The sequence below is a fragment of the Pistacia vera genome, unplaced genomic scaffold (genome assembly GCF_008641045.1).
Source record: "Pistacia vera cultivar Batoury unplaced genomic scaffold, PisVer_v2 Contig495, whole genome shotgun sequence".
In the NCBI taxonomy this organism is placed as follows: Eukaryota; Viridiplantae; Streptophyta; class Magnoliopsida; order Sapindales; family Anacardiaceae; genus Pistacia; species Pistacia vera.
In genome coordinates, this window is record NW_022196329.1 from 398,559 (window position 1) to 460,053 (window position 61,495).

At 34.4% G+C, this 61,495-nt stretch overlaps 5 protein-coding genes across 5 annotated transcripts; 3 read left to right on the forward strand and 2 right to left on the reverse strand.

Moving 5' to 3' along the window:
• Window positions 1-37,217: 37,217 nt before the first annotated feature.
• Window positions 37,218-38,163, reverse strand: LOC116105219 (WEB family protein At1g75720-like). The gene has a single exon (XM_031391653.1). The coding sequence runs from the start codon at window positions 38,079-38,081 to the stop codon at window positions 37,344-37,346; it is 738 nt and encodes a 245-aa protein (XP_031247513.1). The 5' UTR covers window positions 38,082-38,163; the 3' UTR covers window positions 37,218-37,343.
• Window positions 38,164-43,699: 5,536 nt separating this feature from the next.
• Window positions 43,700-46,787, reverse strand: LOC116105198. Its single transcript, XM_031391637.1, has 3 exons — window positions 46,525-46,787; window positions 45,859-45,987; window positions 43,700-45,437 (listed from the first exon to the last, which is right to left on the reverse strand). Exons 1-3 carry the CDS (start codon window positions 46,759-46,761, stop codon window positions 43,941-43,943), a joined length of 1,863 nt encoding a protein of 620 aa, XP_031247497.1. The 5' UTR covers window positions 46,762-46,787; the 3' UTR covers window positions 43,700-43,940.
• Window positions 46,788-47,955: 1,168 nt separating this feature from the next.
• Window positions 47,956-51,942, forward strand: LOC116105205 (uncharacterized GPI-anchored protein At1g61900-like). The gene is made up of 8 exons (XM_031391640.1): window positions 47,956-47,959; window positions 48,089-48,268; window positions 48,362-48,967; window positions 49,515-49,760; window positions 49,907-49,921; window positions 50,304-50,444; window positions 50,580-50,624; window positions 51,554-51,942. The coding sequence occupies exons 1-8, from the start codon at window positions 47,956-47,958 to the stop codon at window positions 51,622-51,624; spliced, it is 1,308 nt and encodes a 435-aa protein (XP_031247500.1). The 3' UTR covers window positions 51,625-51,942.
• Window positions 51,943-56,515: 4,573 nt separating this feature from the next.
• LOC116105207 lies at window positions 56,516-56,914 on the forward strand. The gene has a single exon (XM_031391641.1). The coding sequence runs from the start codon at window positions 56,516-56,518 to the stop codon at window positions 56,912-56,914; it is 399 nt and encodes a 132-aa protein (XP_031247501.1).
• Window positions 56,915-58,198: 1,284 nt separating this feature from the next.
• LOC116105208 lies at window positions 58,199-58,597 on the forward strand. Its single transcript, XM_031391642.1, has one exon. It carries the CDS (start codon window positions 58,199-58,201, stop codon window positions 58,595-58,597), a length of 399 nt encoding a protein of 132 aa, XP_031247502.1.
• The last annotated feature ends 2,898 nt before the right edge of the window (window positions 58,598-61,495 follow it).

Genomic DNA, 61,495 nt, shown 5'->3' on the forward strand with positions numbered 1-61,495 from the left:
AGACAATAGTTACGTATGTCGGGTTCGCGTAGTTGTGCTTCTCAGAGACTAGGATATACTCTATCATTTAGGCTACTGCCCTTTCTACTCACACCAAAGCCACTTCGTCATTGAAAGGTCTCATCAAACGGGCATGCCACTTTGCTTCCCATTAAGCGTTTAACTCTAGCTCAAATTCAGGCGCGCCATGAAAAAGGATTTTGTTTTAATTGTGATGAATGTTTTCATCTTGGACATCGCTATAAGGCCAAGTTCTACTTACTCACTGCTGAGGAGGATGAAGATATGTTAACTGAGATTGAGACCACAAACAGTGCTGACAATCCAGGGATCAGAAGATGGCTGTAATTAGTTTGCATGCCATATTGGGATAGCGCAATCCAAGTACCATCCAGATAAGTAGGCGTCTTCAGGGCCAATAAGTGGAAATCTTAATTGATGGCGGCTTTACCCATAATTTCACACAGGAGAGAGTGGCTATTCATTTGGGTCTCTCTATAGTGGCTTTTACCAACTTTATCGTAATGATTGGCAATGGAGATCACATGTTTTGTTTTGGGGTGTGTGCAAATGCTTCTCTGCTACTGGATGGCCATGAATTTCAGTGGATTTATTTGTCCTACCAATCTGTGGTGCATATCTTATTTTGGGAGTGTAGTGGCTGGCGACTTTGGGTCCTATCCTTATGGATTACAAGGCTTTAACCATCTCCTTCAATTGGAAGGGCAACTCTTTGACTTTGCAAGGCCAAAACCTCAACAAATTGCCCCGATTTAGTTCCATCAATTGGAACATTTGTTCAATATGAATTCCATTGATGAATCTTTCCAATGTTTTGATATTTTAGGTTCCTTTTCGCCGGATACACAACTACAAAATTCTGCTCTTACACCAACCATCGGCAGCGTTTTAATGCACTATGGGTCAGTCTTTAACATTCCTATAGAGCTGTCTCCTTAACGCCTTAGTGATCATTGGATTCCTCTTCATGCCGCTACTCCACCTGTTCAAGTTAAGCCATACCAGTATCCCTATTTGCAGAAGGGTGAGTTAGAGTGCATGGTGTGTGAAATGCTAGAAAGCGGGTTTATTCATCCAAGTTGCACTCTATTTTCCTCACCGGTTTTATTGGTTAAAAAACGCGATGGTTCATGGCGTTTCTGTATGGATTACAAGGCTTTGAATGAAAATACCATTCTTGACAAATTTCCCATTTCTACGAAGGATGAGCTTCTGGATGAATTGTTTGGTGTGACTATATTCTCTAAAATTGATCTTCGTTCCGGTTACCATCAAATTCGAATGGCAGAGGAGGACATTTTCAAAATGGCTTTTCGCACCCATGAGGGTCACTATGAATTTGTGTTGATGCTGTTTGGTCTCACTAACGCTTCAACAACCTTTCAAAGTACAATGAATGACGATTTCGTCTGTTCCTATGTAAGTTTGTTATTATTTTATTTGACAACATCTTAGTGTACAGTCATAGGCTAGAGGATCATGTGCGCCATCTTTTGACTATACTATAGTGTTTGAGGGGAAATCAGTTGTTTGCTAAAATGAAAAAATGTGTATTTGGCGTCAATAATCTAGAGTACCTAGGCCATAATATTGTTCCGATTGAAGGGGTAGAAGCTAACCTAGCAAAGATTCAAGTCATGTCCGATTGGCCAATCCCAAGCACAGTACGACAATTGCGTGGCTTCCTGGAGTTAACTGGGTATTATCGGCGTTTTGTAAAGTCTTATGCTAAATTGACCGCACCCTTTACCTCCTACTGCAGAAGAACAAGTTTCCGTGGTCCACGGACGCTTAGAACGCTTTTGATAATCTAAAATTGGCAATGACTAAAGCACATATTTTGGCCTTATAGAATTTTCACGACATGTTTGTGGTTGAAACCGATGCCTCAGGCATTGGCATAAGGGCTGTTCTCATGCAGCAAGGCCACCCAATTGTTTCTTTAGTAAGAAATTGTCGTCAAGACTACAACGAGCTTTCGCGTATGTGAGAGAGTTATTTGCGGTAATGGAAGTTGTGACGCATTGGCATCAATATCTTTTTGGGCGTAAATCTCTTATCCACATTAATCAGCAAAGTTTACGAAATCTTCTCTCACAAGTGATCCAAACACCCGAACAACACAACTACTTTATCAAGTTGCTCGACTTTGATATTATCGTCATTTACAAGCTAGGAAAAGACAATGTTGCCGCCAATGCTTTGTCTCGCCAGCATGAAGAAACTGAGGAATCGAAAGTACTTGCTTTAACAGTCTTGATTTTTGACATTTTACAGCAGATTCAGGAGACCCTTTTTCAAGATACCACATGTGCCGAGTTGATCAAGCAGGTACAAAGGGATCCAAGCTTGCACCCAGGGTATTCTGTTCATGATAAATTGTTGTTTTACCATGGGCGTATTACGGTGTCACCTTGTGTTAGAGTAGGTGCCCTAGAGCTAATCAATTATTGTAAAATTGACTTTGTAATAAATGTTTATTTATCAATAAAAGGCATATTCTTCTATATCGTGTATGTAATGATATATGTCCTTAAGCTGGTAAAACTGTGATGAGAGTATCAAGTGTTTCAAATCTTGATAGTGAGAACCCTATGATCACATATGGTGGCCATTCTAGAAACGTCTATAGCCCTAGTGTTATTCTGACCAAGGACACAGATAATACGGTAAGGCTATCATAGTGTTGAACGACCCTGTCGAAAGGCAGTGACTGAGCTCACTTGTCAAGGTTGTTTGCTGACAACCTGGTGCAACACATGGGTGCTTGCTAGAGGCAAGTTCACTGGACAAGCCCACCAGAGGATTCCATATGGATAGTAACCGCAGTGTCTATGAAATAAATCCTCTAACGGATGGTGTTGCATGTGATCCTTAGACTTGAGATCACCGGAGCGCCTTGTGCACCAATTGGTGTAGTTTGACACTAGCCCAACGTAGTTCTATTCAGAGCTATCAATATGGTAGTGATTGGCTACATTGAGAAGTGTATCAAGACTATGGTGGATTGACAAAGGATTCATCACTCCTGGGTACAGGAGAAGTCATCTCACTAGGTAATTCAGTAAATGGCAATGACACTAAATCTGTGGCCACAGTGGGATTGAGTTGATGCTCAAGCCAATTTAATATTCTTGTCATTGGTCCAGTAACTAAATACAAACATGTCGAGGATATCTGAGGTTGACACTATTTCTATATCTCAATCTCGATGAGATAATAGTTGACGAAAGGATTTGATTGCACGGTAACCATACCATTGACAGGCTGCGGTTTCGCTGAATTCGAATCTATCGAGTGGCCATGATGTCTTGCTAGGGGCTAATCTTCGTCCGTGTACAATGAGACGATTAATTGGTGTTAATCGTAATACTACATACTGCCGATACGATGAGGAGCCTATGGGTCACGCACTTAGAAGATAATTTAATAATCAATTTGTGAAAATGGTATTTTCATCTTTCATGACGAAAAGGTATTTTGGTAATCTCACAGTGCAATTAAATTTGCTGAGGTTGTTGCCTGTATTTAATTTTAATATTAAAATTAAATTAGTGAGATTATATTTAAATATATTTATGTATATATTTAAATGAATTATTATTATTAATTGAATGTTAATATATTATTACATATTAATTTATTTTAATTATAATAATAATTAATTAATTAAAATACCATAAAGGGTGTGTTTGGTTGCAAGAGTGAACTAGGGTTGGAGCTCATGGCTATTCCTAAGTGGAATAGGGTTTTAATTGTTACACTATATAACTGCAACTTAAAATTAAAACACATGAGAATTATTCATTCAATTAAAACCCTAGCCACCCTATCTCTCTCTCTCTCTTAAGATGAAAACTTTTCTTGATTCTTGAAGCCCTTGATTGTTCTAGCAAAATAATCAAAGGTTCTGCGGATTATCTTCGCGTGGAATTCCGTGAGTGCGATCGATTAGCAAAGAATCACGTGAACAGTTGACATGAACAGTATCCAGTGAATAGTGTTTGTGTTCGAAATCAGAAATATTCGAAGGAGTCTCCAAATGTACGTAAGTATTCTAATCCTTGAATGGATTTACTTTATACAGATTTTTGTTTATAAACATGTAAACGGTATAATCTATACTCGGATCTTGGCAAAGAAAAGTAATTGATTTACCGATTGAATTTTTGTTTTCCGCTGCGTATGATAGATCAATTACTTACACCTTGGGATGACTTATGGCGGCAGTTAATGGAGGAGTTTCACTCTTTTCCCATAGGAGGTCATAGTGGCATTCGTAAGACAGAAGGCAGGATTGCCTTAAATTTTTATTGGAAAGGATTAGGCTTTGATGTTAAATATTTCATTAGAAATTGCCACATTTGTCAACAAGCAAAACATCAAGCTCTCTCTCCGGTCTGCCTTTTCAACCCCTGCCAATTCCAGCTCAAGTTTGGGATGATGTTGCGATGGATTTTATCACTAGGCTACCTGTGTCAGTAGGTTATACAATGATTGTTGTAGTGATTGATAAATTGTTAAAGCATGCGCATTTTGGTCTACTACACAAGGGGTTTACAGCGGCCAAAGCTGCGGATTTATTCTTGCATATGGTCTATAAATTACATGGTCTACCCAAGTCCATATTAAGTGATCGTGATCCTATTTTTCTGAGTACTTTTTGGCAGGATTTATTTCGACTCAACGATACTACACTTAACCATAGTTCGGCTTATCATCCACAAACGGACAACATAACGAAAGTTACCAACCACATGTTAGAGCAGTATCTTTGTTGTTTCACTATGGACCAGCCATAGAGATGGTTTGACTTCTTACCTTAGGTGGAACTTTCCTACAACACCTCCTTCCATTCAGCTACAGGCACTACGCCATTCAAGTTAGTGTATGGTTGCGACCCTCTTTTGATCCGTCCGTATGTTGCAAGGGAATCTAAGTTGGATGCAATGGAAAGTACTCTTGCGACTCGTGATAGCATTCTGCGGGAATTGAAGTCCAATTTGCTTTGCGCACAACAACAGATGGTACAATCAGCTGACAAGATAGGTATTTCTTGGAGTTTCAGGAGAGAGCTTTGGTCTATTTGAAGATGCAACTATAACGACAGCTCTCTGTTTTTTGTGGTAAATATTCGAAGCTAGGGAAACGGTTCTATGGTCCATTTAAGATTCTCAAGCGCATGGAAAATGTTGCCTATAAACTAGAGTTACCACCGAACTCTCAGATTCATCTCGTATTCCATGTATCCTTATTGAAACCATGTCATGATATGCCACCACAAGATATAGTACGGCTGTCGCCTTCGACATATCAAGGACAACCTCTAGTTTCACCTTTCGCAGTGGTTGGTCGTCGTATAGTGCAATAGAAAGGTGGGTTGGTGGAGAAGCTATTAGTGCAGTGGGAAGGACTACCTTTGGAGGATGCATCTTGGGAAGATGCTGCAAATTTGGTTACTGATTCTAGGGGGTTGCCTTCCAACCTTGAGAAAGTGGAGGAAGATGCAGATGACGAGGCTGAAAATGATAGAAGAATTTCAAGAAGAGTTCGGCAGCCTCCAGTATGGTCCAAGGATTATGCAGCAATGGAAGTAGTTTAGTTGTTTTTGGATTCTAATCAGATTAGTTGCTAATTAGGATCTCTTTCTTATATGTAGTTTACATTAAATAGGATTCCTAGCTTCATTAGAAATGTGTGGTTTGTTGGGTATTTAAATAATAGTGGTCTGGAAAATAAGTTATTAGTCAATTAATAAAAGCGTCTTCTTTCTCTTTGTTCTTGGGAGGTATTGTTCCGTCATATAGAGCAAATTTATCCCAACATAAATTCAAAGTGCAAGTTTGTTTTTCCCTACATATGAATTATTTCACTTATATTAAACTTATATGACCATGGTATACACCCCCAAAACATATACAAAAATAAATAAATAAATAAATCTAAAAAATTAAGAGAAAATAATAATAGAGAAGAGAAAGAAAGAAGTGAATTGAAAAACAAGGGTGAAATTGTCCAAAATTTGTATCAAATGTCTTACTTACAAAAACAATTAAAAATAAGTTATTTTTCAATTTAACTCTTAAAATAGGGCCATATAAATTCACAAAAACACTAATATTATATGACAAATATCAATCACTTTCCTTAATATTAGTGAAAATATTTACCAAGTCCACATATTTAGAAATATGGAACATTTTTTTTTTTTTTTTAATTTTGTTTTTTAAGAAGAGTAATAGGAGGGTGACAATACCTTCAAAGTATGGGGCAATTCACAACCATACTTCAAAATATCATCATTAAAAAATTTGCTCTATACACCTAGCAAAATTCCAAAACTACCCAGATAAAACACTTTAATTTTTGTTTTCTTTTCATCTATAGAACCACGTTGTCAGTAACTTCTAAATATTTCAAATATTTTAAATTAATTTAACTTTTACAAATTGAATTATCATCTAACTTCTAGCCAAACTTTTACTTTTATATACCCTCACTTTTCTACACACCTTCTTAACGTCTAACAGATGAAATAATATTCATTAACTTAATGATCAATATATCTATACACAAATAACCTACCGAAACGAAAGCAAATTACATAAATGCCCATAACTAGGTATAAGAGATCCTAATGGTTCGACATTATTTTAGACTTTTAGTTCCCCTTTTTGCACTAGCTTATGTCCATATAGTCTTATACCATGATCTAATACAAATGGTAACAACCTAGGCCCAAAAGAGCCAATGTATCCGCTTTGGGTCAAACCCGAATGTTTGCTTTTACCTTATACGTAAATGTTTACTTGGTACAATTTCCCAATTTTTTTTTTTTTTTTTATAATAAAGTGGAATATTTTGTATACACATACAAATTTTTACATGTTTACTTAGTACAAAATTTTTGTTGACTTATTTTAAACCTCATCCAAGGAGATTATGAGATTCTGTTAATGTTTTATCTGTAGTGTTGTCATATCCCATAACGATTAGGGAACATATTTATAATGTATCTCATGTTCACAAAAACACTAAATATTATATGACAAATATTAATCATCTTCCTTAATATTAGTGAATTCATCGGCCGTTCACACACTAACTATGGATATTGTATACTGATTTTGGGAGATAGAATGATTATTAAATCCCTTGGTTTAATTTCACCTATATAGGCATCATAAACTAGGGATGGCAACAGGTCAGGGATATGACCATCCACATTCTTGTCCCCGAATTGAAGACACATCTGTATCCCTAGTCCGATCCCTGCTTAATTTATATGGGGATTGGGTCAAGGAACCCCGAAATTTGATTCAATCCTCTCCTCGACTTGAATTCCTCAATTATCATTTTTTTTTTCTAAAAAAATTATATAAACCATATATGACTTCATAAAGCTTATAGTTAGGTATTGTCATTGTAATTTTTTTTTTTCAAAGTTATTTTAAAAATTTGCATCAGCATAAAAAATATGCAGAAGCTAGGGGCATCTAAACCCCTATTAACAACAAAAAGAAAAAAAATAATTTGTTACTTTCAATTAAAGGAATTTCACAAAAATTGCAAATCAATAGCACATTTGAGATAATAACCCAAAAAAAAACCACATATTTATTACATATTAAGAATCAATTAAACTTAAAATGTGGTGAAGCTATTAGATTAGACTAAATCCATTAGATTGGTAAAATATTAATATTGGTAAACTATTAGTAGTAGTTTGTATTGACCACATGTATTAAGTTTCGTGCCTTTTGTAATAAGATAAATAAAAGTAAGACTATAAGTTGAAAATTATTACCTATGTTTTTATTGTTTCTCATAATTATTTATATAATATAAGTAAATAGGACTACATACGCATTACGCAAACATTTCTCTTATTATTACTATTTTTTCCAAACTTACAATATTTTCTTTACAAAACATAATTGTGAAGCAAACAAACAAATCAGCTTCGAAACAAATATACATTAAAGATGCAAAATCTTGTCACTTAAAAATTTATTTATTTAATTAAAGGTCTGTTTGATTCATTATTATGATACTTTTTAGAATAATATTTTGAAAAGAAAAAAAAAGTAAAATTGGGTTATGTTTACGAGAAAGGTAATTATTAATGTTTTGTGAGATGAATAAAATATAATAAGATTTTGAGAATATTAAAATAAATGTATTTTTGAGTTTTAACTTTATTGAAAAAACCAAAATAACATTTGAAAAAGTGTATCAAATAAAGCCTTCATATCTTTTGGAGTTTAGTGGTTAGGTCGGGCCTAGAAATCAATGCGGGGATGATTGCTGGCCCATACTTGAATTTAAGCATATCATCTCGGGCCCCAACTGGGCGGGGCTGTCCCCGAGGGGATTTTTGCCATCCCTATAAACCCTAAGTCAATAGAAAATCTTTTAATTATAAAAGTAAGATTCATAATCCAATAATTAAATTAAGCCTTACCCTTTATGCGTTCAAAGCCCATGGCCTTGTGGTAGATTTGGGTCTTACTAAAGCTAACGGTCAAGGGTTCAAAAACTCTATAACTATATTTATTTTATTTTTGTTCACAACAATAATAAAATAATTTCTAAAAACAAATAATAAAATAATTTCTTTAGAGTTTAATATGGAGCTATACAGGGGACCGATATAGACATATATAATTAAGGGAGAACAACATTTTCCCACCCAAGGTTTGATGAAATGACGCTTTCCCACCCTTCAAGTTTAAAAATGACACTTTCCCACCATTTGCTAGGTTCTGTTATGTTTTCCGTTAATATTTTACTGAAAAGACGAAAGTACCCTTAAAAATTTGACTTTATAAATTTTTAATTAGCTAAAAAGTCAAAAAAGAAAAAGTAGTTAGGCCCACCTAAAAAGTTATAAGTAATGTTATGAAATTGTTTAAACTTAAATGATCTTAATATTTATTTATTTATTTATAATGTCATCAATATCTCATCACTATTATTCAATAATCTATTATATTTATGATGTTTTTCTTTTTTTCTAATTAATATAAAAAATCAATATTCCTAATTAATTAAATAAACAAAGAAAAAAAGTATCTTTACACTTGAACTAATAAATAATCGAATAAAGACTTTGACTTAATTAAATTTTAATTTATAATAAACCAATTAAGAAATAAACTATTTAAGGGTATTTTCACCTTTTCAATCAAACATTAACAGAAAACACTAACAAAACTTGACGAATGGTAGGAACGTATCATTTTAAAACTTGACAAGTGGGAAAGTGTCATTTCGTCAAACCCTGGGTGCCAAAATGTCGCTCTCCCTATAATTAAAACTCCAACGAGCGAGCACACTATCAATTTGACTCTTAAATAGGGCCTTGATCTATTCATTATGGGCTATTCTACTAAAAGCTCAAAATTGAATTCTTTAATTAGATACTCTATTAAGAAAGCTTTAATAAATTATTTCGATTAATTTTACATTAAAACCCTATCCATATGGCAATTTCCAAATTTTTTGTGTATCCACATAGAATATGGATAGTTGGAGCTGGGAGAAATCTACCGTTTTACTCCTATAATTACATCTTAATCGGTTGAAACCATTTTTCTTATAATTTACATAAATATAAGCATAGTCTCAATTTGATAAATTTAATTATCAAATACTTGGCCAAGATTATTATCAAAGTCCCCGAAAAATACTCAAGGTGACATTCTCATCTCACTTAAGAGTTATCAATTCCATATCTATGGATTAAAGTTTTTAATGTTCATAAGTACATTCTCCTAGCTAACCAGAGTATTGACCATATACATGTGGTGTCATCTTTTAATTTTATCAAAGAAAACATACTATAAGAAATGCTACTCTATCCACTCAGGATTTAGACAGACATGCCCTGAGTTACCAAAGTGTGAATTTTACGTTTAGTTATAGTATTTATACTAAACATTAAATTCACAGGGTCTATTCAATACATTATATACCCACAAAGTGTCTTTGCCCTAAAGTTTCTACTTAAATGACTTGAAATTTGTCATTCCTCGTTGAGGCAAACAACACAACAACCTTATAAATATAGTGTCCAACTTCATTTATAGTTGTGAACAAATTTCAAACTTATACAGTAAAACCTCTCTATAATCATAATGTTGGGACTAACTAATTTTATTATTATAAAGAGATTATAACTTAATGGAGATGTAATTACAAAAATTATAGTTTTGATTTCTTATTTTATAATTCATGTTTTAGTAGTACAGTATTAGGATTTCAATTCATATTTTAGTAATATTAGAATTTCAATACAACGTTTCAATTGCCTACTTTTGAAACGGATAAAAGATCATTTCTTAGAATTAACAAAAATAAGTGTAATTGATACAACTGTAAATACAGTTGATATATGATCAATTTATGTGAAGCCACAGATAATTATCAATGGTTTTAAGCACTGCAAAATAAGGACCACTAATGTCAATGAATTGTAAGTTACAAATAAAGTAGATGAGGAGAATAAAAGAGTCACTATAGAATTGAGTGATCAGATTCGACAAATTCACTACATTAATCGAATGGATATTAATGTCTTCTTCGATTATCCAAATGAGCAACAAATCGTGTATAGTTTAACCAAATGAGAAATCAATGTTGCAATTAGACAAGAAGAGAAAGGAAATAATCCTAAGGATAATAGTACGGAAATACAAAAAGTCTTGTGCCATGAAGCTCTAAATATGCTTGAGAAACTAAAAATATTTTGGCTTCAACAAGAAGGTATCCATGCTAACGAGCTATTATGTACTCGTAAGGTAAAAGATGTGATAACAACGTTAAAACATAAATCATTGTCCCAAACAATTTTGAATAAATATTTTATTTTATTTTAAACATTTAATTTTACATAACATATATTTTTTTGTAATATACAGATAATTATTACTATGTAGAGACAACTTTCCTTAAGGCGGGAATTAGAAAAATTATAACTTATTACAATGTAGAGCTTATTCTTATTTATAACTATCCTAAATTGGGACTAGAATTTTTTATGACTATATAGAGTTTATTCATATATAGAGCATCACTATAGAGAGGTTTTACTATATAAAGAATTGTCTCTTATATATGACCACCTCGTATAGACAGTTTTTCACATTGATATAAGTCTATGAACCTTAGACATTGTGTTGATTAAGTTATCAAGTATCTTAACACATTGTATGGTTTATCATGAATAATTTTTTTTTTTCAATATTTCAATGTTTATCATAGAAAAACATCTTGCATCTAGGCGTATTCCTAACATTTTAAGTCTTAAAAAAAATAAAAAATATGCAGAAGCTAGGGGCATCTAAACCCCTATTAACAACAAAAAGAAAAAAAATAATTTGTTACTTTCAATTAAAGGAATTTCACAAAAATTGCAAATCAATAGCACATTTGAGATAATAATTTAAAAAAAAACCACATATTTATTACATATTAAGAATCAATTAAACTTAAAATGTGGTGAAGCTATTAGATTAGACTAAATCCATTAGATTGGTAAAATATTAATATTAGTAAACTATTAGTAGTAGTTTGTATTGACCACATGATATAACATGCATTAAGTTTCGTGCCTTTTGTAATAAGATAAATAAAAGTAAGACTATAATTTGAAAATTATTACCTATGTTTTTATTGTTTCTCATAATTATTTATATAATATACGTAAATAGGATTACATACGCATTACGCAAACATTTCTCTTATTATTACTATTTTTTCCAAACTTACAATATTTTCTTTACAAAACATAATTGTGAAGCAAACAAACAAATCAGCTTCGAAACAAATATACATTAAAGATGCAAAATCTTGTCACTTAAAAATTTATTTATTTAATTAAAGGTCTGTTTGATTCATTATTATGATACTTTTTAGAATAATATTTTGAAAAGAAAAAAAAAGTAAAATTGGGTTATGTTTACGAGAAAGGTAATTATTAATGTTTTGTGAGATGAATAAAATATAATAAGATTTTGAGAATATTAAAATAAATGTATTTTTGAGTTTTAACTTTATTGAAAAAACCAAAATAACATTTGAAAAAGTGTATCAAATAAAGCCTTCATATCTTTTGGAGTTTAGTGGTTAGGTCGGGCCTAGAAATCGATGCGGGGATGATTGCTGGGCCATGCTTGAATTTAAGCATATCATCTCGGGCCCCAACTGGGCGGGGCTGTCCCCGAGGGGATTTTTGCCATCCCTATAAACCCTAAGTCAATAGAAAATCTTTTAATTATAAAAGTAAGATTCATAATCCAATAATTAAATTAAGCCTTACCCTTTATGCGTTCAAAGCCCATGGCCTTGTGGTAGATTTGGGTCTTACTAAAGCTAATGGTCAAGGGTTCAAAAACTCTAGAACTATATTTATTTTATTTTTGTTCACAACAATAATAAAATAATTTCTAAAAACAAATAATAAAATAATTTCTTTAGAGTTTAATATGGAGCTATACAGGGGACCGATATAGACATATATAATTAAGGGAGAACAACATTTTCCCACCCAAGGTTTGATGAAATGACGCTTTCCCACCCTTCAAGTTTAAAAATGACACTTTCCCACCATTTGCTAGGTTCTGTTATGTTTTCCGTTAATATTTTACTGAAAAGACGAAAGTACCCTTAAAAATTTGACTTTATAAATTTTTAATTAGCTAAAAAGTCAAAAAAGAAAAAGTAGTTAGGCCCACCTAAAAAGTTATAAGTAATGTTATGAAATTGTTTAAACTTAAATGATCTTAATATTTATTTATTTATTTATAATGTCATCAATATCTCATCACTATTATTCAATAATCTATTATATTTATGATGTTTTTCTTTTTTTCTAATTAATATAAAAAATCAATATTCCTAATTAATTAAATAAACAAAGAAAAAAAGTATCTTTACACTTGAACTAATAAATAATCGAATAAAGACTTTGACTTAATTAAATTTTAATTTATAATAAACCAATTAAGAAATAAACTATTTAAGGGTATTTTCACCTTTTCAATCAAACATTAACAGAAAACACTAACAAAACTTGACGAATGGTAGGAACGTATCATTTTAAAACTTGACAAGTGGGAAAGTGTCATTTCGTCAAACCCTGGGTGCCAAAATGTCGCTCTCCCTATAATTAAAACTCCAACGAGCGAGCACACTATCAATTTGACTCTTAAATAGGGCCTTGATCTATTCATTAAAAAAAAAAAAACAATTATGGAAGGCTATTTCCCCTTTCTATTAATATCTATCTCTGGCGTGTACAAATTGAATGAATTATCATGATTCTGAGGCTCACAAAAATAACACAAGAAAAAGATTTTTTTTTAAAGTATTTCAGATGTTTGATATAAATCTACGTCTATTGTTGTTTGTATTGTTTTCGTTGTATGTAAGTGCAGCTTGCACAAATTATGAATGAGCCTTCTAAATAGGATACAAAGTAGGCTTATATAGTATTATAATGATAGATTTATAAGTAAAGTAAATATTGGTAGAATGACAAGTGGCATTGGTAGATGTACAAGTGAAACCATTCTTATATGGGGTGACACGTGGTCTTAGGTAAACTTACTAGTGAAATAAACTTCAAGTGAAGTGGCACGTGGCATAAATGAAGCTTATCCTTGAGAGACTTGTAGATGAAGTAAGCTTAATATGGAGTGATATGTGGCGTGAATCCATACTGCATGGACCGCACAACGCAGATTTTTTATTTTTTTTGAAATCAAAATATGTCCATCTAATCGAGGCCACATAATTGCATAAAAAGTAATGACAAAACATCGTTCTTTTTAAGAGTTAGATATATTTGTCCCTTGTGCCAATTCTTCAACCATTTGGATAAGATCATTTAGAAACTCGACTTCTAAGAAAAATGAACCCATTAATTAAGCTCATTAAAAAAGTTCTTGATATACATTCTGATATACACATCGCATCATATCTTTTTCTAATCCATCCAACTTTTTGTTAAGAAATCAAGGTCTCAAACATGTATCGAGAATTGACTTAGACTCTCATCCGTTAATGACGTAAAATGTGACAAACTCCCTCTCTCTCTCTCTCTCTCTCTCTCTCTATTTGATGATAGAAGGTATTTGGACCAATTTACGTATACCTTAACTAATCTCTTGGTATCCTGAAACTACCGACTAAGTAAGAGCTCAAGAAGCTACTTTATTAACAACCAATGAGAGACTCGAACTCAGGACATTTTGAGTAATACATCCAAGAGTCCATGTCGAACCACTCGACCTATTTCTCCTTTATATTGCTATCTTATGAATCTAACTACAGCTAATACATTGACACACGATAGATAATGAAACTAATGGGGTGTTTTGCATAATTGGAACATGTAATATAATGTTATCTCTATGAACGTATGGGATCCAATACGTACTTCTATGAGACAAATTGAAGGCCTCAAAAAATGGATAAATGATATGTGTTCATATGACGATTATCAGTTGCATTTCTCAATTATATAGTCTACATTTCAGTGCTTGCAACTTTACACAACTTGTTTTGAGCTTTCCCAGCAAAATTCTCTAGCTTTTTAAATCTATAAACGGTTTCACTTGTTATAGACAAACTTCAATCCAAGGGGGACAGCCGGGTTCCTAAATCAAGGCTTGTATCATATCCTTCAAATTCAATCTTGCCCCACCAAAAAACCCACCAATGCTTCTCAAAATGATGACTCAATTATTTTCTCTAGGCTGGTTCTTTCTAGAGATTGGAGTTGCAGGTTTTATATTTTCAACTGCAATCTTTTGGATTTTATAATGCGAGAAATGAGTTGTGTAATTTTGTTATTGTTTATATATGAAGCCCACAATGTTGTAGTTTTTTGAGCTTAAGTAACACGTTGCCGTTTTGGTTATTATCCTTTGCAATTCTGGCCCTTACTTTGTGACTGATCCAATGGCTATCTTCACTTTTGCTGGTTAATGATATAAAAGAAGCCAAATCGCCCAATATGCACAGTTGGTCATTTTTTATTTTTGCGATTGTATTCTCTCTGCTAGGGTTCTTCATTTTGGCTCATACCTCTTTTGTAAATCTGGTTAAGGGTTGTATGTCCTTCAAGGGTAGAGAAGTAAGAATAGTTTTCTTTAGGATTGTAGATTTACGATGTAAGGAGTTGGGTGTTTAAGTAGTTGAGAGTGATTCTATGAGCGATTGTGGTCAAGATTGTACTCTATGATTTATCGATAATAATAATGCAGCAAGCCTCCATATTCTGGAGCTCAACATGGACGTAGTTTGTTCAATCTTGAATAAGTGAAACACAGTAAAAGATTGTGCGTTCTGTGTTCTTATTTTTTTCTTCAATTTCTTGAATAGTTGTAGGATTGATTAAGTAGGCTTAATTTCTAATAGTGTATTAGAGCCTGAGTCCTATGGTTCATCTATTTCTAAAATCAACCCAAAATTGATGATATCTCGATTTCTAGGGTTTGTCAAATTTCAGGGTTTTTTTATTTAACAGTTTCTAGATCTCTAGGGTTTCTAAATCTTTGAGTCTTTCTTCAATTCTTGGAAATCAGATATCAATTTCGATCTCAAATGGTCAAGTCAAAAATCAATCTTGAAATTTTAGGGTTTCTTATCAAAATCGAGTCATGAGTAGGACGTGTATGGAAATCTCACAGTATGATGGGAAGGTTGACTTCAACACCTATAAGAAGAAGATGAAGGCCCTTCTGTCCCACAACAACGTGGGTATTATTTCCCTGGAGAAGGACGCCACGAAATGGATGGAAGAAAAACTGAAGAAGAAGTTGGAGGTAGACGAAAAAGCTTAAAATTTGATCATTATGAACTTATTCGACAATGTATTGCGCAAGGTAGATGGTCTGAAATCTCCAATCACTCTTTGGGGTGAACGTACTTGAAACTTTATATGCTTTGCAGTTTGCTCCGAATTTGGCTTTTCTAAAGGGTGCCTTGTTTTCTTATAAAATGGATCTTACTAAGTCATTGGATGAAAACCTAGATGAGTTTCTTAAAATGACCTTAATACTGAAAGGCACTGATCAAGAACTAGGAGACTCTAGTCTTGCTATGATACTATTAAATTCTTTGCCTAAGGAGTATCTAGTAGTAAAGAATATGTTACAGTATAGCGGGACAATTCCCAATGTGGATTTGATAGTTGCTGGGTTGAAATCTAGGGAGCTTGAACTGAAGATCCAGAAAAGAAATGGAAACAATTTGTTTGTAAAAGGTAGGACAAATTCTGGACAGTTAGGAAAGGAAACTGGAAGAGGTTCCCAACACAACTTAGGTTTTAAGAACAAAAAGAAGGGTAAGGGAAATAATAGACCTAAGAGAGAGACTAGGAATGCTTCCACTGTAACAAAGTTACAAAACCAGGCACCTTAAAAACAACTATTATGACTAGATTAAGAAATAGAAACAAGCTAGTTTTGAGAGTAACCTAGCATGCACTAGCAATAACATTGAAATCTCTAAAGCACTCACTGTCTCTAATTTTGCTAGTGTCAAAGAATGGGTGTTAGATTTAGGATGTTCCTTCCATATGAGCCCTAACAAAGATTGGTTCCAACATATTAAGAATAGTGAACATGAAACTATATTCATAGGGAATAATCATTCCTATAAGGTTCAGGGTACAGGTAATATCACTATTAGACTAAATAGTGGTAAGGTAATAATGCTAACTAGAGTTAGATATATACCTGAACTCAAACGAAACCTGATCTCATTAGGAACCCTTGATGAAGCTGGTTGTTGTTATAAGGCACTGAATGGTGTATAGTAGTCTATAAAAATGATAATATACTGCTTAAAGGTGTTAAAAAGAATGGCCTGTATGTATTGTGTGGACAATATTACCCTGATGTTTTTAATTTTGCACTTTATCCACTAACATGTCTGTTGCAGAGAAATGACACTTGAGAATGGGCCATATGGGCCAGAAAGGTATGAATATACTTAGACAATAGGGTTACTTTGGTAATGAGTCTGTGTCTGACCTGAGTTTTTGTGAAACCCATGTCTTGGGTAAACAACACAGGATGAGTTTCCCAAAAGGAACTCATCTGGCTGTTAATTGTTTAGACTATTTACATGCTGATCTGTGGGGTCCGAAAAGGGTTAAGTCACATGGATGGAACAGTTACTTCCTATCCATTGTGGATGATTATAGTAGGAAGGTATGAGTATACCTTCTTAAGTCTAAGGATGAAGCCATAACCAAATTTAAAGGTTGGAAAACCTTGGTGGAAAACCAAGTAGAGAAAAAAGCAAAGGCCCTTAGGACAGATAATGGACTGGAGTTCAATAACTTTGAATTTGATGCATACTATAGTGACTAGGGGATTTTGAGGTATATGATAGTTAGAAAAAACACTCATCAAAATGGTGTTGTTGAGAGGATGAATAGAATTTTACTAGAAAAGGTTAGATGCCTCTTGTTCACTACTGGTCTGACAAAAACCTTTTGGGGGGAAGCCTTAACTATAATAGCCTACCTTGTTAATAGAAGTCCTTCTAGTGCAATAGAATTTAAATGTATAGAGGAAAAGTGGTATGGAAGAAAGCCAACTCTTAATCACCTAAGGGTATTTGGGTGTGCTGCTTATGCACACACCAGTGATGGGAAACTAGAGCCTAGGTCCCTTAGATGTGTATTTCTATGATACCAAGAAGGGACCAAAGGGTATAGACTATGGGAAAAGGATGCCCAAGGAATTAGAGTCATAATTAGCAGAGATGTAATTTTTAATGAGTGTGTTTCCTTGCAAGATTACTATCAACAATGCAGGTAATTCTAGCATTCTAGCAATGACTCTGTGAATTCTGATCAAGCTGAGACTACTTAGTTTGAGGTGGAGCTAGCAAGCCATATTGAACTAGCTGACCTAAATGAGGAGACTGGACCAGCAGATGAACCACTACCACTTGACCATGACCAAGATGATGAAGGTGAGTTGATAGAAAATGTGGAGGAAGCCCAACATGGTGATCTAGACCAATACCAGCTGGCAAGAGATAGAGTCAGAAGAGAGATCAGATCTCCTGCCAGGTTCAGCTACCCATACCTAATCTACACAACATTGATTGTTGGAGTAGAAATTCAGAGGTATGAACCTAACTCTTATGAAAAAGCAATGAGCTCCAAGGATAGCAAGAAATGGCTTGTTGCCATGAAGAAAGGGATAGAGTCCTTGAAGCTGAATAAGACTTGGTCTCTGGTCCTAAAGCCTAAAAACCAAAAGCTGGTGGAGTGCAGATGGTTGTATACATTGAAGGAAGGTATCAACATGTCTGACTCTCTAAGATATAAAGATAGGTTAGTGGCTAAAGGCTGCACACAGAGAGCAGGTATTGACTTTAACGAAATCTTCTCACTTGTAGTTAAATTCAAAACTATTAGGTTAATGTTGTTATTTGTTGCATATCATGATTTATAGTTAGAACAATTAGATGTTAAAATTGCCTTTTTGCATGGTGAGTTAGAAGAAAAGATTTTTATGAGTCAACCTATTAGTTTTAAGGATAAAAGCTTGCCTGATCATGTGTGTTTATTGTATAAGTCAATGTATGGTCTTAAATAGTCTCCTAGGCAGTATTATAAAAGGTTTCACTCATTCATGGTAGGAATTGGTTTCACTAGGAGTAAGTATGACAATTGTTTTTACTTCGCTTGTATTAACATGTTTATATACTTGCTTTTGTATGTTGATGACATGTTGTTAATAAGTAAGTATAAGCCTCCCATAGACGACTTGAAAGTAAAATTAGTGCTAAATTTGACATGAAGTACTTAGGCTGTGCAAAGAAGATATTAGGGATGATAATTGACAGAAATAAAAGGTTAATAGGTTAAAGCTTCACCAATTGCCACACTTACAAAAACTGACTTTTAAATTTGGAATGGCTGATTCTAAATTAGTTAACATGGCCTTAGCAAGTCACTTTGTCCTTAGTAAATTGCAATGTCCTAAAACAAGAACTGAAATGTTGAAAATGGAAAATATTCCTTACTCAAATGCCATATGTTATGTGATGTTGTTAGAGTAGGTGCCATAGAGCCAATAAATTATTGTAGAATTGACTTTTTGTAATAATGTTCATTGATCAATAAAAGACATTTTATTCTATATCGTGTAAATCATATCTGTATGCATTGATATATATCTTTAGAATGGTAGAACCGTGACGAGGGTATCAAATGTTTCAAATTTTGATAGTGAGAACCCTATGAGCACATATGGTGGCCATTATAGAAATGTATGTAGCCCTAGTATTATTCTGACCAAAGACACAAATAATATAATAAGACTATCATAGTGTTAAACGACCTTGTCGAAAGGCAGTAATTGATCTCACTTGTCAAGGTTGTTTGCCGACAACCTGGTGCAACACATAGGTGTTCGCTGTAGGCAAGGTCACTGGACTAACCAACCAAAGGATTCTATATAGATGGTAACCTTAGTGTCTATAGAATAAATCCTCTAACAAATGGTAGTGCATGTGATCCTTAGACTTGAGATCACTAGAGCACCTTGTGCATAGATTGATGTAGTTTGACACTAGTCTAACGTAGTTCTATTCAGAGCTATCAATGCGGTAGTGATTGGCTGCATCAAGAAGTGTATTAAGACTATGGTAGCTCGATAGAGGATTCATCACTTTCGGGTACAGGAGAAGTTATTTCATTGCGCAATTTAATAAATGACAATGACACTAAATCTGTGGCCATAGTGGGATTTGGTTGTTGCCCAATCCAATTTTTCATTCCGGTCATTAGTCTAGTAACTGAATACAAACACATAGAGAGTAATTGAGGTTGACACTATTTATGTACCTCGGTCTCGATGAGATAATAGATGATGAAAGGATTTGATTGTACGGTAACCATATCGTTGACAAGTAGCTATTTGCCAAATCCGAATCTATCGGGTGGCCATGATGCCTTGCTAGGGGTCAATCTTGGTCTGTGTGTAGTGAGACGATTGATTGGTGTTAATTGCGATACTACTCACTGTCGGTATGATGAGGAGCCTACGAGTCACACACATAGAAGATAATTTAATAATCAGTTTGTATAAGGGGCATTTTCGTCTTTTAGGATGAAAGAGTATTTTGGTAATCTAACAGTGCAATTAAATTTGATGATGTTGTTGCCTATATTTAATTTAATATTAAAATTAAATATGTGAGATTATATTTAAATATATGTACCCATATATTTAAATGAATTATTATTGTTAATTAAAAGTTAATATATTTCATAAATATATTAATTGACTTTAATTATAATAATAATTAATTTAAAATAAAAATACCACAAAGGGAGTATTTGGATTCAAGGTTGGAGCCATGCCTCTTTCTCATTGGAATAGGGTTTTGACACATGCACTATATAAGTTCATGTGTGTTAGAGAATGAATTAATTTTAATTCATTCAACCAAAGAAAAGGAGAAAAGAGGCATATCCTTTCTCTACTCCTCTCACGTCTGCCTTCCCTTTTGAATCAAAGATTTTTCTTGATTCTTGAAGCCAAATAGGATCTAGCAAATCCCTCTTTGGTTCTTCGGATTGTCTTTATGTGGATCACCGTTCGTTCGATTATATTCTTGGATCAGTAGCGAAGTAGATTCAGAGATATTTGAAAGAGCCTCCAAACATGTGTAAGATCTCTGATCCTTGTCAGGATTAATGTTATATTTGTTCTTTTCAATTTAAGCATATATATATATATATATATATATATATTAGACCCTGATCTTGGGTTAATCAAAGTAATCGAAGGAAAAATTTTCGTTTTCCGCCGCGTTTACCTCATCGATTTACTTACAGATGTATGCTATGATAAGTACCAGACCTGATTTATCTTATGCAATATCATTGTTAAGTAGATTTATGTCAAATCCTGGAAGTGAACCTTGGGTTGCATTAAAATGGTTGCTTAGGTATATTAATAGTATTGTGCATGTTGGATTAGATTTTATAAGAGAAACACTTCACTTGATCTGGTTGGGTATGTAGAGCCTGGTTTTGTAGGTGATAAAGATTCAAGGAAGTCTACAACAGCCTATTACTTCACTTTGGGAGGAAATTCTGTCAGCTGGAAACCATAATTGCAACTATTGTTTGCACTATCCACAATAAAAGCAAAGTATGTGGTAGTAACTGATGCATTTAAGGAAGCAATATGGCTTCAAGGGATCTTAAGAGAAGCTAATCTGTTGGATGGACTTGTGACTGTATATTCTGATAGTTAAAGTGCCATCCATCTGAGTAAAAACCCAGTATACCATGAGAGGACTAAACAATTAGATGTGAGGTACCATTTTGTTAGTGACCTAATCTCAAGAGGCCAACTGAATTTAATGAAGGTACCAACTGAAGAGAACCCAGCTGACATGGGAACCAATGTGGTGACCTCTGCAAAGTTCAAGCATTACTTGGACTTGTTGCATATAGGGTGACACACTAGAGTTGACAATAGGGGTGTTATCGAGCCGAGCCGAGTCATAAATAATATAACTCGGCTCGATTCGATAATGGATTTGACACATTTCGAGCCGGCTCGTGAGCTGACTTATCGAGCTGAGTTTGAACCGGCTCGCGAGCCAACTCCAAAATAATTCTGTTTTTTTTTTTTTAATTCAATTTATTTTAAAAAAAATTTGCTGGGCAGCAACTACGCGTCTGATTAAAGTCTGATGAAACCCCAAATCGCAAACTGTAGATTTTCAGAAGAGAACTTAAAGAAAAAGAACAAAACACATGGAGAAAGAAAATGCAGAGAAGTTATTTTGGTAAAGTGTTTTTCATTAAGTGTGAAAGTAACACATCTCAACAAATCATTTCAAAATATCTATACTTCATCACTGTAGGAACATTACTTTGACAAATCACAAACAACAATAACTACAAACATCATCACTCTTGACTATTATCACAATACTTCCCCTTAAACAAAGCCACTGCTGTAATAACTCTTCATATCACAATACAAACAAACAACCCCAAACAAACAACCATCGCAGATGATGAAGATCCGATGAAGAAACCCCTACTCACCGATTAAAGTCCGATGAAAATCCCATGAAGATGATGAAGATTCGATGAAGAAAATTCAGATATGACGAAATCCGCGACGAAGATGACGAAGTTTTGACGATGTTTTCTCGACCAAGATCCCGCGAAGCAGATTCAGATCTGACGAAGATCCCGCGAAGCTGACGAAAATCTGACGAAACTTATTTGGCTGATGATGGAGAACAAAATCGTTACTTTGGGAGGAGTTTGATTCAAACTTTTATGGCAAGGGTTCTACTGGTGTTGGATTTCAACGATTTGGGGATTTTAATAACTGGGGTTATTTTGTTATTTTTTAAAACTTGTATTGCATTATTTTTAATTAAATCCCAATAGTTCAGAAATTCTCAAAAACCCCCCACTATTTCGAGCCAAGCTCGGCTCGCGAGCCTAACGAGCCGAGCCGTGCATGGCTCAAACTCGGCTCGTTATCAGACGAACAGAGTCGTTAACGAGCCGGACTTGAGCCAAGCCGGCTCGTGAGTGGCTCAGTTCGTTAAGCAACCCTAGTTGAGAAGGAATATGTGAGATGTTTGCTGCACTGATGAGATGTAGCTATAAGGGATGGTGAAGGCTTCAAGGAAGAGATTGTTAATATATGAAGCCCACAATGGTGTCCTTTTTTGAGCTTAAGTAACATGCTGCCATTTTGGTTATTATCCTTAGCAATCCTGGCCCTGACTTTGTGACTGATCCAACGATTATCTTTTACTCTTGCTAGTCAATGGTATAAAACAAGCCAAATCGCCCAATTTGCATAGTTGGTCATTTTTTTGTTTTTGCAATTGTATTCTCTCTGCTAGGGTTCTTCATTTTGGTTCATATCTCTTTTGTAAATCTTGGTGTAAATCTAGTTAAGGGTTGTGTTTCCTTCAAGGGTAAAGAAACAAGAATAGTTTTCTCTAGTATTGCAGATTTACGGTGTAAGGGGTTGGGTGTCTATGCAGTTGAGACTGATTCTGTGAGTGATTGTGGTCAAGGTTGTACTCTGCGATTTGTCGATAATAATAATGTAGTAAGCCTCCATATTCTGGAGCTCAACGTGGACGTAGCTTATTCGATCTTGAACAAGTGAACCACGGTAAAAGATTGTGTGTTCTGTGATCTTATTTTTTTTCTTCAATTTCTTGAATAGTTGTAGGATTGATTGTGTAGGCTCAATTTCTAACAGTTATTGTGATCGTAACTGATATCAAACCACTAAATGGTGTGGTGAAGTCTCTCTCTTTGGAAGTTGGAATGAGAACTTTTTTCATTGTATCATTTGATGATCTGCAGTGCTATGAGATTAAGTTAACAAGATCACATTATTCAATTTTGCTGCTTCAAGTTGGGAGATTCCTTATGGTATTTTTTTTTTTTTAATTATTATGGGATGATCATTTCCAAGCTCTGATCAATCTGTATCATCAGAAAAAAAATAATGCATCAGAATCTTGCCCTTTCAGAATTTAGAGAGGATCCCCTTTTTTAACCACATAGCTGCATCGTAGTCAAAGCACCCTCTATTTTCTGATTCCATTCTCGCATCCCATATCATAAACGAATGAAAAACTTTACAAATCTTTGCTTTCTTCAAGTATGTACTATAATATTCTTTACTCACCTTCTCCAATGAGACTCACGGTTTATGCTCGGATTTATCTCCTACCCATTTTAATTAGCAGGGCTCAGAGTTCGTCCCTCTTGACTAAAACTCAAGATATCATCTTCGAAAATGAAATTGGACCCAATGAGGATATCCTGGGTTGGAGGCAAAGGGGTGCTCTAAGCCCTACTAATTAAGATGGGCAAGAGATAAATCCAAACCCCTAAATAAGGTGGGTAGGATAATACATGATTAATCAGAATTCTCTTAACCCCACTAGAGGAGGTGGGTCGAGGATATTACATGTACACCATGTGCTTCAAAAGAAAAACACTTGCATGAAACTCAAAACAAATAACATCTATTTATTAGTTTGGAGCCAATTTCTAAAAATTAGTCACACATCTCATATAATATATGAACGAGAAATCTTTATATAAATTTCCTTACTTAGTTACATAGATCATGTATGTTTTAGATCAAGACCATGAACATAAAACAAACAATATATATCGTTCATTGGACAAAAAACTAAAAATATTGTTATTGTATAGATGATTAAATTGGTATATGATGAGATGTTACAATCAGGGGCAGACCTAGGATTTTTTGCGTGGTAGGGCGCCTTGGGGAGGAAAGGGGGGGCCTCCGCGTCTCCGTTATTATTTGCCAATCACCTAGTGAATTTAAAAAAAAAAAAAAAAAACCACCAAACCTTGAGCAAACGAAATAATACAATATCAAGAAGCTAAAAAGAAAGAATACAATAACATAATACTTTTCTACTTAAATAAATACATGAGAAACGAAACCTTAAGCAATTGTGTTGAAAGTAACATCCAGTTCATAAGAAAACATAATAAAATTTTTATGTGGAAAAACCTCTTTAATATGAACAGACCAAAAACCTTAAACCCTAAATCTTGAACTAATTTATTTTCTATTAAAATTCTTCTCTTACCAATTGATGTTATTGATGTCTTCTGAAAATTTATGATGAAATTGGAAGGGAAGAAGTAATGGCCGAATAGAAAAATGAGTTGAGTTATATGCACTTTTAAAGTAATGTTTTATATGTTTAAGTTCTTTATAAAATTAAATAGTAAACAATTCTGCTAGCTCTTAACACTAGATTGTCATGATCAAAGTTCAATGAATAATTCAAATTGAATTATAATCTGATTATTTTTTTAATCATGTCACATCATTGTCATTAATTAGAAGATAGATTTGTGAAAAGAGTATAACATAATCATTCGAAATGAAAGATAATGATAATTATTAAGTAGGTTATTATTTTATAATTACATAAATTATTAATTTTTATTTCTGAAAGATTTAATTCCTTTACCAAGTGAATTAAACCTAAGCGGAATAGGTTGCTAAGTTGATTTTAGTGTTCAGTCAACATAAACAAAAAACAATAAACATGAACCAAAGTAAAACACACAGGATTTTTACACGGTTTGGCAACATGTCTACATCCATAGGACCTCATCGATTGACCTCATCTAGATGAAGCCAATCCACTATGGTAAACATTTACTGTTCAATTACAAAGCCAAAGTTAAGCATCAATGTAACACCTGCTCTCTACTACTATTCAGATAATGCATACTATGCAAATTATAGACATACATAGCGTATGGAAGATAGTGGGCTCAAACTTTTCTTTACTCATAAAATATAATTCTTCACATATACAAAATACTCTGTATTAAAAACTTTCTACTTAATATAAAATATCATAACTGGTGGACAGTAGTGCCAATACTCTCCGCTCCTCGACGTCCATCCGACAGCTGCTCCTAATTCCTGCAAAACAAGGAAGAACAGTGGGGTGAGCACAAAAATGCTCAGTAAGTAAATCCTCTACTACCTGTCACCACAACTCACTCTTTGGTTCTTTCCTTACTCTACCGTTCTTCTATTTCTAATTCTCACTGTTTTTCTCTTTCTTGCTAATACTTTTATTCTCCTTTAACTCTGTTCTGCTCTTTTTATTCTTTCTTTCTCTCTGTTCTCATTCTCTTTTCTTCTTCTCTTATGCTTACTCACCATGAAGGAAAATCATGGTTCTCTCTTATTCTCATCATACTCACCATGAAGGAAAATCATGGTTCTCTCTTGTGCTCATTATACTCTCACTAACCATGGAAGAAATCATGGTGCATGCATGTATGAGATGTATATGCAATTAAGGCAAAAGAACTGCATGTTTCTTTCTTCTACTCTCTATTCTTACTAGCTCAAAACCTCTCATTCTTTCTCATACTCTCTCTCTCTATCTCATTCTTTCTCAAGCTTTCTCATTCTCATTTCTCATAATTCATTTCTACTAACTCGCTCTTTGAATGTCACGGCCCCATCTTACCGGAGGCACGGCTGGGACTTCTCCCGCTCTACGTGACTTCTACTGATTCTCTTTCTGTCTCTCTTTCTCATAACTCTTTTCCGTTAACTTCCTGCTGTAGGTCACGACCTCATCTTACCGGAGGCACGGCTGGGTACTCATCCCACTCTTCGTAACCCTACTCATTGTCTCTCTTTACTCTTTCTCATGTTTGCTCATTCTTCCTCACTTGCATGTCACGACCTCATCTTACCGGAGGCACGGCTGGGTGGAGATCACAAAGCACCAACCCACTCTTCGTGACTTCTACTCATTCTCTGCCGATCGGACTCGGTCATGCATGGATTCGGAACCCTTGGCCATGTGAGTGTATTCTCTCTCTCTTTATCTCTCGAATGTCACGGCCCCTTCTTACCGGAGGCACGGCTGGGGATCACAAAGCACCCACTCTCGTGATGGTCACGGCCCCATCTTACCGGAGGCACGGCTGGGGATCACAAAGCACCCACTCTCGTGATTCTACTCATCACTCACGGGTTCCCCATCGCACAACCTACTCTATTCTCTTCTGTAGCACTTTTCTCTCTTTTATTCGCTAGTGCTCAATCTCTCTTTCTCTTTACTATCAGAGTGTTCTCATTCTCTTTACTCTTAAGAGTTACTATTCTCAACATTCTCTACTCTTTCTCACTCAAACTATTACTCATAGTATAGCTTATACTCAAAATTCTCTACTCTTAAGCTAGTACTCATAAGGTAGCTCATACTCAACATTCTCTATTCTTTCTCAAACTACTTCTCAATGCACAATTAATGCATATGGATGGTTCATACTCATTAATGCACTTTTGAAATGCCAAATGCAATATTGCTCCAAAATCGTCATTCTGCACAGGTCACACTAAAAACGACATAACTTACGTTATACATATCGGATTGCTATGGTTTTTGTCTTGTTTTAAAGCTTAGAGACAGAGCTACAACTTTTATGTTTTGGTCTAAACCCAGTTCAATCCTTAAGATGCCCAAAATTCACTTAGAAAGTCACGGCTGTGACAGGACAGATTTCACTTAGGCATTTCATCAAGCAACTTATGTGCATACAAAAACTCTTCTCTAACTACAACTCTCCTTCTCTTTTTAACCATCCAAAATGGGAGAAAAACTCCCTCATATAGTCATAATTCCTGCCAAGGAAAACACTCCAAAAAATATTCATACAAAACTCCTCCAACTTCAACTCAATTTCACTCTCTCATTACACATCAAAAACACTTCTCATAATTTAAGCATATCCAACAACTATGACTAAGCACACATCTCATCTCAATTTTTCAGTAAGTATAACATACTCATACATATATAAATCTCTACTAAATCTCTACTCAAAAGATTTCTCAAATCTCAACTTGGTTGGATTTACTTACCTTGTGCTTGAGTAGTCTCTCCTAAGCTCTCTACTCTTGTTGGATTCCAATCTTCTCTTAACCCTAATCATAAACTTCATAAGAATTCAACCTTTACACAAATAAATCATAGATAAAGAGCTTGAATCCTTACCTTTTGATGCCTTAAATCAAAACCCTATGAAAATCTACTCAAAAGCCCTCAAATTCCTTGGAGAAGTGAATGAAAATTTGAGAGAAAAAAGGAGGAGAAGTGTGGGGGGTGGAATGAACGAAAATAAGGGTTTCAAACCCTTAACACTTTAATTTATAACCACACTTTCCCATTTTGCCCTTGCACTTTCGCTAAAATTCCATCTATGTCCCTTAGTCAATTACCATAATGCCCTCATTTTTATTGCATTCTCCATGAAATTCTATCTCTTTTCACTCCCCACAATTTCAACTAATTTTGAGTGAAAAGACCATTTTACCCTTAATGCAAGTTTAAGGGATTTTCTTCACATTTTTCTCAAAATAATTTCAACAAAATTCAACTAAGGGCCAACCAACCAATATTAACAATATACAAGCTCAATTGAGAATAAATCAATAAACATTCAAGTAATGCAACAATAATTTAACTACGTACCTCAAGTGGGGCGTTACAATCAATTGCAAGAACACTCCCTGTTTTACAACGCTTCAAACTCCATCCTTTGGTCAAACTTCGTACTACCACTGCAGGTTCCACGTTCAAAAGACTGTTAGGAAATGATAATCTATGGCAGCGGAAAACAAAATAATTTAAATGATAGATCATTCCTTAGAACCAAGATCAGGGCACAAGAATTACAGTTTATACTTTATAATTAAATATGTAGAAAAAATTAGTTTAAAGTTTAGAAATCATACGCACGTTTGGAGACTCCTCCAAGTTTGTCTCTGAACGGATTTCGCTACCAACCCAAGTGTAGGATCGAACCAATGTAGTCCACATGAAGATAACTCTAACAAACTAAAGAGGGATTTGCTAGATCCTCTTTAGTCTTTAAGAACCAAAAGAAATCAATCAAACTTTGTTTCAAGCAAAAGCATTCTGGCATGGGCGAGAAGAGAAAGGGGCTGGAATTTTTTCTTTTAATGATTGAAATGAATTAAATTAAATAATTCACAAAGTGTTGCACTTATATAGTGCACACTTTGCCCTATTCCATCAAGGAATAGGCTTGGGCTCCAACCCAAACATCCCTTATATCCAAACAACCCCCTTTAGATATTTTAATAATTATTATTGTTATTTTTCAATTAAATTAAATTAATATATATATTTCATATATTAACATTTAATAATAACAATAATTCATTTAAATATATGCGAACACATATTTAAATATAATTTCACTTATTTAATTTTAATTAACAAATTAAATAAAGGCTACAACCTCAGCAAATTTAATTACACGGTGAAATTATCAAAATACCCTTTCGTCTAAAAAGACGAAAACGCCTTTCTTATAAACTGGTTCTTAAATTATCTTCTATGTGTGTGACCTGTAGGCTTCTTATAATACCGACAATGTGTAGTATCGCGATTAACGTCAATTAACCGTCTCACTACACACAGACCAAGATTGGCCCCAGCAAGGCATCATGGTCACCCAATAGATTCGGATTCAACAAAGCAGCTACCTGTCAATGATATGGTTACCGTATAATCCAATCATTTCATCAACCGTGGCATAGAATTAGTGTCAACCTCGGTTACTCTCGATATTATGTATTCGGTTACTGGACCAATGACCTGTATTATAAACTGGATAGAGCAACAACTCAATCCCACTATGGCCACAGTTTTAGTGTCATTGTCATTTACTGAATTGTGCTGTGAGATAACTTCTCTCGTACCTGGGAGCGATGAATCCTTTGTCTATTCACCATAGTCTTGAAACACTCATTAATGTAGCCAATCACCACCATATTGACAGCTCTGAATAGAACTGCGTTAGGCTAGTGTTAAACTACACCAATCGGTGCAAAGACACTTCGGTGATCTCAAGTCTAAGGATCACATGCACTATCATTCGTTAGAGGATTTGTTCCATAGACACTAGGGTTACCATCCTTATGGAATCCTATGGTGGGTCAGTCCAGTGAACTTACCTACAGCAAGCACCCATGTGTTACACCAGGCTGTCACCAAACAACCTTGATAAGTGAGATTAGTCACTGTCTTTCAACAGACTCGTTCAACACTATGATAGCCTTACCGTATTCTCTATGCCCTTACTTCAAAATAATACTAGGGCTACGAACGTTTCTAGAATGACCACCATTTGTGCTCATATGGTTCTCACTATCAAGATTTAAAACACTTGATACCCTCATCACGGTTCTACCATTCTAAGGACATATATCAATACATATAATGATGATTTACACGATATAGTATAAAATATCTTTTATTGATCAATAAACATTATTACAAAGAGTCAATTCTACAATAATTGATTGCTCTAGGGCATCTACTCTAACTAAAACCACTTGGTTAGGCTTGAGCTCCTCTTAAGGATCAACACCGAAGACACACTTCAGCTCCAAAAGCTTGAAATCCCATCAAGCATCACCAATAGGAACCCACGTTCTAGCAAGGAACAAATAAACAAAGTGTAACTAAGGTATTTGTAAGCCTACCTAAGGCATATGAAACCTGATTCAAAACAAAAGAAACCTTAAGGAATTTTCAAAGTAATATCAGAGGAATAATCAGGCTTAAGAAGAAATGCATTGGAGGAGACAAATATATAGAAAACTTGGGCTCCAATGCAAGGGGACAAGTGAGAAGGAATAACTTTATTGAATTCACCTTTATAAAAGTTTATTCCAAAATCAAGATGTTACCTATCAAAGAGAATAAAACTTTCCAGCACATTGAATATAAAATTGATAGGTGTTAAAGACCGCATAAATATCTCAAAAGAGAATATAACAGCTCATGCTTTCTAGAAGCATAATACGTGTTACCCAAATAAATTTGTCGATACATTGTGATCACTCAAACTCGGAGGTGCTCACCTGATATAGCAGATAAACATATAATAGAAGGTGGTTACTTTTAACACAAGGTCGTTACACTGGAAATTTAAACAAGAATGATTGTGCAAAGACAAAGTGAGGTGTTCATACCATAATTAATGTTACACCACTAGAACCATAAGTTGACAAAATAACTTACAATTTCTATTAATAAGGGGTGTAAGTTACCGCATGGAATCTTTTATAGGGAATAGGAGTATGTTAAGTCATTAATTAGGTTGAGGGATGTAAGACAAAAAGGTAAGTACATATGAAATGACAGTGAAGATTTTTTAGAGAACAATGCTATTTATTTTGTGTTGATTATGGTTGGAAACAAACCAGCTATTTATACAAGCTTAGGAAAAAACTAAAAAAAGAAAGGAATAAAAAATCCCCAATTTTAATATAAGAATCAAGATTGAAGATCCCTGATTTTCATACCAGAATCAGGGCTAAAGATCAGCAACACCAACTATAGTTACACAACTATAAATTAGATTTTGATTTTCTACACTCCCTTTCAAGCTGGGTTATAGATATCAGTCATACCCAGCTTGAATCTCAAATCTTCAAAACTCATTCTAGAAAGGGCATTGGTCAGGATTTTGGCTGTCTGGCAAGTAGTTGGAGTGTAAACCATTGAGATGATTCCTTCTTCTATCTTCTCCTTAATAAAATGTCAATCGATTTCCACATGTCTTGCTCGATCGTGATGGACTAGGTTCTTTGCAATGCTTATGGTAGCTTGATTGTCACAAAACATCTTCATAGGATCTTCTAACTGAATTTGTAGTCCCTATAAAAGTCTTCTTAACCAAATTCCTTTATAGATTCCTTATGCCATAGCTTTAAATTCTGCTTCTGCACTACTTCTTGCTACCACTAGTTGTTTCTTGCTATGCTAGGTAACCAAGTTTCCCAATACAAACGTGTAATACGCTGAAGTTGATCTTCGATCGGTTATGGACCCAGCACAATCAACATCGGTAAATATCTTCACACCTTTTTTTTATGTTTTCTTGAAATACAATCCCTTTCCTAGAGTCATTTTTAGATATCTTAAAATCCGATAAACAGCTTCCATGTGTTCCTCGGTTGGATTATTCATGAATTGACTAACCACACTGATAGAAAAACTGATATCAGGCCTAGTGTGAGAAAGATAGATAAATTTTCTAACAAGTCTTTGATATCTTCCTTTGTCAACTGAAGTACTTCCTTCTACAACTCCCACCTTTGTAGTATAGTACATAGGTGTATCAACAGGTTTACAGCCAAGCATGCCAATTTCCTTCAATAAATCAAGGACATATTTTCGTTGTGAGACAACAATTCCCTTCTTTGATCGAGTAATTTCCATTCCAAGGAAGTATTAAGTCTTTGATTTCAAACTCTTTAGCAAGGAATTTCTTGAGATTACTTATTTCCTTCTCATGATCTCTTGTCAAAATTATATCGTCTACATATACAATGATGATGGCTAATGCTCCCCCAACAGATTGTTTTACGAATAAGGTACGATCAGACTGACATTGTGAATACCCAACCTTTTTCACAACCTTGGTAAAATGGTCAAACCAAGACTGAGAGGACTGTTTGAGCCCATATAGAGATTTTCTAAGTCTGCATATTGATATTAGATTGGTCCCCAATCTTAAGGGAATTTGCATATACACTTCTTCTTCTAGGTCACCATTAAGAAAAGTATTCTTGATATCTAGTTGATGAAGACACCAGTCATGGTTTTCAGCCAAAGATAACAAGACTCTGATTGTGTTCAATTTTGCACATGTGCAAAAGTCTCTTGGTAGTCAATTCCATGAGCCATTTGCTACAAGTCGTGCTTTGAACTTGTCAATACTTTCGCCTGCTTTGTAATTTACTGTGAAAATCCACTTGCATCCCACTGGATTCTTCCCTTCTGGGAGTTTTGTAAGTTCCCATATGTCATTCTTTTCTAAAGCTCTGACTTCATCTTCAATGGTAGCTCTCCACTCAGGTACTTGTAGAGCTTCTTGGACATTATTTGAAATCTGAATATCAGTAAGATTTGCAACAAATGCACGATATCGTAATGACAAATTTTTATAAGAGATGAAGTTAAAGATTGGGTGGCTTGTGCATGATCTGGTTCCTTTTCTTTTTGCAATAGGTAAATCAAGATCATAATTCTCTACTTGATCAGACTTAATGAGATCGTTATTAGTGTTACCTGAAGGTGTTTCCTCTGGATTTGGATTCAGTTCATCTTCATGGACTGGTTTGGGATGTGTTTGGTCATCTATATCTTCTTGATTTCCCTTCTTTTTCCTAGAATAGACAATGACCTCGCTATTTTTCACAATTTGAGATTGAGTTGGTTGAGAAATGAGTGGAGTTGGAGTACTTGACTTGGCTTTAGAAGGATTAGACTTAGAATTTTGAGATTGAGTTAGTTGAGAAAAGAATGGAGTTGGAGTACTTTACTAAACTTTAGAAGGATTAGACTCAGAATTGATAAGGAGCATTTCGGATTCAGGTATCCTAATTGGTATATATCTCGGCTATGGGAACTATAGGTATCTCAATGTGTTATGTTTCCCAAGATTGATATTCCTGGATTCTATTCTCCCCTTGAATGTCATTTTTGGGATAATATGGCTGGTTTTCAAAAAAGTTTACATCCATTGTGTTGTAGAATTTTCTTGTGATGGGGGAGTAACACTTGTATCCTTTTTGATTCAATGAATACCCTAGAAAGATGCACTTAATAGCCCTTGGATCAAGTTTACTTTGGTTTGGTTGTTTATTGTAAACAAAGGCCATACAACCAAACACTTTTGGTGGATGAGTGGAAATTAGCTGGGTATGAGGATATGATTTGAGCAGGATTTGACAAGGAGTTTGGAAATTTAACACACGATAAGGCATTCTATTTATGAGATAAGTGGCAGCGAGAACAACTTCTCCCCAAAAAAAATTTTGGAACATTGGTGGAGAACATGAGTGATCTTGCAACTTCTAACAAGTGCCTATTTTTTCTTTCAACTACCCCATTTTGGTGTGGGGTATCAATGCATGAACTATTCCTTCTTTTAACAAGTAATTACCTAGAAAAGAATTGAAATAATCCTTTGCATTGTCGGTTTTCAAAACTTGTATTTTGACATGGAATTGTGTTTGAATCATGGTATCAAAATTTTTGAAAATTTGACTTACTTTAGATTTGTCTTTCATTAAGAATACCAAAGAAATTCTAGTATGATCATCAATGAATGAAAAAAAAACCATCTAGTGCCAGTAACATTTCTTATTCTAGATAATCCCCAGACATCACTATGAATCATTGAAAAAGGGTAAGATGATTTATAAAACTGAGTTGGGTAAGAGTTGTGAACTTGTTTAGATAACTGACATATTTCACATTGAAAATTCTTGGAATTATTCTTAAATAATGATGGGAAAAATTTTATAAGATACCTAAAATTAGGATGACCCAAATGATAGTGCCATAACATAACACTATTCTCATTATTTGGAACACAAACAGAAAAAGATATTTTTTAACACCTGTGGATTGAGGTTGTCTATCAGGAAAATCAGTGGTCTTGAGGATATAGATACCCGAACACATATCAGCACAACCAATTGTCTTCCCCAAATTCAGATCCTGAGAAACAAAATAATTTGGAAAAAAATTAGTAAAACAATTCTTATCCCGAGTGAGTTTACTGATAGATAGCAGATTACAATCAAAATTAGGAACAAAAAGAACAGATTCAAGGGGTAGGTCCTTGGAAATAATAATAGACCCAATGCCAGCTACATATGAGAGAGAACCATCTGCAATATGAACAGTGAAATTTCCAGTATAAGGTGTATAATTTTTAAACATTGTAATATCTCCTAACATGTGATCAGATGTCTAGAGTCGATAATCCAATAGTTTCCATGTTCTTTTCTTACATTTAAGGCTATAAGAAAGTTACCTTTTTGGGCCAAAGATCTAGATCCTAGGTCAGAATTGGAATTGGAAGATGATGAACCTTGTGTGGATGGAGTGATCGATTTTTGTAGAAGTTCCAATTGTTCCTTGCTGAATGGACTTGGGTTTGGATCTGTTGGTTTATCCTTAACTGAAACATGGTTGTTGTTTGAACTAGTAATTCTTTGACCAGTTGTGACTTCAGAGATATTCTCGATAGTTGCTTCTTTATCAATTGCCATTCCATAATTTGTAATGGAAGATTGAAAGAATGGTATTTAGGCTAAGAGAAGTTTCAGCAAGAAGAGCTGAGAGATTTCGGTAGAAAGAGCTCAGAGATTTCTGTAGGAAGAATTGAGAAAAGAGATGGCAGAGAGATTTCAACAACCTTGCTCTGATACCATGTAGATTTTTGAGAGAATAATTCTTTTTCTTCTGTGTTGATTATGGCTAGAAACAAACCAGCTATTTATACAAGCTTAGGAACAAACTAAAAAAGAAACAAATAAAAAATCCCCGATTTTAATACAAGAATCAAGGCTGAAGATACCTGATTTTCATACTAGAATCAAGGCTGAAGATCAGCAACAACAGCTGTAGTTACACAGGTGTAAATTAGATTTTGATTTTCTACAGACAATGATGTCAGGTCATAGAACTAAAAATTACAATTAATAGTGATTTGTGTGGTATATTATATGGACTAATTTAGGGGAAATAGGGAGGACAAAATGATCAAATTAGTAAAGACATATTGAATCCCAAAGGATAAGGAGAGATTCTAGGGAAGACTTTTCTACAGAAAAATTTGGTTTTTTTTTTTTTTTTAATAAAATTTGAGGGTAGGCCTATCCCTACGCCTACACTTAAAGGGGCTGGGTTCGCCCCTTTCACAAATCCATGCCAAAAACGACCTTATCGACACATGGCCAGATCCGGTCGGTTGTGCACTGTTCCAATGACTATCAATGGTGGTGGCTGGCAGTCCTCCTAGGTGGCTAGGGGTAGCTATGGTCTTATGTAATTTGCTTGAAGTACAAGGGTAAGTCTGTCTTAAAAATCTTGAGTATAAAGCTAAAATTGTCCATAAATTTATTGTAAATTGTTTAGGTAATAAGGGCATTACTGTCCTAAAATTTTATTAATAAGGGGTAAAATTGTAACAAAGTTAAGATTACTAAATAATCTTAAAATACTTAAGAAAATAGAGGTAATCAGATTACCTCTTATATAACTAATAGTAATTAATTATTATTATTGGTTTTGGAAGATTATTGAAATCTTATATTACTTGACAACCAAACGTGATAATCTAAGTAGTATAAGATGACATTACCTCAGTAATGGGGGATAACCCCAAATGGCTCAACCAAACACACCCTTAAATTAATGGTCATAAATTAAAAATAAACGAGTCAAATATGGAATAACTGTCTTAGAGAGGTTTTTTGGACAATAATTGACCTAAAAAATAACGTTGACAATAAAACATCATAGGTCGGTTACTTGAAATAACTTGATCCCCTCGGCTAGAAAATCCTGAAAATTTTCAGGGTTGGGGATGGGGCAGGGGCGTAGCCAAGATTTCTAGTCAATGGTGTCAAAAGATCAAAGCTGATAAATTTACAATAAAATATATACTAAAGTAATAAGCATAAAAAAAAAAATGTAATCTAAAAAATTAATTTTAAAAGTTATACATACCAAATTATCAATTCTATAATTATCCTCGACGATTTTTTATATTCTGAAAACATTGCAACCAAATATGGGTAGTTTTTTTTCTTGATTAATCCAACCAAAGGAAGAAGAAAGTATGAGAAAAGAGGAAAGGAACTGAGGAAGAGAGAAAACGTGAAAAAAATGAGTATTTTCGAATCTCGAGATCAATAAAATATGGAAATATCTTAGTGGAAATACTAAAATTTGAAAATTGTTAATTACTATAAAATATATACCTATTTTTAATCATTTCAAAATTTTAGTGTGATCAAGTGACCCCATTGAGTATATATTGGCTATGGGGGCAAATGATTCCCTTGGAACCAAGATTAGGGACGAGGATGTGTATAAATAAAAGTCCAAAAGAACACATATCTGCTTATTAAAAAATTATAAAAAAATTAATTATATATGATAAGTAAATTAAATACATATCACTAATTGCAAATAATAGTATTTTTCTTGTTTAAAAAAAAAAAGATTAGTAATCTAAATATTTCAGGTGTAGAGCCAACCATATATCTTTCTAATAGAATTTGGAAATTGCCAACCCTTTTTTTTTTTTTTTTAATAGCCTTTAAAATAATGAATAAAAAAATCAACAAAAATAAGTAATATAAAATTTCTGCTTCTGCCAATATTGGTGGGCATTAACCACCATTGGGTAATCGGGTGGAGCGATGAGAACTTTTGGGTGTATTATTCAAGAGGTCTTAAATTCGATATTCTCTTCGGTTACTAATAAGGGTGTCTACTAAAAGTTTATTCAGTTGTTAACTTTAGGACCCGAAAAAATAAGAATAATAATAATACTGGTGGGCATCTATCTGCCCCATCTGAGCAAACATATCTAAATATTAATTCTTTTTCTATTGATCTTAAAATTTATTAATTAAGGCATGCATGCATGTACAGCAGATTAATTAAGCAAAACATTTTTAATTACTTTATAAAAAAAGATGAAGTGACAAATTCTTCGTTACATATCTCTCAGAAAAAACTTACACAAACTAATTAACAACACTCATTAAAACAATATTAACATACAAATGGATCGCTCGATGCATGTGATGTTTGGTTGCAGAGAAAAAATGAGTCCCAGTTTCTCAGCTGAAGTACATGTTAGGAGATGCATAAATAGTGCTATGAAGAATTGTAGAATTATTTGGGGACCCTTTTTTCTTGAAGAACAAGTCTGTAACAAGAGGAACAATTGGCTTCTTCTTCATCATCTTGCCCTCCGATCTTCTCCCTCCAAGAAAACGAGCTGCATGAGCTTCAACATCAATATCGTTCTCTTCAACGCACAAAATTTGAGCCAAAGTCAAAGAATTCTCCTTCTTTCTCACTAACTCTCTCTTTCTCTCCTGATCTTCTCTTCTTCTATGGTATTCTATCGCCTTCTTCGCCACATCGGCTTCTGCCTCCGCCAACTTCGACATGTTCTTATGAAGCTCAGCATTCAAAGTCGCCAACGCAACTTCGGTTTCCGCCTCTCTTTTCTTCAGCAACTTCAACTCCATCTTTGTTTCCTCGAGCTCTGCCTCGAGTTTCTTCAAAGTATCCAATACTTCACCATTATTATTCTTTTCATTCTTTTCGTCATCAATAACTTCCCTAGGGTTTTGAGGGCTCGACGAATATTTCCATGGTGTAATTATCTCATGCTTTGTAGGAGGGCTGAAAGAGAAGCGTTTGGGAGAGTAAATTTCTCCGACGAGAAACCGCTCGCCGAAGACGGCAACAGCTTCTTTAACGGAGCGAAAAGGGCGGGAAGTATCGACATTGGAGCTGTAATTTTTGTGAATAGGGTTAAGAGAAAGAGCTAGGGTTTGAGGTTCCATGGGGGATGGAGAAGTGATGAATATTGGTGAAAAGAGAGAGCTAGGGTTTATTTTGATAATTGGTAGGTTTAGGGTTAGGGTTTCTTTGCTTTTACTTCAAAAGAGTACAAATGGGAAGGCTGTTGTTTCAAGCTTAAGACAAAGATCAACAGAAGGTTGGAGATAATGACAAGGACTTGTTAGCTACGGAATGTTGGTGTGTCACGTGCCCACCACACGTGTGTGTTAATGAAAATGATCAATTTATTACTAAAGTATAACTATAATTTACAATGACAGTTAACAGAAAGCAAGAATATACATCTTTACAGTGATGAAACTAAGAAAAATGCTCTTACCCACTTGCACATTATGACGACTGAACTTTTGGCTCAAGTGGTGGAGGCAAGTCCCTTTTTTTTTTTTTTCCTCTGATAAGCTGTGGGGCTCAATTTGGTCATGGTGAGAGAATGGCACTAGAAGCAAGCTGGGTATATCTCTCTAGTTTTGTTTTGGACCAAAGTTAATTGGGTGAACGATTTGTTGGGAATTTGGAAAAGACCCCATGAACGATCATTTCAAGTTTATCTGAAAGTTAAACATTTATTATGGCTTGTAAAATATGTCTCTGAAACTCAACTATATGATAGTTAGTTATGTCCGCCATTATCTCTCCATCTTGGTCTTGCTTTATTTTTTATTTATGTTGGAGGGTACTTGAAAGGATTATTAATTGGTGAAGCATGAATCGGATAGACGTCTTGATTATGCTTGATGTGAAATCTCTCTTTCAATAAATGCATGCTTCGCAACTTTCTTGTTTCTTCATCACGCGTGCTTCATTAATTCTTGTGGTAAAAGGCTTGAATGTATATGCATGTCATTGTCGTTTCTGTTAATTTCCTGTTTTCTCTTAAATACCCTCCAAAGAGTAAATCTTTGTGATACCAAACATTCAATTAACTAGTAGGTATTATATATAGCTTGTCTTCAAGGATTTACTTTTGGGTTGCATAGAGTTAATGCAAAAATTTATACAAACGAAAAGTACGTAAGATTCATTGTGAAATTTATGTAAGAGTTTGTATTAAACTCATGATTCTAATATTAGATCAATGAACGAAATAAAAGTATAAAAATAACACAAAAAATAGATTTATAAAATGATTCAGATGTTTGATGCAAATTCTACATCTACTATTTTTTTATATTGTTTTCTTTGCTTTTTTTGTCTATAAGTGCGGCTTGAATGAGCCTCCCTAATTAGGTTAAAATATAGGTTTATATAGTGTCACAACTTATAAGTGGAGTAAACATTGGTAGAATGACACGTACACTGGTTGACTTGTACTGAAGTAAGTCTTGATAGACTTGCAAGTGAAACCATTCTCATATGAGATGACACCTGGCCTAAAGTAAACTTACTAGTGAAATAAACTTCAAGTAAAGTGGCACGTCACATAAGTGAAGCTTATCCTCAAGAGACTTATAGATGAAGTAAATTTAATATAGAGTGACATGTGATGTGAATTCATGTTGTATGAATTTATTGCACAACATGCACATATATTTTTTCTTCTAAAATCAAAATATGTCCATTTAATTGAGGCCAAATTATTGCATAAAAAGTAATGACAAAACATCTTTCATTTTAAGAGTCAGATATATTTGTCACTTGTGCCAATTCTTCGACCATTTGGATAAGATCATTTTACAAACTCAACTCCTAAGAAAAATGAACCTATTAATTAAGCTCATTGCAAAAGTTCACGCACATCGCATCATATTTTTTTCTAATTCATCCAACTTTTTGTTAAGAAATTAAGGCCCCAAAAATGTATCGAAAATTGACTTATACTCTCATCCATCAATGATGTAAAATGTGACAAATGTTTTTTCTTTTTTCTTTTTTTATGACCAGGGTGTTTAGGTCAACTTACGTACACTTCAACTAATCTCTCGGTATCCTAGAATTATCGATCGGGTAAGAGCTCCAGTGGTTATCTTATTAGTAACTAGGAAGGGACTTAAACTAAGAACCTGACACGACCCTCCCTGTCCCATAGGCTCTGGGCACATCCATCAGACTCAAGTGACTGAGACGTGCCATGTGGAAAAACTATGAAACATGTTTATGAATTAAAACATTATAAAACTCTTCCAGCTAAAACATTTATAAACACTCTTTTTTGTTTCTCACAAATAAATATAACATCATTTGCAAATAAAGAAATGCAACTGAATTTTTACAAAATGAATGTATGGTATCATATTTTTCCATATCTTTTGCAATCCAAAACATAAAATAAATATATGATGAAGAAACATAAACTTAGCAGCGGAAAATAAAACACAACTATGACACATGTGATAAAATAAAGTCTTGTGGCCCAACCTTGAGTTAGATTTACTTCTTTGCACGATCTCCTTCCTGACCTGGGGGAGGGGGGAAAGAAAAACATTTAAAAATAAGGGTGAGCTAGAAATGTTCAATGAGTGAGGAATAAGTTAGTATGAAATAAAACATTTCAATATACAATAAAGCGTTTATTCTTATAAAATCTTGTTTCCATAAACACATTTTATAATATAAATCATCTTTCATAACCAATGCTGAATTCTCTCATCGCAAAACTTCTTTTTGAAAACTTTTATGGTAAACAAATCATATCATTTCTAAAAACATTTCATATATAGATAACATTTGCATTTATAAATTTTTATTTCAAATATATATATATCCAAACCATCTCTCAATCACATGTGAAAACTCTGACCCAACTAGTACTCAGGGGTAAATCTATCCAACTTGACAAGATCAAACAACGTGCGGGTTGAACCACTAAATCTATCCTACTAGGCGGAATAGGTCACCACTCAAGCCTTTGACCCAGCGAGACCATGCATCGCTCAGGTCGACACAATCATATCCTGTCTAGCGATATTTGCCTCGTTCAAGTCTTCGACCCAATTGAGCGGGCAAATAACCAATCATACACATGCGTAGAATCAAGTCAATAATTTGAGGGGATAGGTACTATAATGGTGGTTTGAAAACTACTATCATTAATATACATAACTTTAACTCACCATTTTTCATAAATCTCATGCCTTCATTCATAAAGAAAACATATAACATAACATTAAATTCTCATATGCAGTATAAGGCTAAAATGCAAGTTTTCAACATGATTTCATAATAACACTTTAGCCCAATTTTTGTATTATCAACAACAATTTCCCCAAAAACCTCAATTTCTCATGTAAACCAATAACCTTAGTAATGAATCATATTTATATAAAGAAAAATCACTAAACTATGGCAAATAGTAAACCAAAACAAACCATTTGAAGTTTATAACAAACATTTACTTCAATATGAAAATTCGGGCTTCGATTTTCCACTCACCATTTTGGAGCTCGACCCTTAAGCACAAAAAAAGATTGAAATCCTCTAACAATGACGCCGCTTGTCTCCCTATATACAAAATCTAATAAATCGTTCATACATAAGTCCCTCTAAGGTGAAACCTCAATATTAAAATCATTGGACATTTCACACACCAAAAGATCGATTAACCTAACTTCTTCTTTAACAAAACTGTCTCATAACAAAACATTGGTCGCTCTCAGATTTTTCATAAAAATTATATTCATCAATTTGAGCCATAATTTTAATGGGGCATTCTAGAGACACATAAGTTGTTCCTATTATTTTCTAAAGTCATTCCGGAATCAATAACTATTTAAAATACAATTTTCTTTCAACTCATTCAAAACTGTCAACTGTTTCTAGAATTGAGGTTACTGACTAGTAAGTTTTGTAACAATTTAACCTTTAATTGAAACCTCATGAAACGCTCTAGAATTAAACTAGACACGTATAGGATTCACCAGAATTTAAAAATCATTCAATTTGGATAAGAATAGATGCATCAAATCATTTTCCAAATATACATGTTCTGCAGAAAACGAAAGTTCCAGAATTCACAAGACAACTTAAAAAATCCATATAAAATTCAATTCTTCGAGTTTTTGAGTGAAATAAGTTTTCAAACACTCCCCAAGAAGTCTAGAACAACATATCCGAAATTCAGCTTAAAAACAAAAACCCAAAACATACCAACAATTTTCGGAATTCCAAATGGCCAGATTTTTGTACAGTTAACCCTTATATCAAAATCACATCTTTTAACAAAATTTTGTTTAGGAAACACATATATGTTTTACCCACATAACATTATTGAACTCAATCTTCCCATTTTAGTGTAATCTCATGCCATTACACTCAATTATAATCAACACAAATCAAATGAACTAAAACTCATCAATAAGGGGAATTTTAAGCTTTACTCATCTCTCATTCAGATCACCGGAGTTTTGTTCGCTGGCAGCCACTTTTCCAGCCACCTCCATAACTCTCTTCTCTCCTCTCCCACTCTATTCTCGGTTTCATGTTTCTCTCCCTTCTTTCTTTTCTTCTTCCTCTCCTTCTCTTCTTCTTCTCTCTTTTTCTTCTCTCCTTCCTCTCTTTTCTTTCTTCTTCTCCGTTTTTCTTTTCTTTGAATAATCATTGCTCATCACAATATTTGAAAACTTTCAAATTCTTATACTTTACCCCCCAGAATCACAAAATAAAATTTAATAAAATTCCATAAAAAAATATGAGGTATTACAAGACCTCTCGAATAATACATCAAATATGTAGTTTATTTCTTCTATGTATTACTAATTTATGAATCTAACTACCATTAATACATTGACAGACAATAGGTAATGAAACTAATGGGTTGTTTTGCATAATTGGAACATGAAATATATGTTATCTCTATGAACATATGGGATCCAATATGTACTTGTAAGAGACAAATTAAAGGCCTTAAAAAATGGATAAATGATTTGTGTTCATATGGGGATTATCAGTTGCATTTCTCAATTCTAATAATCTACATTTCAGTACTTGTAACTTCAGACAACTTGTTCTGAGATTTCCCAGCAAATTAAATTCTCTGGCTTTTTAAATCTATAAACGGTTTCACTTGTTATAGACAAATTTAAATCCGAGGGGGACAGCCGGGTTCCTAAATCAAGGTTATATCCTTCAAATTCAATCTTGCCTCACTCAATAACCTACCAAAGCTTCTCAAAATGATGACTCAATTATTTTCTCTAGGCTGGTTCTTTCTGGAGATTGGAGTTGCAGGTTTTATATTTTCGGCTGCAATCTTTTGTATTTTAGATTGCGAGAAACGAGTTGTGTAATTTTCTTATTGTGATCATAACTCATATCAAACCACCGAATGGTGATGAGAACTTTTTTCAGTGTATCATTTGAAAGCAGCGTCAAACTTATAACTAAAAGCAATAGGCCATATATGATATGTAGACAAATAGATATGGACATGAAAGTTTGTTTGCATGTGGGGTATAAGGTGGTAGAAAGGAAACAAGATGGCGGACCTCAAATGCCGAATCTCACATATACAAAAATGGTTCTTTTCTCAGGAAAATGACCAAAAGAAAACTTCACTGGGATCCCACTTCTTGCCAGCCCCCACCCGAATAGAGAAAGTATTGTCCCTCAAACACTACTCAACTTGAAGATGCATTGACTTACAAGAAATTTGAATATGCTGGAAATGAATTGTATTGCTCAACTGTGGAAATAATAAAATATTGGAGTGCCCACAATTTCAGGGACTAAAACATGTAGTAAACTTCGTGTTTGCGCGATGCAGTAAAACTAAACTAGGCAGTGATGGAAAAAATTGCTACTGAAGCTGAAAGTTGGTGATCAAATTATAAAGAGAAAAACCAGTTCCTATGCAGGAGGGTGCCCCTGAAACAAGAAAATTTTACAGTTAATATAACTGAGTGTATTTAAGTTGCTTTCAAACACTTTGCCTTTGAACCATTCTTTTGGATGCCCCGTGGCCATTCAGTGAACCCTTTCATTCCTTGAGTTATATGCGGATTCTCTGAGTCCGATGATACTAACTGCCCTACTGAATCTCGTTGCCGGAGCCTGCTGCACCAATCGACTGACTTTCTACGTGGAGAAGTTGTTCCCGCGCTAGAAACTGTCCCATTTGAAAGCCTTTCATGAACCTCATGTGATGTTATCTTGCAGAATTTGCCATTACTTGTTAATGATCTCCTAAATTTAGATACAGAAGATGCCTTTTGCCTTGGTTGTTTCCCCGACATTGAGCATACCTTGTTGATTTCTGTATTTTGAGAATCTTGAATTACTTTCTCATTGCATTCCATTTTGCACCTTGAAGCAAGTTGGCTTTCCTTAGCTCTGATAGCAGAGTGGTGACTCCCTTCAAATGAATATCTTGAACCTTGATCCTCAATATGACTTGCTGATGCCCATACTCTTACATCTTCTTCGAAACCATTGTTATGGTTATTGTTAAAAACATTTACCTCAGGACTTATAGCATCATAGTTCGAAGCATCGCCAACGGGATTATACTTGATCATCAACAGATCCATCTTCCTCTCATTAGCTTCAACTTGTCGATTTTCATCAAAAACAGAGAATATACCACTTGATTTTGGTGGCACATATTCAAATTCTTTTGTGTCTTGAAAATTCACTGATTTGACTGCCTGTATGATCAACTCAGCTTTTCTTAATTCAGTCTCATCCAAGTTCTCACTTCTTGACCTCAAAAAAAATTCAAGGTCAGCCAGCAAGTTATTCATCTGAAAATATTTATATTCAAGAGCCAATCTTGCATCAACTAACTTCATCTGGACACGTTCTTCACGCCAAACCTCAGCCAGCTGCAACATTCTCCTCTCTTCTTCCAACTCTTCACGAAATTTAAACGTTTCACTCTTCAACACTTCCATTTCAGTCTTGTCTTCTCCAATTTTGTTAGCCAGTTCATTACAAACTTCCTCCATCAGCTCTCTGGCCATTTTTTCTTCCTCGTAATCTTTCATGAGCTGCTTTTCAGACGACTTAGAGTTAGCCAGCTCCTTGACCAATTTAGAGTTGATAATGTCTATTCTTTCTCGGCTTTTCATTCCCACGCTTAATTCATCCTTTAAGTTGTCAATAATTGCACGCATTTTATTGTATTTGCTCTGCCATGAGTTTCTTTCTCCTCCAAGCTTTCCCAATAAGTGTTCAAATTTCATCTTAGAGGACCGAAGCTCATCTTCAAGCCCATGTATCCGTAACCGAGCCTGTGATAATTCTGCTTGCAGTGCAGAAACAACAGACAGAGTATTAAATTGACCTTCAAGAAACTTGGTATGGCTGTACAAGCAATTAGGCTCAGTGGATGTTGTCGAGCACCTGGGTTCCCACTTTGTTGCCCCTTCCATTGCTGACTTGGGATATGGCAAAGAAGATGCACGCTAGAAATTTTTTGAAGCAAAAAGAAACACAATTAGAAAATTGATAACGTGAATCAGTGAATCTATAGGATGAGAAAGGAAGCAATACTTTTAAAACCAAATTTCTAATTATCAGGCAATTCTAAGTTGGACAATTGAACATCAGCTGATGCACAGGACAGGACAGGATATTAAAAACTACTACTTTACCATCGTTTGAACACAACTAGCATAGCATAAATTTGTCAAACCAAATTTCAAACAAACAACTTTCTTGTAAACTAGGGAAATGGTATATGGTTGTAGAGGGCGGATCCTAACCAACCTACTTTCGTTTAGGCCACAAGCTAAACTATCTAGTAACCAACCATGTTGATTATCTTCCTCTAGAATGCGAAGAACGGTCGAAAATTATAATCTCCTAAGAAAGAAGAAGGCACACCTTATGCTGGACTTTATGGTTTGGAGTACAACCGGGTAGAGGGCTCTGCTGCAGATGCTTAGTTCCCGGAACATATTCTCCGCTAGTGCGACAGAAAGGAAGCACTTGCTTTACATGTCCAGCACGAGGCTGCAGGAAAGAACATGACAAGGGTTTAAAATTCGGAAAATGTTTAAAGAAAATTGAAGTTTAAATTTTTTGACAGCATAAAATAGAAATCATGCCAATTCCTACTCCAAGAATATGTAAACAAGTAAATCGACTGAATCAAGCCATTAATTTGAAAGTTTTCTCTAAGCACTTGCAGAGATTCTGTAAAACTGCATTATTCCCATGTCCCGAATGGAGATGTGAACAGAAACATATAATTTAAGCGTAATGCGCTATTCATGAATTATGATTTCGGAGAAGTTAAAACTCTGTTCCTCAACTCCATCAACATAAATTAACATCAAGCTCCCAAGAAAATGGTGTTTTATGTCTTCTTATGTCCCAATTTTCTCAGCATCCAAACACATAATTACTACAAGCTAGCATTGCCCAACACAGTTCTGTAATCAAACCATTCCCAAGAAAAAACAATTCTTTAAATTTCCCACCATTTTCCCGGCAACCAAACACAGCAGACATCACAGTTACTCAAAAAGGCCATATATCTACACGTACCTGAGCCAACAAACGCAATTGCCAGAGCCCAGCAGCCAATTTCCTGGCCGACATCTCAACGCCTCCGCCGCCCCTGGAGGCGCGTTGTTTGTCGTCAAACTTCCAGTGAACGAGCGGAGTCAATGGAGACCTGTGCCTCCGACGGCGGTAACCATTTGGTGGTTTCCTGAATTTGGCACAGTGAGACTGAGGGCCAAATGGGACATTCATTTTTTGTCTCTCCGCTAAAAGTGTCATTCCAAATAGAGTGAGACAGAGTGAAGTTCGGACAAAAGTGCTGGAATTGCGGAGCTTTTGCCGCGTGGACTGAAACTAAGTTCACTGCAAACCTTGCAGTGCTGTAATGTTACGTAGTGAATGTACTTCGGTATTTGTGCTGTAAGGAATATTGATAATTTCGCAGATCCCTAATCTATATTTTATGACCCAAAGATCCCTATAAATATAATATGATTTGAATAATCAAAATAAAGTTCCTTTGGAGATTGCTTGCTAGTTTTAAATAGGATTATTATCTCACAACATTTTGGGGGTATTCCGACCATTTACATATACTTTAACTAATTTTTCAGAACTTCGAAATTAACGATTGAGTAAAGTCTATAGTATCCACTCCTATTAACAAATTTGAAACTCTTTTGAAGATACGATTGGTAACCTATGACTGAGCCCGATCAATATTCTTCCTTTTGGTTCACCGAACCAATTACTTGTACTTAACATTCAATAGATTACCAAANGTCATGAATGAGAGAAAAATTCACAAGTACCGATGTATAAGAGTAGAAACACTAAGTTTCACATTTAAACCCTGGCGTCTAAGCAACATCTTTTTCACTGGACACTAGTGTCCCAAGTCCTAGAACATGACTCTACTTCCATGCTTCCCTTATGTTTACCACTCTTCTTTGCATCCCTACAAAACCTGTGAATATGTGAGCATAACTCAAATTTATAGCATAAGCACATATGTAAAGAATTATTACTTATCAAATACTTATTGAGTAGGGAAATATGTTTATTTGTGTCTAAGCAAACCCCAAATCGATAATCACTTGAAATGTCTAATAATGCTATTTGTTTTTTCTTTCAGTTAGAGGAGCCATTTGACATTGATTTTTAATGGAATATAGTGGATCTTAGATTTGGTACTAAAATAGTTTTACCGTATCTAAATTTACAAAAAATATATATTGTTATAAGAATATTTCTTTATGATGGTTTCTGAAATCCTAATTTACAGTAGTCGTTCACCATGAGAGTCATACACTGCTTGCTTAAATCACTTGATCTGATATTAACCGTTAGCATCTGGTAGTTGCCCATAGACACCAAGCCAGTAGCTTCTATCAACGCAAGCATTTGAATTTTCCAAGCATACGAACTTTCACTTTTTTCCCTTCAATTTATTGATTTAGGACTTGAAATATCATGGGTCAACCTTTGATTATGAGCATTGCCATTTCCCTGTTGTTAACTTTAGCTCCAAAACTGGAATTCTACTTGTAAGGTGCTTTTACAACTGGATATTGCAATTATCTTAGGAATCCTTATGTTGTTGCAGGTTTCCATGAATCTTGTTGCAGTCAACTATATAATCTTAAAGATCCTGTATTGATAAACAAACAAGGAGATGCCCTTTTGCCCGAGATTTCTCCTGCTGCATCTCCTCAGCCCTATCTTCCTCTTCTTGCCCCCTCGCCATTGGAACCCTTCACAAATAGTACTGTCCCAAAACTATCAGGTTTGTCTTACAGGGCCTAATACTGCTGGTTCTCAAAGCCACAGGTTGAAATTTATACTAACATTTTGCTCTTGATGCCGTTTCTTCTTGCAGGACACTGTACGTTAAACTTCAGTGCAGCCGAAAGCTTGATGACCATGACTTCAACTGATTGCTGGGCGTTTTTGGCCCCATTGTTGGCTAATGTAATGTGTTGTCCACAGCTAGATGCCACTCTTGTGATTCTTATTGGTCAGTCCAGTAAAGAAACTGATGTGCTTGCTTTAAACAAGACCCTTGCTGAGCATTGCCTCTCTGATATTGAGCAACTTTTGGTGGCCCAGGGTGCTTCTGACAATCTTAAGCAGATATGTTCTATTCATCCGTCGAACCTCACTGAAGCATCTTGTCCTGTCAAAGGTGTCGATGAGTTTGAGAGCGCTGTGGATTCCTCTAAACTCCTTTCTGCCTGTGAAAAGATTGATCCTGTGAAAGAATGTTGTGAGCAAGTTTGTCAGAATGCCATATCAGATGCTGCTACAAGAATTGCACTTAAAGCTTCTGATCCCTTGAGCATGGGCGGGCCCAATGTTCTACCTCAACACTCAACTAGAATAAATGATTGTAAAACTGTTGTTCTCCGATGGCTGGCCAGTAAACTTGGTCAGACTCGTGCAAAGGAAGTTCTCAGAGGATTATCTAATTGCAATGTTAATAAAGGTCAGCATGTAGTGAAATATGGATATAGAAGCGTAATTTTGATCAGAAAGTATCGATTCATGAAACTGTAGATAATCAATGGGGATTCCTTAAATGATGTTCTATTTGTTTGGCTCTCATATGGGTTTTCCAGATTATTATTCAGATGTTCAATCATTAAAAGCTCACAATTCCAATACTTGTGAGTATTTAGACGAATATAAAGATGTGATTGGGTATGCAGACAATACTAGACCTTTTGATATTCTTTTTGTGTCTGTGTCCATATCCAACCATATCCTTGCTAGTTTTCGTCACGTGATTGATCAGTTATTCATGGCCATGAGAGGCTCTAGGTTATTGTTATTATTTGTATCTGGGATTTCTTTATGAAGGATTAAAGTTTTCCATTTTTTTCCTACTGTGTCCTTTCGTGTGTTTGGACTAGGTAGTAATTCATGTTTGCTCTCCTTATTTTCTGTATTATTTTATTCAGTGATGCCAATCTGTTCACTTGATCCAGTTGAGTTTGTATTTCATAGTAATTTTCTTTTGATTTCTGCTTCAGTTTGCCCTTTGGCATTTCCCAACACGAAGCATGTGGCAAAGAGCTGTGAAAATCCTATTATTAACCAGACAGCTTGCTGTACTGCCATGGAGAGCTATGTATCACACTTACAGAAGCAGAGCCTCATTACCAACTTGCAAGCTTTAGATTGTGCTACACTACTAGGAATGAAGTTGCAAAAGTCAAATATAACAACAGATGTTTATAAACTCTGCCACATAAGTCTCAAGGATTTCTCTTTACAAGGTCAGTCCTTGGAGCTGTTTCATAATATCCCTTGACAACCAAATTAAAGATTTTTTTTTTCAGATGCATAAAGCTGTTACTAATGCATAACACTTGTCATTTTGCTATTTTGGTGGTGGTCCTGGGGATTGACAATATGATTGCAGCCGCTGGAAGTCAAGGTGAGATGCATACTTCATGTTTTATAATTTCACATAACAATGTTGTATAGTTCCAGTTAGGTCAGCATAGGTTATTTCCAATTAGAATTTTAGGCTTGTCAATGTTTATTATTGCATTGTTGAATTAAGTTTGAATCCGCACACCTGATGTCGTGCCAATGCTAGTGATAACAGCCACAATTTGTACACTGGCCATAATCAATCCTCCTTGGGCACAAAAGCATTGAAACTAAACCTCCTAGCACCTGTATCTATAGTTTCTTAGTTTTGCAATGTAGATATGTGGAGTAGGAAGATTAGAATATAACCTTTTATTGCACTTTTTTTTTAACTTCTATTGGGTTTTTAATAACCTGCATTTTTCTATCCTTTTCTACAACAGAGTCTGGATGCCTCCTGCCAAGCTTGCCTTCAGATGCAACATTTGACAAGTCTGGGATCAGCTTTATTTGTGATCTCAATGACAATATTCCAGCCCCGTGGCCTTCTTCATCTCAGTTACCAGCTCCATCATGCAATAAAAGTATGTTCTAGTGATAACAAATTGGATAACCAATATCCAGAATCCAATTGATTTTCTTTAATGATTACACAATTATCGCTTGGAGTTATTATTCACTCTGCAAATTATTTATTTATTTTGACTTGTGGTATGCAGCTATAAGGATTCCGGCACTTCCGGCAGCTGCATCTGCACAAAGTGGTAATTATATACGTACCATCTTCTTCTTGTGCCTTTTTTTTTTTTTTTTTTCTTTAAACTTAGATGCCAATTGACCATCAGAGTGAGAAATGAACCATAGTTGCTCCTATCACGTATGCTTTAATTTTTAGTTAACATTGAACCAAGTTGGCTACTACTATGTAAGTTAAGAAATCAAGAAATTAAAACAAGGAATAAGTTTATCATGTGTAAGAAAAAACGAGAACTCAGGAACTTTACGATGATATATCATTTGTCTTAAAATTATATCACTCATCATGTGTTTTTTGGGTAAAAAATAGAGAACTTTGTGTAAAATCTGTACAATGATTTCAGTAAGATTTCGGGAAATTCAATTCCTGGTGATGAATCGGGTTCAGGCTTGTTGCAAAGAATCCAATAGGTATCAAACCTGCCTATCCATTTGAATCAAAACATTATCTTGTAGTACAATGTATTAAAGTGAGACTAGGGATCAGCTGTAGTGTTTTTCATTCAAGGGTTTAAACATGTATCATTCCATCTGCATACTAGGAAGGAAATTTACATTTAAATATGTATGGTTATGGTCGAAAACTTGGAATATTGCATGTGCACCAATTCATTTCAACCCAATGACTGTTAATAACTATGCCCTCACGATCTGAAAAGTACATGAAGACATAGATGGATGTGAGGTGACATTTAATTGCAGAACAGAACAGTTTCTTAAGATGATAGCTTCTACATATACAGTCTAAGCCTCCCGACATTTCTTCTCTCTCGGTGATGTCCTCCCGTCTTAAGTACAAATAACTATATCTTCAGAGTTAAAGAGCAAGCATTGTCTGTACGTGATATATATACTTGGAGTGTTAAATTTTCAGTGTGTTGTGATTCTTACTTAATGGTTGCTTCTGCTTTACATCATTTTTTTTCATGTGTAACAGGTCTTTATAATGAAGATTTGAAATTTTATCAACTCTTTGCTTCCTCGTTGATTCTCTTGATGCTCATATAGTTTTGATGAACGCCGTTCCTGCTTATTTTCTACGTTAGAATCTTTTTAGTCACTGCCAATACAATTCTCTCAATCCTTACAATACAAGGATTTATAATTGGATGATGAGTTATATGTCAAAAGTTCTATCATCTCCCAACACGTCTTAAGTTAATTTAGTTTGAAGAGTAAGAGTACCTGGTTTTGGAGTTAATTTGTGTTTTTGATAGCATATTAATTCTTGATTCTTGCATGCTTTTTGTAATAAATTCTTTGTAAATATATATGTATCAGTAAAATGAAGGAATGTTAATATCTGCTACCATTTGACTATGCCATGTATAGTTTGTTCCAGATTTATTTCAAGCTCAATCTTCCCAGGATATGTTCTAGATTTCAACTTTTACATTGATATTTTTCTTTATTTTTTTTCTTATTCTTTGTTTGTACTTAACATGTGTTAGGTACAATTCCATTGTTTAACAAATTACTTGAAAAACAGCTTCTGATCAGTGTATTTTGGAATTGTAACACAAAATCACTAGTAAACCGATACTGCATGTTCAGGTTCACAGTTACTCAGAGATGACAATTAGCAGTACTAGCTGCAGGCACTAATCTATAGCATTGTGTAAATATATTAAAGTTGGTAATAGTGGCAGAGAAACTCTAGGTGCATTTGTTTCGTTATTTTGGATAGGATTTTGGGAATAATATTGGGTAGTTGAATAGAGTGAGTATTACGAGATTTAAAAATTAACAAAAAAATCTCCTGAGTGCGCTAATTTAACTAAACATCTCAATATATAAAAATTTTATAAAATGAAAAAAACACCCCCATCCACCCATAGTGCTAGATTCTGGCCACCACGGATGGAATCTGGCCTGAAAATGGCATTACAATGCAGATCGGTCAGATCTGGCCGGTCGTGCGTTGATATGGCTTTTTTCGGCCAGATCTACGGCAAGATCTGGCATTTTTCAGCCATATTCATTGTAGATTTGACCGAAAAAGGCCAAATCGACGAATTACCGGCCAATTCTGGTCGTTTTTACGCTGTTGTAACAGATTTCGGCAATCGTTGACTATCATTGTTGAAACCTAGCAACTATGGGTGGGTGGGGTTGTTTTTGTTAAATTTTAAACTTTTTTTTCAGGGGTGTTTAATTAAATTAATAAACTTAAGGGGTCTAAAAGTAATGTAAGAAATAAAATAGTATTTCCCAAATAATTAAACTAACATGTATTTTGGGAATAGGATAGAGAATAATAAAACAAACGCACCCCTCAATATCCATATGGGTTTCAGAGGAGAAGAATAGTAAGTGAGAATAATGATTAAAATGAGAAGCCTTTAATAGCTGAGGTACCAACTATAAGGTGTGTTTGGTTGGAGGTAATAGAGGATTACTAAGGTAATGTCATCTTATATTACTTAATTACCACACTTGATTATCAAGTAATATAAGATTCCGATAATCTTTCAAAACTAATAATAGTTAGTATTGGTAACATAGAAGGTAATCTGATTACCTCCATTTTTTTAGGTATTTTAAGATTATTTAGTAATCTTATTTTTGTTATAATTTTACCCCTTAGAGTGCGTTTGGATCGGGGTCATATAAGATAATGGGGTAATCTTCGTTTATTTTGTAAGATTCCAGTATTTGGTTTGCAAATAATAAAATATTATATAAATCTTTTATTGCAAATAGTGTTTATTATTGGTAATGTCGGGGATAATCTAATACCCTCACCCACCCTTGGGATTAAAACATTATCGGGTAATTTGATTTTTATACCTATTTTGCCTTTAATTAAATACCATTTTGGACACAATTGCCCTCAAATGTCTACCAAATAACAATTAGCTTAGCCCCTACATTTGAGCTCTGTTTTAAAACCCGAACCGGATTGGCCGATTCAACCAGGACTCGGCCTTAACTTCGATCTGAGTTAACATAAAAACCGAAAATAATATAAAATCCGCTTTGGACCAGTAATAGACCAATGAAATAGTACAACATTGTCGGTCTGATCAGCCCGGAGTTTAAAACGGTTCACCATTTTGGGGTTAATCTGATCCCTAATTCCTAAACCAGATTTGCAGCTGTTAGTGTATATTAGTGTATGCCTTAGAAACCATTCGTGTTGTCGGTTTTAGAGCATTTTGTCTTGTATGTATATATCATAAATAATAGAAGAAAGAGTTCTTTAATTCATATATATAAATTGCTTCCTTAATTTAGTCATGCATTTAAAATAAAGTATGTATATGAATTATCCAGATGATTCATTTAATCGGTAAATGAATTATCGAAAAGGGNATGCAAAAACTTAATTAAGTGAATAAAATGTTTTTTAAATGCTAATCTTACAATAATAAGATAGCCAACCCCACTATTAATTAACTCTTTGAAAATCTACACTTATAGATAAATCAATATTTAAAAAAAAAAATTCAGATAAAGATGGGTTGATTTGATCTTTTTACACACACACGTGGGAAAAAATTGGTCAAGCCACCACTCTCAAAGGTTCAATCTTAAACGTTTCTATCATGGGCCAAATTATTATTTTATAAATAAATGTATTTTTCTATTTTCGATCCCTGTTACACAAGCTTGTTCCTGATAATTTTTGTTCAAAAATATTATGTTGTGTCAAAGTCTTACATTGGTTGATAGACGAGAGTCTTGGTCGCTTATATAGCACAAGAACACTATTACCACTTAGAGATACATTTTTAGGATAAAATCGTACAGACTTTAAGACTCAAAGCAGACAATACTTTTGAGAACCCACCTATCATGTATTTGAATCCGACATACTCAGACGTTCGAATATGAAATATATCACGCTCAGACATAATATGGATCTGGCCATTCAAACATAATATGAATCCGACACGCTCAAACGCTTGGATATAATATGTATGTGGATAGACTCTTTCCTCCCTTGAATACACGTGGTATTCATAAATAAGACAGTTTTGTTTCATTTTCTTTTGGGATAATAATATTAGCGGCCAAAGTAGTCTTGAAGCTTATCTTTTCTTGGTCATCCTAAACACAAATTAAACGGGTGACTAATTTAAGAAGTTTTCTAGAGTTATAAGCAACTCCATCGATTTGACTAGCTCTAGGCATAACGTAGTACATAAAGTTTGAAGATTGAACTAGTAAAATTGTTGAATATACTGTATAGTTCTGTCATGGGCAAAGATATTTTTAGTTTTGAATACTATTAACATACAATTAATTCAAACTAATTAATAAACCATGTGTTATTTTCAATCAAACTTACTCTCAAGTACGAAATTGACTCGATGTAAATTGAGTGTAATACACTTATCGAAAATCTTCTTTCCCCACTTTCTATGTCACTTCACCATTGTTTGATAAGACAAGACCCTTCAACAAATTTTCTAAATGCCTTCGTCATTCATTGTAGCTTATACTGTTAGTTTTAGTTTGTTTTTTTAGCGACATTTAGAAAGCTCACACCTCCAACTGCCGAACATGAATAATCTTTTTCTTTTATTTTTTATTTCTGTGGTGACATCTTCTCAAGTTTTAGTTTCGATTTCGGTGTGCCTTGATCCCAATGTTTCTGATATTTCAGTGGGCTATAATATTGTTGATTCTAACGTACGTAAATTCTATTCTTGAATAAAAAATATAAGAAAATTCATGATGTTTACGTATGTTACCTGATGTTACCTCATGTTAAATCAATATAGATATGCATGAACCACTAGTAGGTGACTTGATGTACAAAAAGAGATTTTATAAGCTTTTAAGTTCGAGTCCCTTAAGACACTAATAAGGATAGCTATTAGGACTCTCCTGGTCGATAGTTCTAAAGTTTTAGAGGATTAGTTGAGGGTATGCGTAAAATGATCCGGACATCTCTGATGATTAAAAAAAAAAAAAAAAAAATACACATACATGCATGCAAAACAGCTTGTATTGTATCAAGAGAATTATGAAGAAATAAACCAATCCAACTTCACATTGAAGGAAAGGAAACTTAGAGTACAGGATAATTTAAAATTTTAAATGTTTCAAAGAATTATAAACTATGGATTAACGAATATATAATTTTATGTAGGTGGTGGATTGATTAATTAATTAATTAACAGCAATCAATTAAGAAGAATTGAACAAGAAGGAACCTTGATTGCTTCTGAAAATTTGGCGTTTGATTAACAAAACATCTACACATTTTTTGTTTATGTAAATTAATCTGTTGATGATGAAGATATATGAAAGGAAATGTGAATAGCAGTGAGAAAGGAATCAAAGGTTAAGAAAATAAGTTAAGGTCATTTATCAAAGATGGGGTAAGGGGAAGGTGAGAATAAATCAAAGAAAGTCAAGGATTCCCTTCCCATGTCTTTGTTCACACTTACAGATTATGCCACCTCTTAATCCATTTCATACTCTTCTTCTTCTCCACTTTTCTCTCCTTTTGCATATGCTAGCCAGCTGGTCAACCCCCTCTATAAGTTATTGCTTCAAGCCACTCCACACGCTGAGTACACTGAACCACCCATATCCACCGTCCCACGTCACGAGTTTAAATCTCAAAACCTAGAGTTACATATTGGAGCCGATTAAGTTTGTTGACATCATGAATGATCAGATCAGCAGCTCGATCCCGTGGGAAAACCTAGCCGCTAGCCGTTCAATATTTTTGGTCAACTAACCAAACTCTTAAATATTTCCACGTAAGACCAAATCCTACGTAGCAAATCCATATAATACTCTTAAATATGTAATCTTCGTGGAAGTTGGCTAAGGCTAATCATCATCTATTTGTGTATATATAAACAGATTGAATCAGTTTCGAAATCTCTTCTTTCTCACAAAAGAATAAATAAATATTAAAATAAACTTCAAATCTCAAATGGGAAATTGTATTAGGCGTGAGTCATCAAACATGGTGTGGGCTGGCGATGATTGGGAGTTCTCCTCAAGGGGTAGAGTAATGGATGATATTGATGATGATAAGCATGGTGAGCGAAATGCCGGCGATGTTAACGTAGAGAAGCGGAGGCTGCTGAGTGAAAAGGGAGGGTTTTCGAGTTCGAGTTCGTTATCGTCGTCGTCTCCATCGACGCGGGAGGTGAAGATAAAGATTTCGAAGAAGGAGCTGGAGGAGTTGGTGCATAGAGTTGACATGCAAGGTTTGTCTCTTAAACAAGTCTTGGAAAAGTTGATTGATGCTAATATCGATCATCATCATCATCTAGAGCACCAACGGTCATGGAGGCCGGTCTTACAGAGCATTCCAGAGGTTGATTAATTAATTAATTAACCAATGAGTTGTTCAATTGTATTGTACATGTTAAAAGTTAAAAACATTAGGCTATGATCTGGAGATTTTATTGTACAGAAGTTCTTATCGTCTCCATATTCTTGTTTCACATTTCTTGAGTTGTAAATTTATTGTATTTGTACTCAATCAAGTTCCATAGCCAATTCATAATTTCTCTTATTTGGGGTGGCCACGGGACATGGATCCGGCATATCGAACCGGGGTAGACTCTTTCCTATAGATTTTTTTTTTTTTTTTTTCCTTGTAACCGAGGGCGTCCGACAGGCACGTAGCACATAGATAGTTGTGGGTTCAATTTAACCCACTAAATTTTTTTAAAATTTCAGAAAAAGATTAATATTTTATAAATTTTATAATTTTAACCCAATTTAATTTCATATTAATCTCATGAATTATTAATTAACTATTTTTTAACTTTTCTCTCTTCTTAATTTTCTCTCATTTTCTCTCATATTATATTTTTCCTTTGGTTAAATACTCAAGAAAGGTCACTCTTTTGGATTACGAGATAAGATAATGCTCATTTTATTTATTTATTTATTTTTTACTTAAACTTCTTTTCTTTTAGCTTTCTTAATTGATGAAAGATCATGAACTATGAATTTTTGTTGAGTTTAATAAATGAGTTTGAAATCGGAAAATTAAATTACTAAATTTTAATGTGGGTTTTGATTTAACCTTGTTTATGTTGATGTATGAGTTAATTAATTGTTGTTTTAAGTTGAGTTTGATAAATTTTGGCTAGTTATTGATTTAGTTTAGAATGGTTTTAAAGAATTAATAAAACCCTAAATTGTAGAGATTTGGAGATTATGCAATGTTTTTAGAATATGAAAAAACGTCGAGGACAATTGTAGAATTGATAATTTGGTATATATAACTTTTAAAAGTACATTTTTTTATGCTTATTACTTCAGTATATATTTTATTGTAAAATTATCAATTTTGATGTTTTGAACCCACTGACTCATAATCCTGGCTATGTCCCTAGTGTTCAGACTAGCTTGCATGCATCTCAACTAATCTCCTGAGGTCCTGAAGTTAATAGCCAGATAAATCCCCTTAATGGTCACCCCTATTAGTAACACAAGTTGATCAAACTCAGGACCTCTTGAGTAATACACCTAAAAGTCCTAGTTGATTGTTAGATCACCCAATNTTTGTGTATATATAAACAGATTGAATCAGTTTCGAAATCTCTTCTTTCTCACAAAAGAATAAATAAATATTAAAATAAACTTCAAATCTCAAATGGGAAATTGTATTAGGCGTGAGTCATCAAACATGGTGTGGGCTGGCGATGATTGGGAGTTCTCCTCAAGGGGTAGAGTAATGGATGATATTGATGATGATAAGCATGGTGAGCGAAATGCCGGCGATGTTAACGTAGAGAAGCGGAGGCTGCTGAGTGAAAAGGGAGGGTTTTCGAGTTCGAGTTCGTTATCGTCGTCGTCTCCATCGACGCGGGAGGTGAAGATAAAGATTTCGAAGAAGGAGCTGGAGGAGTTGGTGCATAGAGTTGACATGCAAGGTTTGTCTCTTAAACAAGTCTTGGAAAAGTTGATTGATGCTAATATCGATCATCATCATCATCTAGAGCACCAACGGTCATGGAGGCCGGTCTTACAGAGCATTCCAGAGGTTGATTAATTAATTAATTAACCAATGAGTTGTTCAATTGTATTGTACATGTTAAAAGTTAAAAACATTAGGCTATGATCTGGAGATTTTATTGTACAGAAGTTCTTATCGTCTCCATATTCTTGTTTCACATTTCTTGAGTTGTAAATTTATTGTATTTGTACTCAATCAAGTTCCATAGCCAATTCATAATTTCTCTTATTTGGGGTGGCCACGGGACATGGATCCGGCATATCGAACCGGGGTAGACTCTTTCCTATAGATTTTTTTTTTTTTTTTTTCCTTGTAACCGAGGGCGTCCGACAGGCACGTAGCACATAGATAGTTGTGGGTTCAATTTAACCCACTAAATTTTTTTAAAATTTCAGAAAAAGATTAATATTTTATAAATTTTATAATTTTAACCCAATTTAATTTCATATTAATCTCATGAATTATTAATTAACTATTTTTTAACTTTTCTCTCTTCTTAATTTTCTCTCATTTTCTCTCATATTATATTTTTCCTTTGGTTAAATACTCAAGAAAGGTCACTCTTTTGGATTACGAGATAAGATAATGCTCATTTTATTTATTTATTTATTTTTTACTTAAACTTCTTTTCTTTTAGCTTTCTTAATTGATGAAAGATCATGAACTATGAATTTTTGTTGAGTTTAATAAATGAGTTTGAAATCGGAAAATTAAATTACTAAATTTTAATGTGGGTTTTGATTTAACCTTGTTTATGTTGATGTATGAGTTAATTAATTGTTGTTTTAAGTTGAGTTTGATAAATTTTGGCTAGTTATTGATTTAGTTTAGAATGGTTTTAAAGAATTAATAAAACCCTAAATTGTAGAGATTTGGAGATTATGCAATGTTTTTAGAATATGAAAAAACGTCGAGGACAATTGTAGAATTGATAATTTGGTATATATAACTTTTAAAAGTACATTTTTTTATGCTTATTACTTCAGTATATATTTTATTGTAAAATTATCAATTTTGATGTTTTGAACCCACTGACTCATAATCCTGGCTATGTCCCTAGTGTTCAGACTAGCTTGCATGCATCTCAACTAATCTCCTGAGGTCCTGAAGTTAATAGCCAGATAAATCCCCTTAATGGTCACCCCTATTAGTAACACAAGTTGATCAAACTCAGGACCTCTTGAGTAATACACCTAAAAGTCCTAGTTGATTGTTAGATCACCCAATAGTGATTTTTCCTTTAGAATTTGGGTTTAAGTTTCTTCATAAACACCTGTATAATTAAAAGACATTGTTTCTCACTTCTTAAAGGAAAATACTACGTTTACTGATTTTGCATACCGATTGATGTGAAGTGCGACATAGGGAGTCCTCAGTCTAACACGTCACATTCCATATCAGTCGAGACGAGGAGTTGGTATGCAAAATCGGTAAGTGTAGTCTTACCTCTTTTAAAAAATTACTGATTATGAAAAATTACAGTTTTAAATAAAGATCCGAAGAGTGAGTTTAGAGATCTCTGAATGTAAGTGGCATTAATATGGGGAGATTAGTAATAATGCCAAACTATATGGCCTTCTTTTAATTATACAAAAATCAGGGGAGGTACAAATTTGCTCAAAGATCAAATAAGTCTGAAATCAGGGAAAATTTTGTTGTGTTTAATACAGAAGACAAAGAAAGAGCAAGCTTTAAATGCCCAAGTAACTAACACCAGAAGAAAGAATAAATAAGCAAACCAAATCTCACACCTGTCAACCATGGCCAACCGACTAGTGGATGAAGATGAAAGGTATAATCACATATGGGTCCCTAATATTTAACTCCATACCAACTAAAATGAAAAAAAATAACACTTTAACCCCTATCAGCAAATTCTTTGCTCTTTAACTGAGAGTCTGAGAGGGCATAAAGTGTTACTTTCTTGGTTTTAGTGGACCTATATGTGATTCTCCTGGAAATTGAAATGAATTAGAGAGAAAGAAAGGAAAGGCAATTGATGAATGATGGCGTTAATGCAAGCAGTGGTTATATCTGAGTTTTAAGCCTCAGTAGGGTCCACTCACAGCTATTTCTGGTGCTGCTTTTGGGTCCCACTCACTTTGAGCTCATTCATGGCTTCTCTACTACACTCTCTCTCTCTGTTCATAATCATGTCTTTTATGCTTTTATCTCTAACCCACTACACTGTCCCTTCTCTCAATTTCAAGATAGGAGCTTGTTAACGTTTCTTTTAACTGTTTCTTTCCCCTTTTTTTGTTTCATTTTGTGTTTGGGTACTGTTTTTGTTTTGGAAGTTCAATAAAAAAGTGAACTTGGGGAGGCATGAGTGAAGGGGTGTCTCTGAAGCTCAGTCACAACATGGTTCTTCTACTTGTGTTTCTGTTGCTTTTATGTAAGTATTCAGCTCTTATTTCTTGTTTCCCTTTCTGGGTTTTGTTTATTGTGTTGTGATCTGTTGGTTTTACTGTGAATTTGTCTTTGGTTTTGTGTTGAATTTAGTGTTTCAAAAAAATGGGGTTTTCTTGTGTTTGAGAATTGGTGTATGTTGGGTAAAGCTTCTTGATGTTTTTGCCAGGAGAGTTACTGATTTTAAGTTATTGTTTACTGTAGTGCGGTGTGGTGCCTTGTGTTAAGCTTGTTCGACTCAATTATTCTGCATTACTGACACTAATAATTTACTTTTATTGTTAGGATTTAGGGCTAGGTATCTTAGTTAAGCTGTGAATTAGCTTTGTTTAATGTTGTGCTTGATCGGATTCCACTCTTGTGTCCATAAAAGAAGAAATAAAAGACGTTAAGGTGGCTGAATGTGTGAGATTATTCAATGTAAACTACCTCTTCAAGCTTTTCAACTGTATATATGTATCGGTTGCTTGCCATTACATTTACATACCTCATGCTGCAAGCTGCTTTTTTTTTTTTTTTTTTTTT

What these genes read in the sequence shown, in the direction of transcription:
- LOC116105205 (XM_031391640.1), top strand. An exon ending in TACTGTCCCAAAACTATCAG is followed by an intron (nt 48,269 to 48,361) that starts GTTTGTCTTACA and finishes TTCTTCTTGCAG; the next exon opens with GACACTGTACGTTAAACTTC. An exon ending in AGCTGCATCTGCACAAAGTG is followed by an intron (nt 50,625 to 51,553) that starts GTAATTATATAC and finishes CATGTGTAACAG; the next exon opens with GTCTTTATAATGAAGATTTG.
- LOC116105219 (XM_031391653.1), bottom strand. Translation starts at nt 38,081, where the DNA reads ATGGAACCTCAAACCCTAGCTCTTTCTCTTAACCCTATTCACAAAAAT.
- LOC116105198 (XM_031391637.1), bottom strand. Translation starts at nt 46,761, where the DNA reads ATGACACTTTTAGCGGAGAGACAAAAAATGAATGTCCCATTTGGCCCT. An exon ending in AATTGCGTTTGTTGGCTCAG is followed by an intron (nt 45,988 to 46,524) that starts GTACGTGTAGAT and finishes TCTTTCCTGCAG; the next exon opens with CCTCGTGCTGGACATGTAAA. An exon ending in ACCATAAAGTCCAGCATAAG is followed by an intron (nt 45,438 to 45,858) that starts GTGTGCCTTCTT and finishes AAAAATTTCTAG; the next exon opens with CGTGCATCTTCTTTGCCATA.
- LOC116105207 (XM_031391641.1), top strand. Translation starts at nt 56,516, where the DNA reads ATGGGAAATTGTATTAGGCGTGAGTCATCAAACATGGTGTGGGCTGGC.
- LOC116105208 (XM_031391642.1), top strand. Translation starts at nt 58,199, where the DNA reads ATGGGAAATTGTATTAGGCGTGAGTCATCAAACATGGTGTGGGCTGGC.